This window comes from Maniola hyperantus, chromosome 12 (genome assembly GCF_902806685.2).
Source record: "Maniola hyperantus chromosome 12, iAphHyp1.2, whole genome shotgun sequence".
Classification (NCBI taxonomy): domain Eukaryota; kingdom Metazoa; phylum Arthropoda; class Insecta; order Lepidoptera; family Nymphalidae; genus Maniola; species Maniola hyperantus.
The window spans coordinates 3,851,576-3,912,523 of record NC_048547.1 but is presented as its reverse complement, the minus strand read 5'-3'; the positions used below and the strand labels follow the sequence as shown (position 1 = coordinate 3,912,523).

At 36.2% G+C, this 60,948-nt stretch overlaps 1 protein-coding gene across 1 annotated transcript; it reads left to right on the top strand.

Annotated features, from left to right (window-relative positions):
• The first annotated feature begins 23,013 nt into the window (after window positions 1-23,013).
• On the top strand, window positions 23,014-28,585 carry 2mit. The gene is given in 3 exon segments (XM_034974005.2): window positions 23,014-23,560; window positions 23,562-25,909; window positions 26,907-28,585. Coding segments are annotated over 2 exon segments (2,463 nt in total). The 5' UTR covers window positions 23,014-23,384; the 3' UTR covers window positions 25,849-25,909; window positions 26,907-28,585.
• The last annotated feature ends 32,363 nt before the right edge of the window (window positions 28,586-60,948 follow it).

Sequence of the window (60,948 nt, the reverse complement as noted above, 5' to 3'; positions counted from 1 at the left end):
CTAGTTTAGAGTGAGGGAACTCTCGGTTTGATCCTGAATCGACGATATGGCAAATATTAGGCTATGGTGACGTGAAATCATAGAAAAATATGGCTACCTGCGTCAAATTTACTAACATTTGCATTTGATGCCTGCCAGTGACGTCCACGTTTTGTTATAATTTCTCTAACTGTCGTGACCATTCGGTTTTTCAGTAGTCAAAAACGAGTTTCACAGTATCTAATCAGTTCAATTAGAATAACAACTCGCCAGTTCACAGTATCCAAAGTAACCGAACGGAATAGTCTACACCTGAAATAGTCTGACATTACCGGTAAGTACGTCCTATTATGTTTTCGTAGTAGGTAAGTACCTATCCCACTACGAAATTAACCAAGCGGCAGAAAATAGCCAAGCCCAGTGTCTGTAATAGCTCTATTATGTACCTACTCATGATAGAAAGAATAGTTTTTAGTCTTACAGTACTAATTGTGACAAAACTTATTTTTGGGTAGGTACTAAATTTTATACATACTAGAGATAAGCCTTGACCTAATTATAGCTTAATATCTTAGCCGGCAAGAAACATTGTACATCGACCTTTAGAAAGAGATAGCGGTTTCGTAGAGCGTTGTTGCTGTCGTTGAGACCGAGCACATCACATCAGTAAGGTCGCCAATAATAATTAATAGATAGAATGTACCATAGTACCTACTCGTTACCTACTCTCAGGTAGGTACGTAGTACACTGAGTATGTTGGAATAATATTCTATGCCCTAGCCCCTACTTCGTCAGTTACAATTTATCCATTATTGATAAATTCAATTAGATGTTTGCATGAATAATTCAAAGGTCTGTGCAGATCCAATTCTGATCCTTTTCGCCCTACAGATTAACTAAAGCTATATAAATTATACAGCAGGTAGATACCTTATCTAAACAACTCCACTTGGTATTGCTGCTCATTCGGTTATACACAATAATATTTTTAATTAAATTGCCAGGTCTAAAAGTACCTGATATCTCTCATGGATTGACTAGGTACCGCTTTACCTATCCCTTCATTCCTCAGCATTCAAGCGCCACGTTCTGCTCACTGCGGTTTGCGGTTTTATGTCAAAGTATATACTTACACGTATTTGTTTAGGTACAATGTTACAGTGAAGATGGTGTAAAGACTAAACCTAAATTTAAAGGAGCTTCTCGGAAACGTGACAGCTTAGTAATTCGTATCAAGTTTAAAAGCTTTTGCAGTTTTGCAGATGATGATATTTCGGTACGTTGAATGGTGAGAAAACCTGCATGACTGGCAGTTGAAAGATATGCGAAGTCTGCCAATTTGCACTTATCTAGCGTTGTGGACGATTGTCTAAATCTTTCTGACTCTGAAAGAGGACCCGTTATGATGAGATGACTTTAACAATAAAAGTATACGATTTGTCTATGTATCTTGTCCGATGAAAAATAAAGATCCATCTCCTAAAATCTCTGGGGATAAAAACCAATACTTTATCAAATATGTGTACCTAGTTGATGTAAGAAATGAGGTTCATTCGTTCTATGTCGAATACCGATCAGATAAGCCAATTTGTAGAACTACTTACGGTAAATATAAATTTTGGCAAGGGAACGATAGTCCGCCATCTTCGAGGCAATAAGTCACTGGAATGAAGAGAACGGAATACAAAATATACTGCGGGCTAGCTCTCATATTTCAAGTCATGTACACATCTAGTCGTACATACGTGCATTTTCAACGGCGTGATTGATTAAAACATGTCGGCCTTTGCTGGGGTAACCATTTATAAAGATAAATGACAGGACGATTTACTTTATTGATACCTATTATTTTGTTATGGTTGGATTCCTTACTTTATGGGTTTGGTTTTGGATTTTCCATAATGTTTAGTTTGAAGCATCAATGGGGCCGATTCTCTTGTACGCAATCTCTAAACTAAACTAAATTAACAGGTCTAAATCTAGTGGTATCCTTTTCCGCAAGCAACATTATGAAAGGGATAGCATTCGATTTAGACGTGCCATTTTAGTTTAGTTTAGAGATTGTGTACAACGGAATTAGCCACAATGCCTAACTAAAAAATTGTGAGGTACTTTTAGTACAAGTTCTAACTCACTATGCTCATTAATTTGATTAAAAAGACGATAAAAAATATTGGAACATCTGTCTTTGGGAAGCGTAACAGCGGAATTTTTCTTTTATAGAATCTGTTTTTCGAATTAATGGTAGAGTCGAGTCATAAGTTGGCTTACGTGGAATAAAACATTTTGCATTTGAATATTTTTTCGGGAATAATGATGGTACATAATAATAATGACTGTCGCAGAACCAATTACCACTGGGTTAAAAGTATTGTGGAGTGATCGCCGCTTGGTACCTATGTGCGGCGTAGTACGAACACCAGCCAGAAGGAAGAACATCGCGGGAAGTGACTGGATTAGACAAGTGGCCCACCTTGTTTGGTGGAGTACTTCCGGTATCTCCTTATATCCATCTGCGGACTATACTTACTGTTTTTAAATGATAAACGATGAATCCTAATATTATAAAGAGGTAAAGGTTGTAAGTTTGTTTAATCGTAAATAATCGTAAATAGTAATCTCTTCTTTTTCTTATTTTGCTTTATGGCTTTCAGTAGTGCCACACCGAAATAGTAATCTCTGGACCTACTGAACCGATTTTGAAAATCTTTTCACCAGTAGATAGCTACATTATTTTTGAGTAACATAGGCTATATTTTACTTTCAAAAAAATTGTAATAATCTACCTGTGCTATAATAAGCCGGGGCGGGTCGCTAGTGATGAATAAAATTACTTGTTGACTTACATAGATAGGTATTTTGCTATTTCGCGCCTGCCGCCTACATAGATCACTTGCTGCTATTATACTTTTCAACTTGAAATAATTCGCCTTGTTCTTCTGATAGTTTTGTTAACGTTACGAGCGAGTAACTGTATAAAGTAAGCGCGCTGCAATATTTTTTCGACGTGAAATATCTACGTATCGATTCTTTATTTCACTGCAAACTGCTGATTCAAGTGTAAAATTTAAAAGGTTGCAAAATATCCCGCTTTTTCGCATCGTTAAAGTATATAGGTAACTACGCAAAAAAGTAAAATGTTTCTGTTTTAAGTGTGAGCATGAAAGTAAAGCTGTAAATATAGATGCATTATTTATAAGGCGTAATGGAGCTACGTTATTTTGCGTCGGAAGTAAATTTTCAGTCCCAACGGTAGCATCCTTAGTTATCTTTCTGGTTTGTTTACTTTACTGCTAGACACATGAAGCTTTTATATGGTGCTATTTCTAATTTATATTACCTTTGTTTTAAAGTCAAACAATAAAAGCGCGTGAATAAAATTTAAACACAACAGCGCTTTGTAGACAACTAGAACCGAGTCTTTGCGATTTAAATTAAATCTAGACATAAATAGGTAAAGTTTAGTCTATTTCGTTATTTAGTTTTCTGTGTGAGCGTTAAATACATATACCTATAACTATCAATACAAACTAAGTTAGTAATGGTTCGTGGAAAAAACGCTAAAAGTCTACCTACGAACTTAATGCTACGCCGCGTTGCATATTTTTATGATAAGTTAGGTACTTAAATTTTTCGAAGTCTGGGAAAATGCTAGGCTAGTCTACATAGTTATACCTAGTAGGCGTGTACTGTATAGTATATGCTACGGCTAATGTTAATGATAGAGATAAGATAAGTGGACATTAGACATTAGGGCGGCTAAAGGTAAAAACTAGCCCACGCTAAACTTAGGTCGCGATAACATTTGTAAGTTTTACTCACGTAAGCAGCTTACATGATTAACTTACGACATATTTACTAATGCAAACACACTTATAAGTAAATTTACCTTAGTAAATTTTCTGTCAATTAATCACGTTTAGCTACTTAAAGTGAGTAAAACTTACAGATGTAATCGCGGCCTTAGGTTTAGCCGTAACAGATACATATAGTACGTGACAGGTCGAGATGAAAATCGGGGTGGGGACGCCCCGCACACCCGCCCAGCCCCGCTAACCTGGTGCGGGATAGCGCGGGTAACGTGTGGGTGTGCGGGGCACCCCCCCGCCTCATACCCTGATTGCTATCTCGACCTGTTGCGTACTATAGATACAAAGTATAAAAATCACTATACAGGTACTGAAACATAAATCTTGAAGATAAAAACGTAATGTTGACGCAAAGGCGCTGGGGCTAATAGAAATACATGAATGGGCGTCATTATATCTCGGCTCGAGGTAAAGCGGGTAATACGCTTTTGCCCCCGACCCCTTTTATCACCACCACAACCAACGATCTCGGACAAACTGATTAGTGATGCGAAAGTAAAAACCAGCGAAGTGCGAGTCGGGCCTTTATTAAGGGTTCCGTACACAATTATTTTTTTTGCACAGCTTTTCGCGCTTACACAATATTCTCTACCGAAAAGGATAGCACCTTTTTAGACCTGTCACATCAGTTTAGAGATTCTGTACAACTGAATTAGCATCATTTTGTATGAATACGATATGTTTTGTAAAATTTCACGATATATTGCAAATAAAACATCTGACTGACGCTAGAGGTCAACGAACGTTCCGTAATTAGGTCACTCGGAGTCAATGCCACGTCGTAGGCGGGGCATTGACCCGAGTTTTGCACGCTATACATTGCGGGTTTGAAAAATACTAAATCACTAAAACTACAAAATGAGGCAAATGTTTATTGGCATTGGATTGTGTTTAGGTGGTATAACAATAACGCTAAGTTTTTGCTAGCGTTCTGGTTACACCTTCTGGTTCTGGTTGGTTTGGTTCTGGTTATATTAATTCGTCATTTATATCGATGGTTGGATCACAACAGGGTATGTGCTTTCGTGTTACCTAAACATATTTTTTAACCATCGGTGTTATCGCCTTTCGGTTTGGAGGGTAGTTTTTTTGGCAGTGTTTTTATGGCACTCTCACTAATCACTTTGCTGCCAATAGGTAGGTATAATGATTGAATTATTGTGTCAAAGCTGTTTCCGCACTGACTTTTAACTAATACAGGAGGAAAATAAAATGCGTGTTCCTACGTAACGTTTATTATGCTCAAAAACCAGTATAATATGTTCTAGATTTATTTCCATTTAGTGGTGTATACGAAACATATATTTATGTCAAACGGCTGAAGTAACAATCCTTTGTACGGGAACGTGTACAAATGAGCCATGAGTCTGCAGTTCTCATCTCACGGCGAACCTCTCTGAGACTGAGATTTACAACGATGCACTCCGATTATTTCCGCTTCAGTAGAAATACAACCTTAATTTTGGGCAGATAAGTGATTTGGACCTATGCAAATAAAGCTAAATGATTGATAATTGCATGATGAAATGCATGATGCATTTCATCACAAATTGTGTTTGTGGTTTGGATCAGTCAATATTATAATATCTACATTTTCTATAGATATTTTTTAAATATTTATTGTGTATATATAGTGAATTTGGAAAAAGAGCCTTTATAGTTTATACAATAATAGCTTATACAGTAAGTTTACCGTATAATAAAATTTGCATTTTACTAATTTGTGTTATCTTTGTCTTTTATTTTGTAAATACCTGTACATCAACTAGTTCTTAGTACCCCCTTAGGGGTAAATTTTCATAAATCCATTCTTACTGGTTGTATACCTCATGATAGCTATCTGCATGTCCAGCCCGATCCATCCAGTAGTTTGAGCTATGCCTTGATAGATCAGCCAGTCAGTCAGTCACCTTTCCCTTCTATATGTATATATTTAGAAATGTACTGTACCTACCGGTGCAGTTACACAGTTATTATGAAAAATAGCAAAAATTGTAGCGCATAATTTTTCAGATATTACTCTCATTTATTATTATAACAACATATTCATGAACCATTACAATTCCATGTAGGGGCTCGCTCCCCAAAAAGTATTGAACACGCCAGTTTATGTACATCGACGCACCTGTATTTGCTGTTTTATTATACGGTGACGGTCATAAAATTATCATAACAACCCAATTTCTGGACGAACATCATCCTATCGGAAAAAATATTGAGAAAATATATGTATTTTCAGTAACCACGTTTTGCTATTATCTCTATCTAAATATATAAAACGAAAAGGTGACTGACTGACTGACTGACTGGCTAAATGACTGACTGATCTATTTAACTAGGTTTTAGCGTTTAAGGGATGATTTATGCCTATAAAATATCATCCCTAAATCAAAAATAGGTTGTAGTCCGACAAAAGACGGCGTGGCATCGATTACAGATATTTAAATAAAGACACATCTGTAGATCCGTGAGTAGATTTGGAACTCAACAGTGTGCAAAATTACTCATTATTACAGCGCAGATGTTGAGTGAATTTGTAATTTGCACCCTCTTTAATATTTCTTCGTAATCACACGCCCCTTCAAAGCCCGCATTCAGCTATAAATGCGCACGTTTACATCTAACGTATTGCCATCCTCAGACTGTCAAGTCAGCGTTGCGCAGTTTAGTGCTTATCAATACCTACCTTATTCTCCATTTCATTCACATCAAACGTAAAATCGGAAAATACAGGCTGAGGATCGGGTGTGGTCGCGCTCTTTTGGGAAGGCCTATGTCTAACAGTGGATGTCCACCGGCTGAAGAATATGATGATGATGATGCGTAAAATAATCTACTACGCTATGCGTAGTAATTGTTTGAAAGTACGATTTGAGTTCAAAGGTGAATCGTACTATTGACATGACAGTTGACCCATAAAGTTAAACTGGCGCGTGAGGAGTCATTTTGTACGGACTATAAACAAGTGATGAGTCAATACAAATTATTTTTTAATAATCAAAAAATAACCTAAGCACTTGTAGTAGCACTCCGCTTGTAGCGTGGGCCTACACGACGTAGACTCATGCTACGAGTGGTACATACCCGTCGCTACACAATATCTCCTTTGCGTGAGTGTCACTATGGCTACGCTAGAATGCACGAGTAGAAAATTCAGTATGGACTAGAATTCTATTTTCAGGCCTTTGTGTAATAGACTAAGATCCCCGAAGCGCGTTCTGAGTAACAAAATGAGAAAATAAAACAGATCTGGCGCCACGGGGATCTTGCTCAATAAGTTTCCAATTTAACAAACATAACATCTGAAATAAATAAACTATCCAAATCACAGTCATGATGATTGCGAGGGCGCAGCGCAATTGCCCATATTGCCCATATTGTAAATGCATTTTTCGCTACCACCTCCTTGACTTCCTAATTCTGTTATTGAAAGCCAATAAATGAGATTTGGGGGGCGAAACAGTCAGCCCCACTGCTTGGCATCAGCTGGCTAATATTCCAATCAACGGGGCGTCTTTGAAGGGAGCAAATCACTTTATAAAATGTCTTGGTATAGTACAAGCGTTCCCATAGGCGTATTTGGAAGTGAGTACTTACTCGTACACTCGGAAATTGAGGATTACTTGGTTCCTGTCCCATAGGTTAACTCAAAGTAAAAGAGTTTAGGAAATATCAGCATGCAACTATATCGCGAGCGAACGGATTACGATTTCTTAAAAATGTTATAAATAAAAATAAGTAATAATTTTATAAGATTCGAAAATTAACAGAAAATAACAGTTTTATTAAATATTGTAATAAAGCGTATGTGCCAAAATGTTTCATTGTTTCTATAGAAAATATTATACCGAAAAGTAAAAAATGAAATCAACAATATTTTTTCCGACATCTGATCTAAACTGGATGGATACAAAAACCAGATGTTATCTTTCAGAATATCAATGAGTAAGTATCACTGAACGATATAATTAATCTCTTTTGGGTGTAGGACTACTGCAAATAATGGCCAACTGTATACTTAATAATTAGACTATGAGAGTGAATGTCGCGGACTGGTCACATCTAGGTTAGGGCCCACGGGTGAGATAAGTCCCAACTAAGTGGTGTTAAAAATTAACTATTAAAATTTAAAATTTGTACGTAAGTACACTTTTAACCTTTAAACTTTTTATTTCGTCATAGAATTGAAGAAGTTTTGAATAAGAAAAAGAATAAAAGAAAAATAAATAGAAATACGAGGTACCTACGACTTTATATTTTATAATGAAGACTTTTTACTATTTACCTAGTCTGGGAACTTTCAGCATAAAATATTCTTTAGAACTTTGAACAGGGATTCAAACCAAATCTAACAAGACAATTTGTTGTAGAAATTTTATAACTTTAGCTTATTTATGCTAGTAGGATTTTTCTTGTTAACTTGTTAAAAATAAGTTTAAAGTTCAATTTTTTTAATTACATGGAACACTGTGCAATCCATTTTGCTTTTTTATTGCTGGACAAACTTTAAGGGTTTTGTATCTGTTAAAATCTTTTAGTTACCAAATATGCGACTAAGGTCCGGTTGCATGATGGGTGGTTAAAGCTACACTATGGTTACCATTAAACCTTCAATGAAAGCAAAATGGGTCGGACAAGTAGGTGAGGTCTCTCTTCTTTCTGACTTTGTCCTATTTTATTGTCTTTTCTGGCACAGTGCTAAGGGTTGTGATCTTATAAGCAGGAAGTTCTGGATGCTATTCCTGGTAGTTCTCCTGCCGGGAAAAGATGTATGTTTAATTTATCATTGAATAAAAAAAGAAAAATCAGGAAAGTTTGCGGTACGAAGCCGTCAAAAAAAAAAACGGAATTTGATTGCATACGATGTATAGAAATAAGCAAATGTCTTAATACTATTATTATAGTTTTATTATTATTATATTCCCTGTAAACTATGATGTGACTCTATATCATCAAACCTTCGCTTAATCGGAAATACCGTACTGTACAGTTCACTGAAGGAAATAAAAAGCGGACGCCGTTAGAGGTTAGGTATTAATTTTATTATCAGGCAGCTTAGTTCCGATGCCGTCAGACGTTGCAGGCTGCAGGCGGAAATTTGTTTTCAAATGTCATTTCGCAATGAAAAGTAAACTTTTAAGATGGAATTGCGAGTGTTGAGCGAGAAAAATCCTGAATGATAATTTCTACTGCTTCCGTAATTACTAGTCTTACCTAACGACTTTGGTGATAAAATTTAATTTCTATAATTACTTATCTAATCAAAGCAATTTTTTATTACATACCCTTGTTAGCGTGTCTCTCTTTAAACGATGTAGACACGATTAACGTGAAACAATTTAAAAATAAAAAATAAAAATAAATAAATGTATTTTGGAACATCATAGCTATCCCGGTGCAGCAATGCGCAGGTTTAACCCGGGTGGTATATGGTAAGCATGTTTAAAATTAATTTTTGAAAAATCTCAAAAGAGGCAAGCACGTCTTAACAAAAATTGAAACTTCACAGCGCCTGTTGCAGCCATGTAATAGGTATGTATACCGAATGATAAAGTGACCTGAACTACGAGCAGTTACATCTTAAACCACTGTAGACTAAATGGTAGATCTATTTAAATAGTTAGCCATATTCAACCTCGGGCTCAAACCTGTGCAAAACCCACAGGGAACGAATATCGTAGTATAATTACTAAACTTATGTATTCCGTAAATACAAAATTATATTTTTTGTCACTCATATTATTTAATAAATACCTACTTTAAAAGCTACTCCTACGTCATAATCGCAATATTTTGAATTCTTAAAAAAATCCTCATTGATATATTGTGATAAAGAACACGCATTAATTAGGTATGTATCACGCTTTAAAAGCGCTGAGCATTCACACCTGAAAGCATTCACACCATGTTTGCGACGTGAACTTACAGTCTTTGTACGGGGATCGCGCAGTCTAAGTACTTATTAGCATCGCTGAACAAACACAAGTGTTGGTTAAGTTTCTATGACACACCACAATGGGGCATAAAGATTGCCGTTCCGAGTATAAGAGCGGGTCTCCTCAAACTAGGCAGTGTTCTCTTTGGATGGAAATCTGTTTAAATAGAAAAATTTCAAGTTTTTAGTAAAAATGCCCATTCAAGCACACGGAGTCGATTTTTGTAATGCATCTGTTTAGATGAGTACGATGCACATTTTTCTTCATCTACTGCCATCTCCTACCGGATTCAATCATTAAGACTAACTGGATTTTATTCACCGCTGCCCTAAACAGTGACCTTGTACCTACTCATGTTGAACCAATGGCGAAGGTTCTTAAGCCAGGATGTTCATCTACGTCTATGATTCACATTACAATGGTATGGTACACATTAGAGCGTGCTGACTAAGAGCCGTGCCACGCCCTAAGCAAGGACAACTCACGGATGAGCTACTAGCTACACACAGTATATTAAATACGACACACAGATACGATATACACACGATATACACAGTATATTAAGTACGAAGTAACGAGTTTCCGAAAACGTTTGCCGAATTCCAATTAGTTACTCATCCAACATGACGCGGTCTAATAAAAATCATACCCAAATCGTACGGCCATTGACATTTTCGTCTAGTTTAATTTTTGTTTTAATTATTTATGTTACACTGATTGTGGGTGTGTTAGGTTAATTTAGAACTTTACAATGATTGCTTGGTAACCTTTCGTCGAGCTTCTAGAAATGGGGTTTAATTTAATGTTTTATTCATGAAGTGAAGTAATTCAAGATCAATATCGCATTACTCGAGTGTCGTCCCGGCGATGTAAGCTGACTCTAGAAAAACAACTGCCTGTCGCTTTTATAAATGGCCAAGCAAACAACGTTATTATTGACGCTTCATGCCACAAAAAGCTGCATCATTTTTTCTCTCTACATTATTGTACGACCCTGGTCAGGTATAACATTTAGGTTGACCCTTTTCTGAAGTATTTATTCTAAATTTTGAATGCCAGCCTAATCCACACTTCCATTCTAATATCATAAATGCGAAAGTGTGTCTGTCTATAAAATTCGGTACAGAGATAGCTTGCATCCCGGGTAAGGACATAGGCTACTTTTAATCTCGGAAAATCAAAGATTTCCCACGGGATTTTAGAGGAAACCTAAACCCATGCGGATGAAGTCGCGGGCATCATCTAGTAACTTATAAATCATCAGCCTGTTTGGGCTACCACAAACAATGCTAAGCCTCCTCATTGATAGTTATGAAATAAGAAAATCAATTTCACATGCCGACGAATAGAGGAGACATCGACTCTCCGTTGCTCTTAGTTGAGCAAACAAAACTAAATTCACGAGCTCCGAGACGCGAGGGAATATAATATCTTTAAACAAAGACAACATCATAACATTTTCCACTTCTGAGCTTAATACTTTGTTAGCATTACGAACACGAGCGTTTTCCTTGTTTGCTCAAAGACTCGGGTCTAATGCGTAATTTTGGGTGGATTAAGTTATTAAATATTTTAAAAATTAAAACAGTTGTGAGATCTTACTCGGTTTTGGTATGTACGAGTATGTTTGTTGTAATTTAGTAGGCTAAATTGGTCCCGTCAATTCTCGAGGGAATTGGCGACACGACGCGACGCGATGATGGTCCGAATGTGGTCTGAATCTAGTCGAGCATACAACAGCCAAAGCTGGGCGTAATTGTACATTTCATGTTATTGATATACATTGTACCTTCTTTTCTTGACCATAAACATAACTACTATTTTGGTACATGAAAAATAAAAATAAATAAATAATCATTATTATCAAACGATGGACATATTTTATGGAACATTTACTTGTAACATCCCCTTGATATTACTATTATTACCATTTTCCTATTACATAATATTATCATTATAATTATTATTTTTGTAGCTTCGGTATTTGTATGAAAGTATGCAGTGTTTACTTTAAAATGATTTAACATAGCTGTTGTGCATGATAGATCTATGTATTTATTATAGTTATTAAGTTTGTATGTTAAAGTCGCTAATAAACCTTTAAATAAAAAAAAAAAAAAGATTCCGACGAATTGAGAACCTCCTCCTTTTTTTGAAGTCGGTTAAAAATAAAATGAAATAGAATTTGAACTAGAAAGGAAGAATTTGAGCGAAAACTTGAATTCATCCAAGGTAGGAAAGCGTTCTTTAGGCGTTAGTGATATGCCGCAGGAACTCTCTGTTCCAGTGGCATATCACTTTGCTTTGTTTTTGTGAGTAGGTACCTAAACCTACCTACTTTAAAATATACCTACAATGACAAAAAGCCTGATGATTGGGATAGAAGATGGAAACTGGAACATCCTGATGTTGTAATAATTTTGTTTGGAGTTTGGACATAAAATTGCTTTATGAGTACGTTTCAATTCTCTCTAGTACCTACATTAAAAAAGCTTTAAACTTTACAAAAGTATTCTATACCTTTAACTTATTTCCAAATTAAGTATATGTTTTAGAATGTACATAATTTATTATGAATAGTACTTACGCCATTAAGAAAATTTTCCCTTACCTTTCGAGTATTCAGCGCGAGTGTGCGTGGCAGTTACACTAATTAATTCTCTTAAATCAAAACAACACTGCTCGAAACTCCAACAAACGCGGCTCTCTTTAAATTTAATTACGGAGGGACGGAGAAACAAAGTCGCCGAAGAAATTTGAATTTCCTTAACCCTAATGTTTGCATTTAACTACCTACCAATTATACGTAACATTACAAATTCTCGTCTACCGCGTCTGCTGTGATTTGAGGGTCTGATGAAAAACTGAACAGTCACAGACCGTTCCTTTTTCCAAAGATATATAAAATTGAAATAGTATACTATACGAATTTGCACGGTAACTTGTTGTTTTCAGCAAAATCCATTTGTGAAGTTTTCTGTATTCGCGTGGAGCTAAAACATTTCAACGCAGTGCAATGTAAAACTAGCTTGGACGATCTAACCTATGGACTTGTAACGCGCCTAATATTACGAATAAAAATTTCTGTCACTTTTGGTGCGGGACGAGGAAACACTACATAGACAACTTGACACACTCACTCAACAAAGTTTTGTGTCATTATTAACACACGCATATCTAAATCTTCAACACTACTACATTTTACGCACACTAATAAGTTATATACATCAACATACAAAGACATTACGAGTGTAAGACAGTCAAATTGATTTGCGATGCTACCGTATCGATATTTTAAAATGTATCGATAGTTTTTCAGAAACAAAAGTAGAAGTAAGAATTTATTACTCGTATTTAATTACTTAAAACCAGTGTTTGGTCAGCGTAGCGTATTCTTGCATACATTCACCTCACTTAATAGGTAATTATCCCAAAAACTAATAATGCAACGTAAAAATAAGAAAAATAAAATTTAAAAAATATGCACATACTTTTTTACTTATTTTATATCATTTTTAATCTTTTGTATTTTTTTATATAACGAAATTTTCATTTAAAAATTCGATAATGAAAATGTGCTTATTAATGATCGTCCAAGTTAATGACTTATATTATTATATAATACAAAATAAACCTGACCGCGCAAAAGCCTACCAAACATAATTAGTAGGTATATCAATCAATAAAATGTTTTTTTCTTTCCAATCAATCATTTATTTATTGCACATTGGGTTTACATGGTAATTCCAATATGGTGTACTCTTTGTCCAAAAAAATTAAATGTAAGTTATTAAATATTACACGTATTGCCCTTACAAATTAGCAATGCAAAAATTTTCTCAATACCTGCCGCTTTTACCCCACAGCAAAATTCCATAAGACAGATATGATACTATGAAAATAAATTAGTAAACACACACGGTGGCCTCTTCTATTTTTAACACGTCATTATTTACCATTAGGTTAATGTTATGTATATTCTTGGCGATTCTCTCTGTAAAAATATCGAAATCTGTAAAAATAAAACGATTATGATAAATTATTACCTAATCCTCATCCTTGAGAAAGGTACACCTTTTAGCTACATATTACCCAGTTCAGAGACACCCTACCCCGTTTCTCGCCTATCACTAAAATTGCGTTGCTTTAATATTTTTTTAAATGTATTAAGTACGTGAAATCACAGAAATCGACCAGTTTTATTACAAGTATAGGTAGCGAAAAAATTGTGGTAATTAATAATAACTATTCTTTACTTGACTTGAAGACGGTAATTTAGTCGTTAATAATAAAGAAAATGTTTTCATCCATATCGATAATCGAACCGCAATCACTATCACATGATTCTTAAAAATCGAACCTTATGTCCTATGCAATTAAATCTAATACTGAAAAATTTTGTAAAAATAACACTATAGTCTCGTGGGGAGTGCGGTATACTATAGACGGAGAGCCAGGGCCCAAAATACTGTTTGAATTTACTAAGGCTAATTTTTTTATAGTTCATTAGAATGGTTGCGTACACAAACATACTGCGGTCAGTCAAGTGAACCTGAGAACAGTGACTCAGGTGCGCTATCAAAGGTGTCGTACCTGCGAGGTAATAAAATGAATTTACTAAGTCTGAAAATTGTTATATAACTTGTATATTGCATATAAATAAAAGTTGTAATGGTTAGTCAGCAGAATATGGGGACAGAGCTGGTCAGTATGCGCAAAAAATTTGCCTTAGTAAATTCAAACAGTTTTTTGGGCGCTGGCTCTCCGTCTTTAGTATACCGCACTTCCCACGAGACTAGTGTTATTTTTACTACTACGTAATTTCATGCTGTTCACGCGTATTCAAATTTTAACCTAATTTGTATATAACGAGGGTTGCAATTGTTTAGAAAAAACAAAATATAGTCTCGTGAGAAGTGTGACTCGTTTCTAGCGAATTATTACGTACTCAATTACTGAATCGGTAAAGTTCTCGATTGTTATTTTATTATAATAATTTATGTAATTTAATTTATAGAAAGCGTTTATTACACCAAAAATACTTACTTATGAAATGAAATTCCATCTTTTTGTAAATTTGATGTGTTTGATTTGTTCTTGCACTCACTAACGGCACAAACAGGCATTTTTCACCCAGCGTGTAAGACGTCGTCACACATCGAAAACGATTCTGACAATGACAAAATCGATTCCGCAAACAGTGTTTATAAACGCAGTGGATTAAAAATCCATTACTATTGACAGAGGGGAATAATCATGCGAGGCGCGTCCTTAGGTTAGATCGTCCAAGAAAACTAGTCTTAGTCTGTCTCCATACTAAAGCTTTATCTGTGCCTTTCATCAAAGAAATGGTTTATCGATGTATCCGAGAAAAGTAAGCGGTTAGGCAGACGCCAGAGAGACACATTACGTATTTACAATATTGTTAAAAGTATTTAAGTAGGTACGATATAAGTATGAATACATTGACTATTTAGGTATTTTATAATCTTAAAATATTGCATATTAGATACTAATATTATAAATGCGAAAGTGTGCCTGTCTGTCTGCTAGCTTCTCACGGCCCATCCATTCAATTGATTTTGATGAATGGTACAGAGTTAGCTTACGTCCAGGGGATGGACATAGGCTAGGTACTTTAAGTTGCGGAAAATCAAAGAGTTCGCACGGGGGTTTTAAAACCTAAATCCATGCAGACAAAGTCGCGGGCGTGAGGCATAATCTAGGGATATAAAGCACAGAACTAATTAATATAAAATTAGTTCAGTAGTTTTGAAGAATTTTTGTATTTTGTTTCAGCGTGTATTTGAAGCGTTTGAAATAGCCAATAATATTTATTTAAATCCAATGACAATAAAGTTGAAAATGGTTATAAATATAAAAGTACAAATACGAAGTTTAGTTGTGAGTTTGTGGCAAGATTTACTAGGAATATTTTAACTAGATTTGGCAACAAGTCAGACTTCATTGCGGAATTCTGCGGATGTTTTAATTTCTTCCTATTCATCCGTCTCGTCTGTTACTTTGTAGCATTATTTATTAATAGTTATACTTAATAGGTAATGCCTATCAGTACCCTTATTATAAATGCGAAAGTGTGTTTGTTTGTTGGTTTGTCCTTCAATCACGTTGCCACGGTGCAACGGATTGACGTGATTTTTAGCATGGGTATAAATAAAGACCTGGAGAGTGACATAGGCTACTTTTAATCCAGGAAAATCAATCAAAGAGTTCCCACGGGATTTAAAAAAACCTAATTAGACGCGAAAGAAGTCGCGGGAATCAGCTAGTAAATCATATAAATCAAACATTTTGTCAGTAGGTAAGGTACGAAATATCTATGAATTGATAATATAAGTTAAAAGTAAAAAAAATGTTAAATTAAAACATTTTTAATCAACGTTAATTAACTTGTTTTTCAACAAGCAATGTTGGGTGAAGCATTATAATGAATACAAATCGCATTGCATAAAAATATCGTTGTTCTCTGATCACATTCTTCAATAAAAGGTTTATTAAACAATATTCTATACACACATTAATTTAGATGAAAGGCCGGCTTAATAAAGGACAATAAAAAGGCTGGGATAATTCGCATTTTCGGATTCATTCCAGATCCCAAGCTTAAGAGCACAATTCCGCTTCATACAATATTACCTAATTGTAATTATTAATAACGACTATCACTTGCCGAAGGATTGTCATGGCTATAACGATTACCATAACCATCATAACATAATATTATTTTATATTTAGGTAACATTATTACAGTTATGGACTCCATCTAAGATTGTAAACTGGCGAAAGATTCTGAACGGACAGTTTAAACTTAGAATACAAATTATTACTAGCTGATGCCCGCGACTTCGGTCCACGTGGATTCAGGTTTTAAAATCCCGTGGGAAATTTCGATTTTCCGGGATAAAAAGTAGCTTATTTAGGCTATGTCCCTCTCCAGGTTTTAAACTTTACCCATGCAAAAAAATCACGTCAATGCGTTGCTCCGTTGCGACGTAATTGTAGGACAAACGAACAAACCAACAAACAAAGGCATTTTCGCATTTATTATAATGATAACAATAATAGCAATAAATGCATTCTATAAAACATATGTACCTACGTACACATTCTTTGGATAATACTTATATGACAGGTATACCTACCTATTATGTAATTGGTTTCTTGAGAGGTATCGACGGAAGGACGAAACCTCGTGTTTACATAATCTTTTCTTTTCCGGGTTTATAGATAAGTTATAATATAATAGTTATACGTATTAATAGCTAGTTAACATGCCGTGATTTCTCCCCTAAAGCGAAGACGCCTCGTTGATTGGAATATTAGCCGGCTGATAACAAATTCGACAGCGGGGCTGACGCCGGTAATGAATGTTCTGCCCCATAAATCTCTTCTATTGGCTTTCAATAACGGCTTTAGGAAGTGTAGGAGGCGCTATCGAAGTATGCAATTGCGAAAAAGAAATTTCGCTATTTTATTACCAATTCTATACATTAGAATGGAACGGATGAGATAAGTTTTTATTCAAAAAAATTTAACCTAGTGCTTTCGAATCATCAAGTAAATCTATCTAGTTCTGAGTTCGATTAAATTGCAAATAAGTATTTATAAACCTTCGGATGTACCTACTTCCGAAAGGGCAAAGGCACATACTTCCGATGAAACTTAAGTTTGAATAATAACGTATTTTGACCTCATAATCACGAATATCATAACGAAAATTGGTGCAACAAGATATTTTTTTTTTAATTTTTCCACATTTCCTAATCTCCGCTGCATACACACGGCCCTAAAATAAATACTAAATCGTTTAGGAATGCGCGACTATGCGCACCGAACGAAAAAGAGGTTCTCCTTCGTTTTTGATGTTATCAAAATGGCGTTAGCGCTAATTTTTACGTTTCGGTATTCGTGATAAGGAGGTCAAAATACGTTATTATACCAAATTTCAGCTTCATCGCAGGTAAGTATGTGCTTTTCGGAAGTTTATATCGAAATCTTCCTCTTGAAATCTTATGAAACTTAAAACCGCATTGAAATTTACTTAGAAGCACAAGTTTTAAGTGAAAACAGGGAAACACGTATTGTGGTTTTGTTTTGTACTACTTAGCCAAAGAGTAGCTTTCACAAAACGCTTTCGAATATCAAATGAATATACCACTGTGCAGTGTGCACTGGTTCAAAATACCTTTCGTACAACTGAGAATTGCCAGCAAGAAACTTAGCGGTCGCCGGTCACTCGTCCCGTTTTAGTTCTAGGTTAATTTTCTCTACTTTCCCTGATTATAGTGAAGTAGACCTACCTACTTTATCTATCGCTAGCTTATGCTCGCGACTTCGTCCGTGTGGACTACACAAATTTCAAATCCCTATTTCACCCCCTTAGGAGTTCTCAAAAATCGTTTCTTAGCGCCTACGTCATAATAGCTATCTCTGCATGCCAAACTTTAGCCCGATCCGTCCAGTAGTTTGAGCTGTGCGTTAATAGATCAGTCAGTCAGTCAGTCAGTGACCTTTTTGTTTTATATATTTAGATACGTAAAAACAGCTTTTTTTAACCACTTTCATAAAAAAATTCACGGCTCTTGGGTTATAAATTTCTAAAGCAAAATGTAAATTTAATTTTTTATTTATTTATTCATAAACCTATATAAAGGGTATGGGTTTAATAAAACTGCTATACCCCTACCAAGTTGGCCCGCTTCCATCTTAGACTGCATCATCACTTACCATCAGGTGAGATCGTAGTTACTGTCTAGCTTGTAACGTAATAAAAATACATTGCCGAAATTGGTCAAGAGAACATTATTATTCCAACAGATACATCATACAACATGTCCGACATTCTATTTTTACTCAAAAAAATTATGTCTCTGTGTATCACCGCCTTGGCATAATTAGCACAAAAAGACTTTTATTTCAACTGATGAAAGTAGAAACCACAATCATTATGGGGCTAAAGCAATCGAACATTATTAAATACAATTTGGCAGCAAAAAAAATGGCAAAGAAAATAAATGGGGAAGAAGGAAGCTTTATAGGCCATTAGTGAAGGGTAACAGCAAACTGTAGGTTGGAACTAAAATTGCGCCTTGGGTGAAACGAAATCGCTGTCATTAGGGTAACGAGGGGCGGGGGCTGACGCGGCGCGGCCGGCAACTCTTTACCCGGCGATAGAGGTGGGTACATGGTTTAAGTAAATAGTTTTTCAACTTCGTTTTCACAGTTTCAACCGGGTCTTAACTGCTGAAGTAAAGTCCCTTGCAACTACATAACGGCGGATTACGTCAAGGTGCGGAAAAGAAACCCAAAGAAGAAAGATAACACGATCTTGTGCTGCTTCCAGCGACCAGTATTCAATCAATCAATCGAGTAATCAAACGATCAATTTAGTGGGGCGTCTTCCATCGCTGCACTTTCCGGTGCGGGCCGCCATTCAACTCCTAGACCCCCGTACCTATCGGTTCAATGTGTTATTCAATTTAATGATAATAATCCATATTAATATTATAAATGCGAAAGTGTGTCTATCTGTCTGTCTGCTAGCTTTTCGCGGCACATCCTTTTAACCGATTTTAATGAAATTTGGTACAGAAATAGCTTGAATCGCAGGAACTGACTTAGGCTACTTTTTATCCCGAAAAATCAAAGAGTTCCCACGGGATTTTTAAAATCCTAAATCCACGTGGATGAAGTCGCGGGCATCATCTAGTCTGTTATATTTGTAGCGACTAATACATACATATACATGTTTATACATGTATAATGTTATATTTTTATAATATTTTATTTGTATCAAAATTAATCTTTTTCTTTAAAACTTATTTTATTTTAAATTAAGTTTAAAAACATAAACTTGAACATTAGCTTATAAAACTAACTACTTAATTGTGGTTAAAGAATTTCATTCTCAAAATAAATCAGATATACAAATTTCACTTAATGAGAAGGTTATAGTAACAAACTTAAGCAAATTTATCTTTCGGCACAGCGCGTTTTGGAAAGTTTAAAACTAGGTTTAAAACTGGTTTTTAATTTGAAAGACACATCCCTAGTATGCAAGACCTAATGAACCGCCTATACCCTTGGCAGTTCGCCTGCCACACTGATTGCTCGACGTCTGTTGCTTCAAAGGTATTTTTGGCGTTCTATTAAAATTTAAAATGCTGTACTGGCAATTATGATTTGATATTGGGTCTGTTAAGGCTGTTTTACACCGGAGTAACAGTATGCTACAACGCGGCATGCTATGCGGCAGTCTATCTATTTCCCTACTGAGACAACATCGTGTCGTAAAAGAAATTGAAAAACTGCAATATAATAACTTGCTGTAAGTGTTTTAAGTAACGTGTAAGGAGGTAACTTGCTATAGATCTAACATCTGCAAGTTTTATTGCTAGTGGGAATTTAGCTTTAAGGTTGTGTTCCATAGGGAATAACACCCGCGTGAGTAATTAAGGTTTGGACAGCCAGTGCCAAGTGCGATTGGCAGATCGGCCTCGGACGAGACCCTGGCTGTGACAGATAAAGGCGCACTAATTAATATCGACTGCTGGTATTCGTGTCCATGCAGACGTTAAGGATCTGGTCACACACAACGCACGACGGCATTTACCGTCATCTAAATATATAAAAGGAAAAGGTGACTGACTGACTGACTGATCTATCAATGCACAGCTTAAACTATTGGACGGATCGAGTTGAAATTTAGCATGCAGATAGCTATTATGACGTAGACATCCGCTATGAAAGGATTTTTGAAAATTCAACCCCTAAGAGGGTAAAATAGGGGTTCGAAATTTGAGCAGTCCACGCAGACGAAGTTACGGGCATAAGCTAGTCAACTCATAAATAAAATTACATTTCATGGCTTGCCGTGAGGCAAGTAGTTACTTGAGAGTTGCTACAATATGAAAAGAAAACGTTCTTCGTTTGTAGCTTTGAGAATGTTTGTAGACATCGCATTTTTCCTTTTCATTCGGTTAGCCGCAAAAACCCGGCACTTCCTCACTATGATTTATATCACCGCCTGTAAGCCGTGGGTCACTTTAATAAATGTATTTGGGGAAGATTGCCCCCAAAATGGACGGTACTCCGGATGCAATACAATTTTATATAAGGCATGGTTTATACAGAAGTGACGAGTGGTGTAAACGTGGTGTGAACTCATACCTATATGCGACTACATTGACACAGTAAGCGAGTTGATCTTATTAGTGGAAGGTCTCTAGTTCAATTTCAGGTAGAGGCAAATTAGGAATTTATAATAATGGGATAAGAAATCAAATATCACTCGCTTAAACGGTGAAGGAAAGCATCGTGAGGAAACCTGCATGCCTGAGAGTTCTCCATAATGCTCCCAAAGGTGTGCGAAGTCTGCAAATCTACACTTAGCACGCGTGGTGGACTACGACCAAACCCTCTTCATACTGAGAGGAGACCCGTGCTGTGAGCCGTCTATGGGTGATGATGATGTTGATGAATAGGGTGGAATAAGCCGGCCCTGAGCCAAGGCACTGAGCCCAGAACCTCTCATTTGCATGACCATAGCATTTACCACTGCGCCAGGGAGGTCCTCAAAAGTTAATGAAACTTCAATGCTAAACAATATCGCAGGCGTGTTTAACAATCAACAGTTTTTAATTTTCTGTTCTGGTTGAGATACACTTGAATCTTGAGCACTGATGTATTTTTGGTCTGCGTCTTTGCCGACGCCACATCTCTTCACTTCTGTATAAAGCACGCCTGAAAAAAATTACACAATTTCGTTTGCAGTAGTCTGAATATATTATTCTGTCAAATGCATACTACATTATTATATTTGGGCCGAGAATTGAATGTGTTTTAGGGTTCCGTGTCCGAAGGGTGCCCACGGGACACTTTTACTAAGCCTCCGCTGCTGTCCGTCCGTCTGTCCATCCATCTGTTTGTCAGCGGGCTGTATCTCGTGAACCGTAACAAGTGGAGAGTTGAAATTTTCAGAGAATATGTATTACTATTTTGCCCCTATAACAGCAGAATAATAAAAAAAAAAAACAAAATGACCGCCATGTGGAGAAATTCAAAAGTGTTATTTTTGTATGATAGTATGGAACCCTTCATGTGCAAGTCCAACTCGCATATGAAGGGTTTTCATTTCTTTTTCTGTTTGTGGCCGTTGGAAAAAGGGTTTCTCGTAATAGATAGCGAGCTACCTAACATTAAAAGCTTTGTCATGTACCAAAGAAGCGATCTAAACATGTATAAGTAGGTATGTGCTTTCGGCATTGAAACAGGGTCAAGTAATTAGGAACTTGTATCTTTGACAGGGTCTACTTGGGTCTTGTGGTGAAAGTGTGTCTGTCTGCTAGCTTTTCAGGGCCGAACAGTTTAACCGAGTTTGGTGAAATTTGGTACAGAGTTAGCTTACATCCCGGGGATGGACCATAGACTACTTTTTATCCCGGAAAATCAGAGTTCCCAAAGGCCCATCCGTTAATCCGATTCGATTTGTATGAAAAGATCAGTAGGTCGATTTCGTAAAATTTGCATCAATCAATATTACAATCTCAATTGTTGTGATTGGCTGAATTTGTGCGATTCTTGTTGCAACAATGCATTCTAGCCAATAGTGAGCGAGCGTCAACCAATCAGAGATGATTGCGATCGTGACATTGTAGCTGTCACTCTACCGCAATCGAGCAGCAGACGTAGCTCGCGTCCTGGAAATTGACATAGGCAACTTTTTATCCCGGAAAATGAATAAGTTCCCACGGGATTTTTAAAATACCTAAATCCACGTGCACGAAATCGCGGACATAATCTAGTATTATATTTAACACTAAGATTACACCCAACTAATATAATAAACTACTCAAGAATAATTTTATTAATTCCCTAACTTACCAGAGTAATTTATAATTCACTGGTCATAAACATCGTGCTTCCCCACAGAGAGCACCAGCAGGGAGCTATCTCGACGAGCTGTGATATAGAGCGCTCGGTTCCAATACTACCTACGTTACCAAAAATATATCGTAGCAGGGAGCGCGCAGAATGATACATACTTGTAGGTGATATGTATGAATAGTGGCGTAGAAGTCAGTTGACTAAATAAAAATGTGGCCGTGAGGGGTTGTGATCGGAGTCTAGAGGTGTCTAGAGCGCCGGCGCCCGCGCGAATCGCCGTCGCTTAAGGCAGTTTCGTGACCAGACTTGCCGGCGCCAGTACGGCGACGGCCGACTCGCGACCCTGCGGATACGCTGCGATACCGCTCAGGTGAGATACGACTACATCTGCCGATGTGGCCAGTGCAGCGCGCGATTAGCACGTGCGTCACCTCGTACCCGATACCACAGTGAGTGTCTCGTCCAGCCAGCTCAGGCGCGCTGAGTGAGCATGAGGACATTGAACTCTACGTGCCTACTTGAAAGTGTCGTGGTGTGAACTTACTTACAACTATGTTTCACTTACACAACCTTCGGATTGGATTTTGTCAAGCTCACCCTCCGGAGTAACAAGTTTCACTGCGCCAGCTTCAGTGTCACCTAGTTTTCAATCCTGCTTAAGTGACACTTACGAAAACAACTCCCGTGTACGAAATGGCTACTTTGTTTAGGGAATGTTTAGTACTCATTTTCATAATGTCGTGGCAAGTGGGCAATTTAATATCGGCTTGTCCTAAGATATGTGAATGTAGAAAAAACTTGATGTCGTGTGAAATGTGTCCTTTTAACGTATCTCTAAAAGAAAATGTAAATAAGCATCACTTAAAGTTTGTTCCAGAAAGATACGGCACTGGTCGACTGGATACAGAATAAGGCAAACAAAACTCTTTCTGAAGTTGTGATAGAATTTAGCAGTACGTGTAATACGAGCAGAATCGATTTCGATTTCCCTTACCTAGATACGTACTCCATCACAATGAAAAACAATAGTATAACGAAGTTACGAATAAGTGTAAAGTATAACAACGTTCGAGAAATCAATTTAGCTTCTAACAAACTGCAATTGATCAACAAAGGATTATTTACTAATTTTACAAACCTACGGAAACTAATTTTAAAAAGAAATTATATTTCAAAGATAAACGAAAATAGTTTTTTTGGTCTTGCAAAGTTAGAGACCTTGGATTTATCCGAAAATCATTTAACTGTGCTGACCAACGTGTTTTTGCCCCTGAAGAATCTTCAACATCTTAATTTAAGCCGGAACAATATAGAATTCATTCATAACAATTACTTCAACAATTGGTTGCTTCAGCATTTGGATATTTCACACAATAATCTTAAGAAAGTATCGCCCGGCGCTTTGCAGCAACTGCCTAATCTTGCGCGGCTGCTTCTCACAGATAATCCGCATTTAGGGATTACACAGTTGGATACACAATTGCTGGTCGGTACCGGCCGCAGACTACAACAAATCGATGCATCGAGGACCGGCCTTTGCCAAGTTCCTGAAGCGTTCACCCATTCTGTTCGCTTTCTAGCCCTCGTCGGAAACAGAATAACGTCAATAAGATGTGGCGATCTAGATAGTTATCCATTGTTACAGTCTTTAGACTTTTGTGACAATAAAATTGCCACAATAGAAGATGATTCCTTGGGAAGATTAGAAATGCTTTTATTCCTAAACATGAATAAAAATCTGCTTTCTAAAGTGCCAAGATCATTGCCAGATGGATTAAAATATTTGTCTATAAATGAAAATTTAATCAGAAACATCACTATGCCAGATTTCAAAGATTTACCAAACCTTCGGATTTTACTATTAAAAAGTAATCAAATTCAATATATTCAAGATCGCGTATTTGACGATTTACTATCTCTAGAAATGCTTGATTTATCTCATAATCCTATAAAGTCTTTCTCACCCAGCACGTTCGACGGACCATTATCGCTTCGAGACCTGAGGCTTTGTCACTTGAACGTGTCTGTACCTGCACAAGAAGGTTCATTTCCTCTATCGTCACCCGAGAATGTCCAAATGTTGCATCTCCAGTCTAGTCCCGGCTTAGCCCGGCAATTGCTATCTGACTCAGCGGCTTTAGCGGCCTTTTCGCATTTACAATATTTGGATCTGAGAATGAATAATCTCACTGAAATACGAAATGATTTACTATTTTATTTAGGTCAGTTGAAAACTTTAAGACTCTACGGCAATAAAATTAATTGTAGTGCTGAATTATGGCTATCGGATTGGTTGAGCTCAAACAAAAGTGTTTCACGTGAAGAAACTTGTTATTTTTCATCGTTGGAAGCTAAATCAGAAATATCTAAATATAACTGTACATTTCCAGAGACGTTCACTATAAGTGAGAGCCTTCCACCTGTAAATTTGTATAGTACTGAAATGATTAATAGGTTACTTAGATATTACGGATATTTGAATAATAAAACTGAGAGAGTAAAACATTACAACAATACTAACATTAAAAACGACAGTGATCTGGTAATTATAAAAAATAATAAAAGTAATATACAATCATCATTGAAAGATTACGTAGAGAGCAGAGTTTTGAGAAATCAAAGTAAAATTACTTCCAATGATTACTTAAATGAAACAACATATGTAAAAATCAGAGAATCATCCAAAGTATTAGATCAAAATAAAATTGAAAACGATCAATTGAATATTGATCACAGATTTTTAGATATTGAACCGTACATTCCAATATCAACTCGTTTGCCTAGAAAAGATTATGTAGACACTAGGGAAATCCGTGTGGAAAAGATTTCGGGAAAACGACTAAATACGCCAGCTTCTACAAAGGAATCTAAACCAATTATTTGGACGACTGAATATCAAATCATTCGATATCCTGCAGCGACTGAGGCGTACACTGCAAACCCTAATGTTAGATTGGAATATTCATCCTTTAAAGCTGCAAATACGAGCTACGATCAATACATAGGAATGATTGCAGTTATTAGCCTCATACTGATTTTTTTGATACTTTGGGTGAGTTTTCGCCTGGGATATAAAGACAGACAAGTTCGAGCTTTGAATATAGACATAGAGGACCAAATAGAAGTGTCGAATATATCCGGAGGGGTATTATGGTGACATCTCCGAGCAGCCGATCCAACGCCTTTTGAATACGATTCCCTTTTAACGTAGGAATCATGTAAGTATCACTATATCTACTATTTTCATATCATCCCATATTTTTTACTGCTTACATCAATTTCTACATACCAATTTAAACTGTCAAGATAACAGATTCTTGTTGAATTCACTGATGAAACCGATGCACAGTAAAAACTGGTCAAGTGTGAGTTAGACTCGTGCAAGAAGGGTGCCGTACCATCGTACAAGAAATAACACTTAATTTTTTTGTGCACAAATTCACAGTTTTTGAAATTTTCCCTTTTACATGACGTACCTACTGTAAGACATTGCAACATGATTCTAGGTCAACGGGAAGTAGGTACCTTTCCTATAGGTTTTAATTCAGTTGACGGGTCTTGACAGATAGACAGACAACGAAGTGATCCTATAAGGGTTCCTTTTTCTGGGTTCCGTACCTCAAAAGGAAAAAAGAAACCCTTATAGGATCACTTTGATGTCTGTCTGTCTTTCCGACTGTCCGTCGTGTCTCTCAAGAAAACCTATAGGGTACTTCCTGTTGACCTAGAAACATGTAATTTGGCAGGTGTAGTCCGCGACAGGTTGAGATGGCAATCGGGGTATGAAGCGGGGGGATGCCCCGCACACCCGCACGTTACCCGCGCTCGTCCGGGTAAGCGCGAGGGTGCCGTGAGAGCTGTGCGGGTGTGCGGGGAGTTCCTTCCCCGATTGCCATTTCAACCTGTCGCGTACTATAGGTAGGACTTATAGCACAAGTAAAGGAAAAAAACCGAAAACTGTAAATTTGTGGTTAAAAATAATTAAAATGTGTTGACGTAAAAATTAATTTACTAAATCACACCAATTACAGAAGATCACCGTATATCTTTCATCTTAAAATTTACAATAAACTCACTGTCTGATAGACGCAAAATACATGATATATGTTATATTACATAAACTACCGCTGCAACAAAAAATTACATCATTTTATTATAACAGTCCAAGACCCTTGATTACTTCATTATAGCTAATTAGTTGTTTTGCATTTTCAGTGTAAGGTGGTCGGCTGCTGAAGTGATGAAGTGTTTGTGATATAACATAATATTACCACATATTACACCTGAACGTACATATTTTTTTAAGAAATAAGTACAAATAAACATAAACTACAAGAGACTTGGACGAACTTTTATCAATGTAAATAATGTAAACACGTAATTTAAACTGTCGTAGTTTGTATTATAGGCATACTAATTTTAGATCATCATTTTGTAAAATATCTTTTTTCATTGTAAAAAACAATTAATTATATATAGTTACAAATATATTATGTATATAGATTGATATACCCAACCATTTCATAATACGTCCTCTAAATATAAAAAAATATCAGAGAGGTTGTAAATATCTGGTTTTAGCGACAATTAGCGGCATGTGTTCTAAGATTTAGATTTGAGTGAGTAGCTTTTGTATCTACTAAGTATCATATAACCGTAAATTATCTAAATACTACTTAACGGTGCCCACCGACATTGCCCGTGTGCATAGAGTTATGATACCCGTGTTTTTTATATTACACTAGCTTATGCTCGCGACTTCGTTCGCGTGGACTACACAAATTTCAAACCCCTATTTCCCCCACTTAGGGGTTGAATTTTCCAAAATCCTTTCTTAGCGGATGCCTACGTCATAGTAGCTATCTGCATGCCAAATTTCAGCCCGATCAGTCCAGTAGTTTGAGCTGTGCGTTGATAGATCAGTCAGTCCGTCAGTCACCTTTTCTTTTTATATATTTAGATTTTTGAAAATCCTGCGGCAACTTTATGATTTTCCGGGACAAATGTAGCCTTTATTCTTTCTTCCCTAGGATCCAAGCTATGTCTGTACAAAATTTCGTCAACATCGGTGCAAAGCTAGCAGACAAACAGACGGAGACACTTTCGCTTACTTAATTGCACTAATGGATTGGATTTAATCAACTTGTGGTAGCTAATTTTTTAATTAAAATTTAGTGCCAGCTGCTAAGTACAGAGTACGTAATATGAAATGATTCTATTTATAAATAATGAATGTTGAGCCAAAGAATTTGCAAAGATCATGTCTTCCCTATAAATTCTTCTAGAATACGAGTAACTATTACCAAATCTACGAATTTCTCATTAAAACTCATCTTGTGCCAAATCCTTTATTACTATTGCGTATTTGTGTTCTATTGACATAGTTTTATTAAAGCATACGGGTAGTTAAAGTACCTAACCTGTTTTTTGTGGAAATGAAAGGAAATGGACCGACTTGTGGAGTGGAGTGGAGACGAACCGAGTCTTTTTGACAACAACATTGTTTATTCTAGGATTTACAGAGCGTTCTTTTGCGAATTTCATACATCTATCTCATTTTAACGTCTCCGTAAAGTCATAGTAAGTACCTACGCTGTACTATAGTGATCTGAGGCTAAAGATCGCCTCATACAAGTAGAGTAGAGTCAGGTCTTTTGATAATAAAGCTTTATTATGTACATTGACATATACCTAATATCTACGGTTGAAATTGATATATTGAAAACAAAATTACGAGCAGACTCCAAGGATGGGTTGCCTGGAAGAGATCACTTTAGTGATAAGGTCGGCCTTTGTTTTTTTAAGTGTATCCTGTATTCTTACTCTTTGTAATTCTAGTAACAATAAATTAAATTAAGGATGACCCCCCCCCCCCCCCCCCCGCGCCGCGCCCCACCGTTAAATCAAATTAAATAAAGCTTATTTTGTAACTGATATCTAGAAAGACGCTGCGCCTCGGTTCCACTCCACTCTGCGGGTGTGCTTTACGCATACCTCTCTTATAAGTTCAGCCTTAGCAGTAAGGAATCTCACTCAGTCAATCTTCCAAGTAATTTCTCGCATAATATGTTTTATCATGTTAGGGCTCGGTACCACTGTAAACGTCACAAATTCTAAGTTCAAAGTTTTACCTTCCACGCCTAATTGAGGCTAATAATAATACATACTATACCTATATGTGATGGCATAATTAAAAGCTTTTAAAATAGCTTTTAAAATAATTAAAATTTTTATCTGACTGCGATAAACAAATAAATAACAATTTGGCTTTGTACTGAAACCAGAACTCTTTAAAGGAGTCGGACTTCTCCTAATAAGAATTTTTCTTTTTCCTAAAACTTAGTACTCATGAAAAAAGTATAATAATATTTTTACGTAACTTTCACTCGCATAGTAAAGTTAATAATCATTGTTATCAATCTGTAATCAATATGTGTAATCTTTTTCAATTTTTATCGTTTAAGAAACAATAGTCAGGGGTTCTCTAATTAATTCATTGGCCACATAATATTATGTACCTAGTTATCATTTATGATCGTAATATTGTTCAAATTATTGTATTATTCACGGACATTCAGCTTCATTAACAATAGTGGAGTCAATGCAGCCTTTTCGTCGGAAGTCCTCAGAAATAGCTCTAAATTTTGATAATTTCCTTAAAAATTTTGTTTTTGAAACTTTTTGAAGCGGGGAAATAATTTTGCATATTTTTTAAATACATAAATGTATAATATTTATACATGACATCCGGTAAAACGTTACGGTCTCTTTGAGAGGTTGTAGATGAGGTCAAATGATATCAAATGACCTCTAAACACCTATGGGCAAGAAAGGCCCGTTTTAGGTTATTGATGGTTTTGTGTTTTTCAAAAATACACAAACACGTGTTTGTTTCATCAAAAATTAATTTAAAAAGTAAGCTAACAATATTGTTAACTTTTTATTAATTTTCCAAGTGGCAGACATCTTACTTAATATTTATAGTGACTACACTACTAAAATAAAAATAAACCTTATAGGTCTCCGATTAGGGCTCCATAATTGTACAAGTTTTATAATTTCTATTTTTGCCATTTTGCTTTAAAAAATCACAAATGTTTTTGGTCTGCAAACTATCTCCAAAACTTCTACATATTCTTAGCTACCTAATGACGTACAAAAATAAGTTGAAAATTAGCTGAAGAAACGCAAAAATATGAGCACAATGGAAAATTTTCTTAACCCTGAAATTTTAAAAATATCGTTTCTATAGACCGATCGTTCTATCCCGTGGCCATCTTCATGATAAGACTTGACTAGATCACATTTTGATGGTAAACTGTTACCTCCCTTTAAAAATTATTTTTAAAAAGTATTTCCCCGCTTCAAAAGGCGTCTGATTTGAAATAATATATAAAAAACAAAACAAAAAAAGTCATCAAAATTGGAGCTGTTTCTGAGGACTTCCTAAGATTGGCTTACGGCTGTTTTACGGCTTCATCGACTCCACTATAATTCAAAATACATTATTCAATACAACTAATTTAAGGTACATTTCATACATCACTGAAACTAAGGTTGTAACTTGATATATAAAATTTCGAAGACAATGGTGTGTAGATATATGTTTTTACGTAACAGTAGTTCATGGTGTACAAACAAAATAGCCAAAGATAAAATAAATAGATTGAAAGAATATTGTGGTTTTAATTGGATGTGTAACCTATGTGTATTTTATAATACTCAGCTCTACATATATGAAAAGTAAGATGTTGATTAGTATATTTTAACATTTCTTAAGCATACTTTCGGCTTGAAGGTTGATTATTCAATCACTGGCAAAAATATAAAATTTCTGTCGAAATTGATAATGATGATGATAATGCCCTCCCAAACGGATTACAGCCATGCCGGAAGAGATCAGTTGCAGGACCGACGGTTATACAACCCGTCGGAAATATCTGAGAACCTGGCTTACTGACGTCATGCAACGTGTTTTCGTTAGCAACGGTACTGGATAGGCGAAAATGGGCGAGCTGCGGGGAAGCGCGAGGGGAAGCGTATTCCAGCGAGGTGCGCAGATATTTCCGATGGGTTGTACGTAGAGACATAGGAGCAAAACACCGTTAATTTCCTAGCTCTGGGCTAGTAGATACTAAAAAAAACTTGATTGAAAAACCCATCTATTTTTGACCCGACCTAGGAATCGAACTCAGGACATCGTTGTGAAATTAATAGGTGATCGGGTTGCAGAAACGCCAATCAGTGTAATACTATACCGTTGTAAAATTCAGTGATTAACGTTCCAATCCTAATCCACTGATCACATTAATTGGATCAACTCAATTATGCGTTTCAGATGTCTTATTATTGAATAAGTACTTATTATATTTCGTAATAGACTTGTAAGACACGGCGTTTCACGAACAAGATATCTCATTAGATAGAATTGATCCTTAGCACCCAGGGAAGAATTTAAGAAGTGGATTCATCGAGATTTTTGACGTAAATTTTGGAGAGGGAAGAGCACTCAGCCTGATCTTGACACAGATCTTGACATCAGTTAAGCTATTAGGCCAAGTTTGGTAAGTATCATTTTAGAATCGAAAAACGCAACGTGCGTTGGTTGACAAATTGGCCCCGTGGCACCAAAAAGTTTGTAGCAGCGCTTAGTATAATATTTTACATCCCACCAAACGTTGCTAGCATTCGAGAGTCGAAACACAATGCCGTCAAAGTAAAACGGACCTAAAGAGCCTTGAATTGAAGTCAAAAATTCAATGCCACTGATTTTAATTTCGCAACGTTTCCGCTTGGAGTGCTGGCTGTAGATGTGTAGATAAACTTGAGCTTTAAAACAAGGCGGTCAAGATCCAGTTTACTATAATTCGGAAGTGTTTCGACACTCGAATACTACCAACGTTGGTGAGACATAAAATCTCGTACTAAGGGTACAGGCCATCCGGTCTGAAAATCAGATTGGAAACTTGTTTGCTCTGCTTTAATTAGGTACTGTTTTAATAATTTAAAACCTTTTGCGTGGGAACGCTTTATAGTTGCGATAGTAGTAACTAGTGTATCTTACTCTTGAACGAGGAGCCACAGGCGTTGTGTTACGTTTCAGAGAATTACGCCGACTGGGTTAGACAAACAACACATCGTCGAGTTTATTTACGCAGATACGCCTGAGAGAGCCGCCCTCAATCTTGTTTCAGGTCATATTCAATGGTATCTGCTATCTGGGACTGTATCTACGAGTGAATATTCCAGTTGATTTGTTTGCTTGGAAAATAGATGTATTAGCATCCTCTTTATAGAGCTTATAGAGGTTAATAACATCAGAGCAAAATACATCTAGAATCCTAGCAGTTATGTGGTGAACTACTATCAGTTATACAAAATATTTATGTGCAAATCAACGCACAGGTCAAACTACTGGACAAATCGTGCTGAAATTTGGCATGCAGATAGCTTTTATGACGTAGGCATCCGCTAAGAAAGGATTTTTAAAAATTCAACCTCTAAGGGGGTGAAATAGGGGTTTGAAATTTGTGTAGTCCACGCGGACGAAGTCGCGAGCATAAGCCAGTAATATATATACATAGATAGTATATAATATTATTTTAAATCAAATTAGACACATGGGTGTGAGTCGAGGATATTTTTAAAAGTAAGGTCGCCTTGCGAAAACCTTAAAATAAACTCAAAGAAATATTAAAATAAGAAAAAAATGTAGGTACACGAATTTGTATTCATGCTTCCTTCTTGCCTATTTTAACTGCACAAAAGGGTAGTTATTCCTTCTGCGCAATTAAAATAGGTATACCTACGTCACATAATCTTTGTATGGTGACAATAGTTTATGGAACTGGACAAAAACTACAAGTAGATATTATATCGGTATAAATTGCTGTGAACGTATGCGGACTTATTAGATAGGTATTTAATATTTTTATATTACAATAAACTTAAAGCTAGCCATATGTAATTACCATACAAATCATGGCCACGTGGAATGGGGCCAAGATTACTGGCTTCATTTGCGCGCTGGACAGCCAGGCTGATCCTTGCGCAAAAAATGAGCCAGCCCTTCTGTCACCAGATGAAACTATTCATCGCGGTGAAATGTCTCGTAAAGACTTCATGTCCCCAGTGTCTCCACGGCAAACACAACAAAAATGTAACTCTCGATAAGAGAAGCATACTTGCGCCGCTTGCCGTTTAAATTAAATTAACATTAGATAAAAGCTATCAGTAGAGAAGCTCTAACTACAAAATTAAATTTTTGCCTCAATATTGATTCAGAAAGTTGCAGTTACATGTAAGAAAGAAAATGAAAGATAAAACGGATGGCTGCCATCTATTTACAAGCGCTATATTGTTCAGGTGAGACCAACGGTGTAGCCCCAAAGTTATTAGTTTCTTTCTTGACCTCAACTTATATTAAAAGTTATATAAGTATACCTACAGAGAAATGTCTGAAGTGGCTTGCACTTATAGTAGAAGACAAATCTTGCAGCTGTATTTATTACTTTCTAGTTATTATACTTATCTAGGTATATGAGCGTGTGAGATTTATAAAAAGAGAAGAGAAGTTAAGACAGTGGGCTTTAGTAGTGATGATAAATTAAATCCAATGATTACTAATGAAAGTTATCATTTATCAATTGTTTGTCAGGTAAGGCCAAATACTAAGTAATTAAAAATCAAGCAAAGCATCTGCTGTATTATTTCAAAGTAAGAATCCTAATCATCTAAACAGAATTCTATAATAATTAGAAGCTAACAACCTAGTGTTTACTTTTATCTCAATGTATAAAATAAATAGCACAAGAGGGTAGGTGATAAATACAGAAGTAAAACCAACCAAGTCCAATAATAATTGAATTGTATTGTTCAGCATTGATCTATTTATATTAAAATGAATCTACCACCCATTTCGCTAAGGTGTTTAGTCATGGAGAAGAAAGGGCAAAGAAACTCCATAACACACATCTTTTAAAACATTAGAACGTTGAGTAAAGTAGTAAGTACATATTTGGTACACAGTTACAACAGGTAACCTATAAAAGGCAAATGATTACATTACATTATAATAAAATATAAGAATACTTAACTTCAGTAAGGTCCGCTGTGTTTGCTCTGGGCTGTCGATACAAGACTGTCCCCTCTCTGTCGAGGTAGGGTACTTTTATAACACTGCCATCGCAAACAAGGCGGATATCGACTATCATATGATCTTAATATTAATCATTATTTATTTTAGGTTTGTTGACAAAAGGTATGTTGACACACCCAATTTACAATAATAAAATCAGTGACATTGATGGTCTACGTATTAATAATTTACAATAATAATAAGCGACTTAAATTGTCAGTTTACACAACATTATTATTTCACATAATAGCTATTGCCAACTGTATGTTGACAATAGCTTAATATAATGTCACTCTTAGTATATTGACAATATTTAATTTACAATGAATAATTAGTGACATGTATTGATAATTTATATAATATTATTTTTCATATTTTCATATTCCTAGATACCAAATTAAACAAGAATAAACAATAATAGTTTTATACTATTGTATTGTATGATGACAGTAAGAAACTAGGAACATTGACATTGTATCCGGAAACGGAATAACGATTCTGTTTTAAACATCACAACAAACATTTACTTCAGACTCCCAAGTTTATGATTAGATGAATTTTAGCATAATAATTATGTATCCAATTTTATCGTAATATAACAAGCGCGACTGCGCTTCGCTTGGCTTTTTTAAGTTTGCTACTGGAATGTGATAACTTCCCATGGGCACTCAGGGATGAAACATATAAAGATAAACTTAAAACAAAACTCTATTCAAACCAATAGAATCATTTTAGATAAACCAATTACATATAATATTATATTCTGTTTTTTGTTAATTTTTTTTATATTGTTCTAATGAATTAATTATAGTGCCACCCGGCATAAGGAACGGAACGTTCCGCCTAGCCGGAATCCATGTGCCGGTGACAAAGAAAAAAAACATTAATAGTACTGTAAGGTCAGCCTGTATAGTACAAAACCCAGAATGTCTGATAGAGGTAAATGAGATACAATTACTATGTAGCCAAAACTTCCTTTAACGCTACAATTTAAGCCTAATCGTTCACACCGAGTTGCTTGCCTAATTCTATTACACAAACCCTGGGCGAATAAAATATTTGTTGTCATTTACGTAGGTCCTACTTTGTTACGTAAAGAACTTTCATCATCAAATATAACATACAGCCGTACCTACGTACAAATTACCATACAGTTCCGATCCACCTACATCTTCTAAAATGGCATTGAAACCTACGTTGAGCTTACGAAATTCACGAAAAATTCAATCTTATTTCGCATTCATGTCTTCCAGAATTCAGGGGACAAGCGGTTACGAGCGACCTCGCCACGGCAACGACCAAGGACCGCCATTTAATTTTTACTGAGCTATTTTAATAATGAAAAAGATAGATAGATCGTATGTATAGAGTAGTCGGACCAATGAAAATGAAATGAAATGAAAATCTTTGAAATGAAAATCTTTTTTATTCGTATAAACTTTTACAAGTGCTTACGAATAGTCGGATGCATCTACCACTGGTTCGGAATGCCTTTCCTGCCGAGAAGAACCAGCAAGAAACTCGGCGGTTGCTCTTTTCAAATATTTGATATAGGTACAAGATTATGCCATGTATAAAATAGTATTTGCAGTCTTGTGCGTTGCTGGAACGAGCTGCAGGTCAAATCCACGCTCTTTTATCATTTAGATAATCTTCAATTGTGTAATATGCTTTTTTCAGGAGCATATTTTTAATAGATTTTTTAAACTTGTGCAAAGGTAAGTCCAAAATAGTTTGCGGGATTTTATTATAAAAGGTAATACCAATACCCACAAATGACTTTTGGACTTTCCTGAGGCGGAAGGCAGGAGCTGCAAGTTTGTCTCTGTTTCTAGTTAGCCTATTGTGTAGATCACCAATTTTCTTGTAACTAAGAATATTTTGTCTTACAAAAATTATGTTATTATAAATATATTGAGAGGCTACAGTAAGGATATCTATTTCCTTAAATTTCTCTCGAAGGGAATCGCGTGGTCTTAACTTTTTTGTAATACAAAAATTCTCCCAATATCATATTAATAGATATATATATATCATCATCATATAATATTCAATAGATGAACGAATAAGCGGAAATCAACTTGTTATAATTTTTTCCAACTCTCATATGAACTGAATTGTTAATGTTTTAATTTACAATATCATTAAGTGGATAGGTAATTGATTAATTAGTAATTTTTATTTTTCTACGCACCGCACACCCTCTCAGCCCCCACGCTAACCCGGTGCGGTTCGGCCCGCCTCATACCCCGATTGCCATGTCGACCTGTTGCGTACTATACTTAGTGACCATAGATCATGTTATACTATTGGTGCCCCCAGAGCAAGTTTTTTATACTTCTGGTCAGGCTTTTAAACGTGATAATAAATGAGATACTTAGACACTGTGTTTTAATAGAGATTTTAATTTCGCAACGTTTCCGCTTGGATTGCTGGCTGTAGATATGTAGACAAATTTGAGCCTTAGAATAAGCCAATTAAGATCCAGTTTACTATAACGCGGAAGTGTTTCGACACTCGAATACTATCAACGTTGGTGAGACATAAAATTTAGTACTAAGCGTACTGCACTCGTCTCCCGCAAACATTGCGGCATTCGGCTACGGATAAAAATCGCTCCGTAAGCTCCAAGCTTAACAGGACAGAATCCATAAAGCCCGCACGTGACTAGTGTGCCCACCGCAGCTAATATTATGTAGGATAGCTAATTTGTTGTCCGTACAGTTTTCAGTTACGTGGCTGTACTGCTGATCACTTTTCATTATTCCTATATTGCCTAGTGATCTTAGATCAGATCAATATAGAAATGTCTTTTTTTAAATAAAAATAGCGAGCAAACGAGCAGGTGGGTCACCTGATGTTAAGTGGTTACTGCCCATGAACATTTTCAGCACCAGAGGAACCGCCAATGCGTTGTTGGCCTTTCAGGAATGTGTTGGTCCACCCCTTGAATCTTGATAATGAATATATTCTGAGGAATAATCTAAATATATTATATAAAACAAAAAGGTGACTGACTGACTGTCTGACTGATTGACTGATCTATCAACGTACAGCTCAAACTACTGGACGGATCGGGCTGAAATTTGGCATGCAGATAGCTATTATGACGTAGACATCCGCTAAGTAGTCCACGCGGACGAGGTTGCGGGCATAAGCTAATTGTGTATAAAAATCGCTTGATCAATTTTACAACAAAGAAAGTTAATTATTTCTTTTATATTTTTAATAAGTACTGAAAGCAAGTAGGTGGTTTTCCTTTCTTCTTAAGCAATAACGACCCTTTAACAGTTCGTTTCAATTCGTTAGGTATTTTTATCCCGACGCGGATCAAAGTGTCTGAATTTACAATTCTAATTTGCTGAAACACTTTTTCTTGTAAAAACGTTTTTGGGGTTAAAGTATAATATTAATTTCAAGCAAACTTTACAAAAAGACCTTTATTAACTTCAAAGTCATTCCCAAAAGAACTCGGCATTCAGCCCTTATATTATTCGGAGACTAAATATAATCATTTCGATGATATCAAAAACATACTTAACTTGAGAGATATAATACAGTGATATAGAATAGAATAGAATAAAATAGAATGTTTTTTATTCATGTAAACTTTTTACAAGTATTTATGAATAATCAGGTAGTTTTAATTTACCACTGGTTCGGAATGACGTTCCTACCGAGAAGAACCAGCAAGAAACTCGGCGGTTGTTGTTGGTATAGTCAAAATAAAGTATATTTTTTACACATCTAGCTTAGATATAATTATTATTCCACATGGATCCACAAAATCCTTTCAAACTTGCACCAATGTTATTTTATTCTATAAATCTGATAAATCCATTACATTGAATAATTGAATTGAAATCTCACCCTAGTGGGGGTAGCGATTGATAGCGAAGCGGGCTCCAAAATAAATATTGGAAGTGGCCAGCGCCCAGCATTCACGTTTGAAGTCTATTTGTTAGTGAACCGCAGAATAAGAGCGTGGAATGGAATACTTTACATAGATTTCGGAGCGTGTCATCTAGATTTTCACTGAGAGAATAAGTAATTACATAGCAAGAGATATTGGTGGGTTAAAAAGCTATCAAGCAATAACGACAGGCACCTATTTTTGATTGTCCCACTAGACCAAGTCCCACTAAATCAATCCACTTGTCAGGGCGGGAGCGAACCAGACATTTTTTAGTATTTTTTTTATCAGATTTTGGGTAGCGACGTACAGTCTTATTTAGCTTCTTCTCGATTATTTGTTTCTTCAACAGATTTTATTTAACTACTTCAAATAAACTCCACAGTTCATACTCTATGCAGTTCCTTTGGTGCTGCAAATGTTCATGGGCAGCGGTAATCAGGTGACCCGCCTGCTCGTTTGCTCGTTATTTTAATTTACAAAATGCGGGTTTCATGAAAATGTCCGCATTGCAAAATAGTATAGAAATTAATTTATGAACAGGGCCAATGACAGGCACTGATCTGATCAAATAATTTCATGGATCAGTTTAAAATAATATGACGAATATCCTATAAAATTAGAAGCAAATTACGTTGAGGTTCGTACTCCTAAGTTATTTTGGACAACATTTTTAGTACCCATGAATGATTCGTTTTAGTGTAACTTTGTAAGGACATGTTAAACATCACATCGTTTAAACTGATGACAAAACTAATTTATCCTCTACATGTTTCTATTGTTAATATCATCATCATCAACCCATCAACGACTCGCTACAGAGCACGGATCTCCTCTCAGTGTGAGAAGGGTTTTGGCCATAGTCTACCACGCTGGCCATGTGCGGATTGATAGACTTCACACACCTTTGAGAACATCATGGAGAACTCTCAGGCATGCAGTTTTCCTCACGATGTTTTCCTTCACCGTTAAAGCAAGCGATATTTAATTAATTATAACGCACATTACTCCGAAAAGTTAGAGGTGCGTGCCCGGGATCGAACGCCCGACCTCTGATTAGAAGGTGGATGTCCTAACATTTTGTTAAGTTAAATATTAGGTATGGGAATAAAACTTCTAAAAGATTTTGTCATATTTTATTCCCAATAGTTTTTACACGGGCTGTATTATATGAAGTAAGCTCGCGGAAGTTTATGAGTGAGTTACAAGAACAAATACGAGCCGACAAAAAGCTGCTTTGTTTAAAGGAAAAAGTTGCTGATACAAAAACTCTCGGCTCTCTTAAATACCCAGTAAAGCCCTCCGCTTTAAACATTCTTAAAACTTGCTTTTATAAATATTTAACTTTTTATGCCACTGGAAGTTGGACCAAGTAGTATGTACCTATATTTATTTGTGTTTAAGAATTCAATATGTGTGTGCATGTTGTATTGTTTACAATTTACACTATTACTTTTGTTTCCTGTCCTGTTATAAACTTCTTCATTCAAAGAATGTTTTGGTTGAACTTACGGATTAGTATATAAAGCTTCATTTACGCCGGAGCCACATAATGCGACAGTGCGGCAAGTCACAGGGCCACATAGTGCAATCATTTAAAATGTAGCAAGAATGGTCGGGTAACTGTCGTACCGTAATATTCCAATACTAAAACTCGATGTTTGCTAGGCATAACCGTATGATGCCTGGATTGAAATGAGAAATTAATGGAATGATTTATGTTTCCATTTATAGCATGCTGTATTTTCTGCACGTCATTGCTTCGGCGTCAGCCTTTATTGGTCAAATCGATGTTATTGAGCCAATCAATGCCTCCTGTTGCAACCCACACGTTTTTTTCTGACGTTAGGTCTACTCTGTGGTTAGGTCACGGGTGCGGGGTGTTTGAGATCGCCGCCCGGCCGGCGCGGCGTGCCGCGAGCGACACATGCCCTTTGAACGTGTTGCGAGCGGCGGCGTTCGGTGCCTCCTACGCCTACACTCCTGCGCCCGTGGCAATGTGCATCGCATACCCTGCACTATAGGAAAAGCCACCTCTGATGGACGCAGTACTCAAACAAATCGAGAAAGCTTATTGGGTAACTATTTTAAGTAAGAAATGTATAATATTATTAAAATTTAAGTAGGTATAAAAAAAATTGTGATAAGGTCGCCATTTGTTTTTTAAAGTGTATCCAGCTGTATTCTTACTCTCTAAATTTTGTTAACAATAAAGTGGTTTAAATAAATAAATAAATGAATAAATAAATGCTGATCCGAATTAAGCTGGAAAAGAGTTAAGGCGTAACAACATAAAATCTTTATGGCGTGGTTTATTTAAATTGTAAATTTTTCTCAACCACCTTAAATCCTCCAGATATCCCATAAACACGAACTTAGTTAGAGTATTCCCGGTGGTGCGGGCGGCATTAAACTTAGCCTCGTAGAAGGATAAATAAATTGAAAAAGGCAGAATTTATGGCAGTTTACGAGTTTGTAGCCCCATAAACTGTAACCTGAATCTCTTTTGAAGGAAAGAAGAGGCTTTGCGCAACTTAAGTGCACAGTGTTTCTGCAGAGTGGAGTGGCACCGATGCGCATTGTCTTTGTTGCTAACAATTCAAACTTGGCTTTACTTACATTTGGACTAAGAGTCAACACGTGCCAGACCTTCGTTAATTTATAAAAGCTGAAAGTTTATCTGCGTATTGCTACACAGGGAGGAACGATCAGCAAATATGAAGTTTGGATCATGATGGCTTTGGGAGATAACAGGTAATAAAGGTGTAAATAAACTTAATTTTTTTCGTCGTCGTCAAAATATAAATATATATATATTTTTTTGGAATCGTATTAGAAATCACGTCATGCATTGCCAGACACTTGGTATTGCGGCGAACTCCTGTCAGACTCCCTTAAACTTTTAACAATTTATAAATCTTACTTCTGTACCCGTAGTACAAGATTTTACGTCTCACCAAACCAAACCAAATTCGAGAGTCGAAATACTTCCGCGTTACAGTAAACTGGATCTTAAATACCTTGTTTTAAAGCTCAAGTTTGTCTACACTTTTACAGCCAGCGCTCCAAGCGGAAACATTGCGAAATTAAAATCAGTGGCATTGAATATTTGGCTTCAATTCAAGGCTGTTTAGGTTCATTTTACTGTAACGCGGAAGTATTTCGACTCTCGAATTTGGTTTCGTTTGGTGAGACGTAAAATCTTGTACTACGGGTACTGACTTAATATTAAGTACAAAATGTGAAAGTTTGGATGTTTGGAACTTTTTCACGCCACAACGTCCGAACTGTTTTGGCTGAGGAATGGGGATAGCTTATATCCTGCATGAACACATTAAAGAGGAGAAAAAATATAAAGTTCCCAAGGGATTCTTAAAAGCCTAAATCTACGCGGACGAAATCGGGGCAATGTGGCTAATTCCATTGTACACAATCTCTTACCTAAACTAAAATGGCACGTCTACATCTAATGCTATCCCTTTCATAATGTTGCTTGCGGAAAAGGATGGCACTAAATTTAGACCTGTTAATTTAGTTTAGTTTAGAGATTGTGTACAAGAGAATCGGCCCCAATATCTACTGACATTATAAATTAGCGTACCTAATAGTACCTTTTAGCGTGAGGCAAGATTTGATCGCTTTGATGGAAAAAAATGCTGCTGATGTCGACGACGACGATGACGTGACATCCGCTCTTAGCATTTCTGCGGCGTGCTGCATGCTGCTGAATCTACCCTTTGTGCTATTAGATATTTTTGGTTATGGATGCTTAATTTGAAAAGAAGGCAGGCATATTGTATTCACGAGGTATCTTCAAAACATTATCTTCAAGTAACCTAGAACCGCATAAATGAAGGATTTCAAAAAACAAAAAAAAACGGTGTTAGGTAGAGAGAAAACCCTAAAAGGATTAAAAAACAGTTTGAAAATCAGCGCAGGCTGTTGTAGCCAAGGAGAAATGGAAAAAATAAAAGTCATAGACGCACAGACAGCGCGTCTGTATCGCCTGACAATTAGCTCGTCCCATTGTTGCGAGATAAAACAATGGACTAAAAGCCTTTTTGTCTACATTTCTTAACCAGTGATTCTGTAATGTCAAACAAAGAATAAAAAGAGAGCTCATGACTTTATGAGCATTTTTGTAAAACCTACAATGAACGTTTAGTCAAGAATTCATTAAATTAGTAGCTTTCTATTTTGGACTAAGAGCCAACGCGTGCCAGACTTTCATTATTTTTAAAAGCTAAAAGTTTTCTGCGTATTGTCCCCGACGAACGAGGAACGTTCAGCGACTATGAAGTTTGGATCATAGTGACTTTGGAAGATAACTACCTGTTATCAAAACCCCTTAACGGGATCGTGTCCTATTTTCCTGTAACCCTGTATATCAGAAATGGGTATTATTGCTATTTGTTATATTGAAATTATTTTCGTTTGGTGAAAATGTTATCTTTCTTTAATGATTTCACACATAGGTAATTTTTACGGAAAGTGATTTTTCAATTTTCACACTTACAATTACAATCGTTTGATACATTAATTTAACCTCATTAGGTTAAGGTCAATACTACTATTACAAATTGTACCAATTCTTTTTTTTTCTGTTCTGTAGAAATCCTTGCAAGAGATCTGTACGCTTAGTATAAGATTTTACGTCTCACCAACGTTGCTAGAATTCGACGGTCGAAACGCAATAACGTCAAAGTAAAATGGACCTAAAGATCCTTAAATTGAAGTCAAAAATGCCATTCACTGATTTTAATTTCGCAACGTTTCCGCTTGGAGCGCTGGCTGTAGATGTGTAGACAAACTTGAGCTTTAAAACAAGGCATTTAAGATACAGTTTACGATAATGCGGAAGTGTTTCGACAATCGAATACTATCAACATTGGCGAGACATAAAATCTCGTACTAAGCGTACTGTTGTAGGTTCAGTATCTAACTGTTGTAACGACGATATGACACGATGATGTCCTGTAAAAAAGTTCTTACACGTAATAACAATTAATTAATCATAGTTAAAGTGACAAAGATCCGTAACCCTTGTAGGCGTTAATCATCGAAATTCGACCCTTATTTAATCCTAGCTCCGATAAAAGCTTAATTAAAATGCCCCTGTAATATCTACTCACACGTCAATTTACTTGAGGTTTGCTTCGATAGGTTTGAAAGGGTCGAAAGCAAAAGTGATTTCAAGCCGTATCGATTAAACCTAAGTAGTTTCGGTTTAAATACCTCGTACTTACATAATATCGCAGTTCGATAGGGCGTGGTGGGATGGAGATTATTTTAGTTGAATATAACTTTAGTTGAAATTAGTTTGCTTATGGTTACATTTCATACGCGCTTCTCTATACAAACGTAGGTATTACATTATTCTATTATTTGTTGGCATATATCTAAAACTTAATAAAAGAAGCGGTTGACAAACCTATCAGCTGTTATGCAATCCACGCGGCAAGAAACAGGGAAATGGAAGAACATCGTAGCAAAGATTGGATCTAAGGGGAGCCACGATCCTCAAAATTGAGGGAGCGACGCAGGAAGAAGAGATCTAACACTAAGCTAATTAATCGATTTATATTTTCATTACATTTGTCTGAAAACAATAAAATGTAGACAGTAAAATTATATTTAAGTGTTTTGAATTTTTGATAGTTATGACTCTTGGAACATCTCTTTTTTAGGCCTAATATTAAAGCAAAATGTTATTCAAACAAAGTAATAGGCATGCGTTGAAATAAAACAAGGGTTATTTATGCGAACTATATGTTTTTATACAGATATAACCAGACCAATAACATATTTTCATAACTTGCTTACTGAATAAAACAATTTCTTATTAAAAATGTTAATTAAAAATATCCTCTCGTCAGAGAAAAATTTCAGGAATTCTAAATTTACCTACTATAAACGTTTTTTAAAGGTTCATTCTAAAAAAAGGATTTTTTACCCTTTGTTAGAAATAAAAAATAAATTAAAGGCTGGATAAGTATTTAGGAATGTAGACAAAAAGGCTTTTAGTCCATTGTTTCATTGTAACAATGAGTCAAGCCAATTGCGATGCGATAGGTACAAAAATGCTCTGGGATTGCCTTTAATTTTCCTTGAAATAGAAGTCCAGAGGTAAAGTCTTTAATATCAGGTGAGCACCAGCCACCAAGGCAATTACTTACCCTAAATAATAGAATTTTTCAAGTTAAAAAGTTGAGACCGAATGTACTAAAAATCTGTGAAAGTATGGTATGAGTATTGATTTCAAATTTGTTATGTAACTAATAGCTTATACTCGCGACTTTGTTCACGTGGACTACAAAAGTTTCAAACCCCTACATTACCTTCTTAAGGTTCTTATGTTCGTTATGAAATCCCTCATCATACGAATAGTAGTAGGTATATATGTACAGGTGACTTGCTGCATAGAAAAGTTAAAGCGTTTCAATTTCGAATTTAAACTCCCGCATTTGAAATCGATTAAAATAAGCCCCATGTAATGGAAGTGGCAAAAGACGCCTAACAGAAAGGTAACTTGCATTCAATGAAACTGAATAATTCATTTCGAGTCCTGTTGCAACGTACGTCACCCCTTACTGAATTACCTGGCTTAAAATTACCGAAATTTACATCAACTCATTCGAATATAGCACTTAATACTATCCTTTGTAGTTTTAGAATAGATGGTTAGGGAATTACCTATTATGACCTTTCATCAGGGAAGATATATGAAAATGCGAATTAATTAGTTCCTTTCATAGAGTTCAGTCGTAACCCTATGAAATCTGCTTTGTTAGATTTTCAACTTTAGTGTTTGCCTACAGTCTGTGTAATGAATGACGCTTATGAATTTATATTAAAAACTCTCTTCATGTAGTCCTAAAGGTTGTTTTGCACCAGAGGAACAACATGCGACAATGCGGTCTGCTATACAAATGCAAACTATCTATTTTATGCCAACAGTCTTCTGACGATTTTAAATAATGTACCTTGCGGCTTGTCGCATGCCGCTAGGCTACTTTTTATTCCGGAAAATCAAAGAGTTCCACGGGATTTTTAAAAAACCTAATTCCACGCAGACGAAGTCGCGGGCAACAGTTAGTTCAGAATAAATAATTTGACTTTGACTGTGACAGATATGCGCTGTCGCAAATAGGTAAAACCGCCAAAGAATTTGAGCAAGTATAATATTCTTAAATATCTACATATCGCTGTGCATCACTGTCAATAATCGCTTTCACATAAGTGTAGGTAAGTACTTGATTTTATCTTCGGAAGCAACAATTTATAAGGCAAAGTTTTGTACAAGGCAAGAGGCTTTACTTGATATTTAATGGAGTCGAGAGTTTTGTGTCGGCTATTTTTACTTGTATTTCAACAAGAGTGACTAGAGTAGCTTTTGTCGGCTTTTGTCTGGACTATAAAGTTTCGTGTTATTAAATACGAAACATAAGAACTCAATACACTTAGCCCGTGCAAAAAGTATCCGCCACCTCATTATTAAGTATTATGTCCGCGACTTCGTCCGCGTGGATTTAGGATTTTCAAAGATCCCGTAGGAACTCTTTAATTTTCCGGGATACAAAGTAGCCTATGTTCTTCCCCGGGGCATAAGCTAACTAAGTACCAAATTTCATCAAAATCGGTTGAACTGTTGGGCCGTGAAAAGCTAGCAGACAGACAGACACACTTTCGCATTTATAATATTAGTATGGATTTCCCCTTTTGAAATATATGATTTTTGAATTTTTTGAAGTTTGTCTCATTAAATGTTAACGAAGGCAATTTGAGAGTATTTCGGAGTAGGTCACAAAAAGAAACGTATTTTCACGGAGTCGGATCGGGTGAGTGCGTAACCGCCGTAAGAACTAAATACACTATAGCTGGTGCAAAAAGTATCCGTCACCTCATTGCAGTGGATTATTAAGTACTAGCTGACCCAGCGAACTTCGTTCTGCCAAACAGTCGATTCAAATTTTTTAATTTTTAAAAAAAATATCAATTCACTATCACAAATTCTAAAATCCCTACGATTTAGGACTTCAGTACTTTGCAGCATCGGGATTGAGGAGTTAGGATCCGAAGTTCAATGATGTAGCCTATGTTTGGTACCTAAAATAATTTTGCATCATCCGCAGTTCCTGAAACATTATAGTTTAGGAGTGCTGTACCCTACATCATCAGGGTTGAGGAGTTGAGACTTGAAGTCTGAGAATAAAGTCGTTGCTTGGTACCTACAATATGAATTCACTATGAACACTTCCTGAATCTTGATAACTCAGGCGGACAGTAACCCTGCAGCATCAGGATTAAGGAGTTGAATCCAGAATTTTTTATGTGACCACCATGAAAATTTATTTTTGTTGATTTAAAAAAAAATTGCATATCGGTCCAGAAATCTCGAAAAAATCGATGTAGAAAAAGAACCACCTCCTTTTTGACAGTCGGTTAAAAGCCGATGACCTTGAAATATTTACGGAACAATTTTTAAAATATCCCCTTTCTAACAAAAAAAGAATGAATGAAATCGGACTACGCGTTAATGAATTACAACTCAGTATACATTTTAACTTTCATCCCCTCTCCTACGAGAACCATGCTGAATTTCGGGATAAAAAGTATCCTATATTCTTCCTCATAGTATGACCTCAAATCGTACCAAGTTTCATTGGAATCCATTCAGTAGTTTCAGCGTGATGCGCGGCCGTGATACAGACAGACAGACAGACAGACAGACAGACAGACAGACAGACAGACAGACAGACAGACAGACAGATAGACAGACAGACAGACAAAAATGAAAAAAATTACAGTTTTGGGTTCAGTATCGATTATAGAGTGCCCTCGAAAAAAATTTTTTAAAATAATATCTTCAATGTACAGAATTTGACCTGTTACAGTTTTATTATAAGTATTGATTTCCCCTTTTGAAATGGATGATTTTAGAATTTGAAAATATATTATCCAGTTGAATTGAATTTGAATTATCAAAGGTTGAAAATTGTTTTGTAAACAACACAAGGAAATTAGATACTTATTACTCGTAAATCCGAGCATATCAAAATTGTTACATTGAAAATGTTTGTCTCATTAAATGTTAACGAAGGCAATTTGAGAGTATGTATTTGCGAGTAGGTCACAAGCGCCCCGAATTGATTCCGATTGGAGTTCGCATCTAATTTTATTGGGCATTGTTCATAATATTTATGAGTTGCCGAATTATGTGATCGAACAGTTCTGTTATCCGCCCTCCGTTCTTGATGTTTGTGTTTCTGTTCATAAATTAGTAAGTAGGTACTTCTGTGTAAGGCTCTTTTGTATTATTTCAAGTAGAACAATGGTTATAATAATAGTTACAATCTATTCTTTGTACATTATTACAAGCTTTTATATAACTTGCCGTAATATGTGGTCAAATCTACCAACTGAATTTTAGAGCAGTTCCCGCTAACACCTAAACTTCTGAAAATAGATTGGTCGTGTTTGAGCCCATATAATTGCTTGTTTAATATTATTTCTTTCATAAGCTTTGAAAAAAATTATCTTATTTACCCTTGCTGATCTGACAAAATCCATCTTCTCGTGACTTTCTACTATGTATTACAACTAAGATGAACAAAACACGCTTTTATCTAACTAGTAACTACTATTAAAAAACTAGCTTAATTTGCTATAATCTGGTAGAACCGGCCAGTCCGTGCTTGAAAACCTGCATCAATCATTATTACAACACAAATGCTGTGATTGGCTAAATTTATGGTACTCTTGTTGCAACAATGCATAGTAGCCAATAGTGAGCGAGCCACCACCACACACACGAACCAATCAGAGGTGATTGCGTTCGTAGCATTGTAGCTGTCATTCTACATAAATTGGTTCACTGTGACCACGTACAGCATGCACATTGCACACGTGGGAAAAGCAAACAGCAGCCACCGAAATTAAACACATCCTCCAAAACATAATCTTGACTCTACGACCACAATAATTTCCTGAGGATCATGTTGAGGATGAGTTTGTTGACTGTATCTATAATGCACAATTGCAAAGATATTATTATTAATCTTCGCATTTGCTTTATCAAATTAAGTTTGCTATTTTCCATATTTTATGTTTACGGTTGTTCCTTGTGTATCATGAACTTTTGTAAAGGAATGCTTTATTCGTATGCAAACGTTTGAACAATTTGTACCTATTGTATTATGCCGGATTCCCACGGTGCCTGATTGTGCGGATTATCACGCACGGTGGGAAGCCGGTATTAAAAGGACAAAAATTGGTTCAGAAGATAAAAACACATTAAACTTAATCTTATTATCAACGATTCTGATTAGAGTTTGCATGTAATTTTAGGCGGTATTGTTCATATTATTTATGAGTCGCTGAATTATATGATCAAACAATCCTGTTATCCGAACTCATCGTTTGTATTTGTGGCAATAAATTAGATTCCATTGTAATGCGCTATACCTGATTGCCCTTTCTTTGTGAAAGGCTTTGGTAAGAAACAATATTTTCTTACCAATTTCTTGTTTTATCAGGCCGAGTGGTTTTTTTTGTGAGTGAAACATACCTAATATATACTTAATACAAAGATCACTGGGTAGGTATCTATCTACCTACATGAAAACAATCTCTTCGTTGAATTCGTCTGTCTGCCACCACTAATTTCAGAAACCCGGTTTTCATTCGATTAATTATTGTGCGAAAATGCTAAAAGGAAATCATCATCATCATCATGATCAACCTAGCGCCAGCACACTACAGAGCACGGTAGGGCGATTGTCTAAAACCTGCATCAATCATGATTACAATCTCAATTGTTCTGATTGGCTGAATTTGTGCGATTCTTGTTGCAACAACGCATTGTAGCCAATAGTGAGCGAGCGTTAACCAATCAGAGATGATTGCGATCGTGACATTGTAGCTGTAATTCTCCCGCAATCGCGCAGCGGGTCTCCTCTTTGAGTGATAAGAAGGGTTTTGGCCATAGTCTACCACGCTGGTCATATGCGGATTGGTAGACTTCACACACCCTTGAGAACATCATGGAGAACTCTCAGGCATGCAGGTTTCCTCACGATGTTTTCCTTCACCATTAAAGCAAGTGATATTTAATTAATTAAAACGCACAAACTCCGAAAAGTTAGAGGTGCGTGCCCGGGATCGAACCCCGGACCTCCGATTAGAAGGCGGACGTCCTAATCACCAGGCTATCACAGCAAAGGCAAATACGCCACTGGAATTACGTTTAGCCGTCGTCGTCAACCGATAGATGTCCACTGCAGAACATAAGTAGGTAGGTCTCTTGCAGGTTTTATTTACTTAGTTCAAAGATACCCCTTTCCATACCCCTGGCCTTCCAGGTTAGCCTGCTATCTTCACTTACCACCACAGGTGAGATAGCAGTCAAGGGCTAACATGTATAGGATTTAAAAAAAGATCAAAAAAGGTTCACGGGCATGTCCTTTCCTTTCTACGATAATCCCCCTGTTAAAGATTTTATCACAAAATATAATCGTATAAAATTTATAATAGGTAGGTGTAGAAGATAAATCATGAAATTTATTAGAGCGCGATATCTAAGCGAAGTTGTTGGAGTTAGACAAAAGACATCGCAAGTTCTGTCAATTGAGATAAAGGGATGTAAAATTACGGGGACGGTTATGTCGGCAGTAAAGCAACTTGTTCAGCTCAGACTTTGACGAATAATAAACTTCATAGTTAGGGTGAACGCAATAGTTAGTTAGATAAAATAGGACAACATGAAGATGAACAAGGAAGAGATAGAAATTATGTTCAACGGAAATTTAGAACCATACCTACTTATAATCATACTAGATGATGCCCGCGACTTCGTCCGCGTGGAATTAAGTTTTTAAAAATCCCATGGGAACTCTTTTATTTTCCGGGATAAAAAGTAGCCTATGTCCTGCCCCGGGATGCAAGCTATCGCTGTACCAAATTTCGTCAAAATCGGTTGAACGGATGGGCTGTGAAAGGCTAGCAGACAGACAGACACACTTTCGCATTTATAATATTAGTATGGATACTATTACATATCCTTTTAAAGCAAATGTGTGTCTAAATGTTACTTTTTGACAGCTCAGCCGATGAAACCGGATCTTGATTTGTATAAAAGCCCTTTAAAAATAATAAAATATATTAGAAAAATATATATATTTTTCCATATAAATAAGGCATCATAATAAAAGTAAATCTTTCAATACACGTATCTTAATATTATTGTGATTAAGCCCAAGGCGATTTTGTGTCTACCAAATATCAGTATTAGAAAACGAACTTAGCGTGTTTTAGGGCTTATTCGGAATTTCGCTAGACTCGAACTTTCCCTGGTAGATTATGAGATCTCAATACCAAGAATTCTTTTGCTAAGAATATAATATAACACATACACTTTGGTTTCAGTATACATTACAAATGCCTCTACCTAATATGAATTTGCAAAGTTTTTATTATTATACAATCGTCACTGTCATATCAACCTGTGGACAATGAACATCCACTGTTGGACATAGGTGCTTTCTAAGGAGCGCCTACACACCCGATCCGGCAGGCAGGCAGTAGATATGGCACTTGCGTGGGAAAAATAGAAAGAAAAGATAAAAAGATAAAAATAGATAGAAAAGGTAAAGATTTTCGCAGACACTATTAAAGCTCTATCGAACGAGATGTTCCTTGAATTTCGACATAACATAAGATACTTCAGTCTTATAAAATTAAAATGCCATTACAACTAGACAGGATATAAACGTAAACGAGAATGTTCTAAATAATTTATCGGTCAGTAGTCAGTAGTTTGCAACGTTGCTCGAGAACGGTAGGCACTTCCCCTGGGACGGTCACGGAATATTAACTCTAAATGAGATAAAAATGGGGCTTCTGACTCAGGTGATGCTGCAATGTCTCTGGAAATGTGAAATTTTATGTATTTTAAAGGCTTCCTTGCGCAGATAGCAGTTATCTAGGAGAACACGCCATTAAGTCGTCTCGATCACGGTTACAAAATTATAAAAATATTTGCCAAACTTGCGCATCGTTGTATTATTGAGTCGTATGCGACATGATCTGGGAATCTATCGCATTATTATCCCAAGCAAATTCCTGTAATTTTTTATATTTTGATTAATGGAAGGACCGCCTGAGCTGTAAGGAACTTTACATTAGAACCAGATTTTGTACAACGTTTTTTTCATTTAGCGGTTCAAAAAGTATCTTTGGCCTCTGAGGACCTGTACATATAACATGAAACATCTTACTTGAAATGAGTTACCGAAATAGCTTAAAGGGTTGCGAAGCTGACGCGGCAACCAGAGGCTCTCACGGATCTCTTCATTTCTGATTTGATCACGTAGAGAAACTCCAAGCATAGCTCTGTCCATTGCCCGCTGTGTAACTCTGAGCTCTAGAAGAACTTTTATTTTTACCTTCAGATTTTACTGTTTGTCAAATAAAGTATTATTTGTTGTTTGTTATTCAAGAGGATTTTGCATCACAATGCGAATGTGGGTGAATTTCTCATTAGGTCTATCGCGAAATCTCGCGGAAAGTTAATCAACTCAGAGCTTTCACAGTGTGGTTTACTCGATCATTCATTACAACAACAGAGTCGGTTTTTCTTTGTTGATATCGATGCGATGGTTGCTTACAATCATACTAATGGGAAATTTTAGCTTAGTGTGAATTTTGAAGAAATGTAGTAATACTTTTTATTTACGTTATATCAAATTTTACGTTATTGTAACTATCATCTAAGCCTTTCGTACTTGTAAAAAACCGGCCAAGTACGAGTCAGACTCGCGCACTGAGGGATCCGTACTACAATCGTATTTTATCGACATTTTGCACGATAAATCAAAAACTATTAAACCAAAAAATAAATAAAATCAGTTTTCGAATGTACAAGTAAAGTCATTTCATTGATACCCCACTTGGTATAGTAATCTTACTTTAAAAGTAATGTTTGCTCATGAACATATTATATTGATTTTTTTCTTGTGATGTAACCACAAATTAAAGGTTTTTTGGTTTTTTCCCTCATGTCTGCTATACGACCTATCTTCCCACCAAATTTGATGATTTTAGGTCAACGGGAAGTACCCTATAGGTTTCTTGACAGACAGACAGACATCAAAGTGATCCTATAAGGATTCTATTTTTCCTTTTGACGTACAAGGAGGAGAGCAATATAAAATTGTAACGAAAAATGAACGAAAATAATTTCAAAGTTTGCCATTGGAGTCTGCTGTCATGAGCAATATCTAACCACCATAGAATTACCTTCTAACTACTATACAACCATGTCAGAACCATCCCATTATGCCAAATCGTTAGGGCTAATCATTGGTCTGAGGCAATGATCTACATTAATACACGCTGGACCTACAATAATTGCGGACCTGTTTTGAAGCAACTTCATTTGACTATATAACATACATTTAAAAAAATACATGAAAAAAATAATAAACTTTTTATTCTGTAAGTATTCGAAAAAAACAAGTATATTTTAATATTACCAGACATTCAAAACATTTTCCTAAAGCGCACATTTTAATTTAGACTACTGAATTACATGTTCACAGAGAGTAGGTATATTATAGTAACATTTATAAACTTTAGACTTTAGAGGGTTATCCGTTTGAAGTTTTGAATAAAAATAGCTCGCACGACTCTCAAAGCAAGTGGCTTCGCGTCAACGTTGGTATATCTCCATATTTATATTATCACTAGACGATGCCCGCGACTTCGTCCGGGGTTTTAAAATAACCTTAACCTATCTCTGCGAGATGCAAGCTATCTCTATACCCTGCAATAGTTAGTGCCCACGACTTTTCTGTGTGGATTTAGGTTATTGCTATTGCTTAGGCTCTCTCTCTATAGGTAGAAGCCTTATGTGTAAAGTTACAGGTACACATTAGGTACTGTGGTTACACATGTTTGTTTAACAGTGGAATAGAATCACAAAACCTACATCTCAAAATTATCACTATCAGATATCTCAACCCATCGGCTTTGGACGGAGTTTGTCTCCTCTCAGATTGAGAAGGGTTTAGGCCGTAGTCTACCACACTGGTGAAGTGCAGATTGGCAGACTTCACAGATGTTTGAGATCATTATGGATGCAGCATGGCATTGCAGGATTCGACACGTTTTTCACCTTGTTATTTCACGTATATTATACGTCATAAACGTGAGGAATACTGCATGCCAGAAATTGAAACTAAAGAACTATGCCATTCTGATTAAAGTATTTTATTAGAACGTCTTAAGCTCCCTTTCCCTTTCCCTGAAAAGTTTTTAGCGATTTGTGTACCTTTACTCAGGTAAGGAAAGATACACTAGACATCATAAACTTCTGAGGAATTTGTTCATCGGCCTTTTTGACTGACTTGTGGGAGCAAGGCATGAGGAAGTCCTTCCGCAGGTACGGTCAAACAAAACAGAAAGTGGTGGAATGCCGAACATTCAGGTGAGATCAAAGTATGTTTTTGTCACGGGCTTTATTATTATTTTGTAAAGGTAAAAACTTTTCGTACCTAACTTCGTACTTCTCCATCAATCACAGTTTCAATTTTAATGATAAACTAGTTGATGCCGCGTGGATTATGGTTTCTAAAAATCCATTGGGATCTCGTTGACTTCCCGAGATAAAAAGTAGCCTATGTCACTCGTCAGCTCTTCAACTATATTAACGCAAAAAAAATCATGCCAATCCGTTGCTCCATTGCGGCGTGATTGAAGGATAGATTAATAAGGGTTAGTATCAGATTTTCGTCTAACCAATAGTGGTAAAAATCAAGAGTCAAAACACTTTAACGACAAAGTAAAATGGACCTTAATATCTTTATTTCAAAGATTTACATTATAGATATAGATCATACATTTACGCCTTATGAAATAAAAATTGGTGGTAGGTACAGGGTACTGAATGCATGGCTCTAAATCTGATAGACCTTATTTTGGTCTTTAGGTCACGACATTGTGTTTCGAGACTCAAATTTTATCAACATTGGAGAGATGTAAAATCAGGTAATCCTACCTACTTACTACTTGAAAACTAAAGTTAGATAAATAAACTTGAGTGGAATTGAAAATTTTCACCGAGTCTGAAAATTTTTCGATGTCGCCGCAACCGCAGCAAACTTCCAAACTAGTTGAGCCTGTTGTTAGAACATCGAGCCCAGTGACGTTTGACACTTCTTCCAACTAGGCTGCCCAACTATCTCCTGTTAATTGAGAAACTTCGCGAACAAGTCTTAAGTCATACGTTCAAAATCGTATTGGAGTTTTTCGATGGCTTGCTAAGGAAATTGGACCCTAAGAATAATGTAGTTACATAGATCAGACTATCAATAAATATAGGGAAATCGGTCTCAATATTTATCGATACATCATCGTGTATAAACTAGTATCATAACTCTATGGTATAAACATAGCAAGAATAACTGCAAAGATGTATTGACTGTTTCAAGTTTCTACCATGTCTACGTAAATTTGACTACGCTAACTAACGGTAGTATTAGTCCTAATGGTCTAAGGCGCTCCGGCCGCCCACACACTACCATAAAAACACTACCTACCATAAAAACTATATTCTATACTAATGATAGTGTTTATATAAAAATTATATATAAACACAATCATAAAGATTTCTGCCTGTACAGTTCACGACAGTCAGGGAACAAAACGTCGAGGCTTCGACGTCACTGCCAGGCGTCAAATATTAGTACATTTGATACAGGTAGTCCGGGTAGCCCTAAGTTAGCCCTATTTTTCTATGATTTCACGTCACCATAGCCTATTATAGGCTTTGACGTATCGTCGATTCAGAAACCGAGAGTTCCCTCAGTCTAGTTCACTCTCACAGAAGTTCTATATACCTAAAAGAAGCCTACAGTAGGTAAACCTTTACCCAAACTGAACAGACTTCTTTTTCTGCTATTCATGGTAATATTATGTTTGAAGTAGGTCAGTACTATACCGTGTTTAAATGTCATAATATAATATTTTAAGTAGACTAGGAGAGAATGAATTGGTTAGTGCAAAGTTGCATTGAGTTGTCGGGATGTCTCTGCTAGCTCAGTACCGCTTTCTAAGTTGCAGGAACTAATCTAATTATCGCGCGCACCGGGCACAGCGACGGACGCTGGGAATAGACTCAGCTGTTGACAGTCTACTTGCTACAGGTATAATGCTCTTGTCAAAACTGTTTATTATTTCACAATTGTTATTACTACATCCATGGCTATTTCAGAACTAGCGGATACCCGTCGTGTGCTACTACGCTAAAAATAAAATAAAATCTTTTAAATCTTTGACGACAATTCGGCTTTATACTATCACCGATTATGTTGATATTAATATTTGACTGAATTATCGATCAATGAAGACAAGCTGTTACAGTTCATCTCACGTAATAAACCATGTACTTTAAGGGCTATTTAAATGCGCTTCTATATTCTTATTTTCCCTTGAACTGAGGCAAAAAAATATGAGCAACACTTGACAGAAAGTGCGCGGAATATTAAATCTGTAAACACTGAATGTTTCATTTAGGGAAGAACGAGTGGAATCATAAAAATATGCTTCATATTTTACGTCACAGAGTAAATGGTTTTACATTTTCCACTCTCATCAAAACCTTTTGACTTGCATTATTAACGAACGAAAATTACATAACGATATAAAATATAAATACAACGTGTTTTATCTCTCACGTCCCGAACACTAAAGCACTAGTTTTTTGTAATTTTGTTCATAGCGCAAAAGTGAATAAATTGTTGGGTTCTTAAAAGTTAAAACACTTTATACATCAAAGCCGCCTACCCGTTGCTTAGTCATCTATATACAGTATATCAGTCACCTTTTCTTTTTATATATGTATATAAAAGGAAAAGGTGACTGACTGACTGACTGACTGACTGATCTATCAACGCACAGCTCATACTACTAGACGGATCGCGCTGAAATTCGGCATGCAGATAGACGTAGGCATCCGATAAGAAAGGATTTTTGAAAATTCAACTCCTAAAGGAGTGAAATAGGTGTTTGAAATTTGTGTAGTCCACGCGGACGAAGTCGCGAGCATAAGCTAGTAGGAAAAGCTAACTGACTGACTGATCTAACAACGCACAGCTCAAACTTCTGACTACATAACCCGAATGAAACAATGTTCTTTCAAGCGATATTATAAGCGGCTTTATTATTGACGTGTATGAGAATTTCCCATTTTCTTTACCAAGAAATATTTTAATATGAAAAGATTGAATAGAAAATCCTTAACAGAGCCGCCTCAAACCAAAATAGCTCCGCAAACAAAGATATTAAAATTGAATATGAGCTAGAATCGCGGGAGATAATAATGAGAAATATTTTTATTTAAGATCTAACTATGCATTAACGAATTTTCAATTTACGAGAGTAATTATTGACTGTAAAATAATACCTGCTTTAGCAAATCTCTTAATTATTGAAGAAACGATAAGAAAGCTTATAAGGAATATATTAATAAGGAAATGAGTTGCTTAAGAGCTTTGTGTTAGTTCTAATAAGTTTAAGTGATTTTGTAAAGTGGTGAATTGGTGATAATAAAAAGAATACCCGGCTAAGTTTGTTGTGGGCTCTTAACAGATCTGAGCGCGTTTGGAACCCTCGTAGCTTTAGTTTTCGCGTAGGAATTATCACCACTATATCTTACAAATCCAACAACCGACTATCAAAAAGAGTAATTTATTACCTATTTAGAATAAATTATTTGATTTTGAATTTAGACCGATCGAAAATAACATTAATACAAACGTCAATGCAAAAGGTAATTAATTCAAGAGTTCTTACTTTACCTAGTTGTTTAATGTTCATAATTTTATCAAAACAGTGAAAGTTTATTGCGAATAATTTAAGGGAGCCTACAAAGTTTCGACATGAAAACTTAGCTTTAACATCTTAGAATGATCAAATAAACTCTTCAATGGAAACTGGTTAAAATTCCCAGGTGTCGCCTCCGGAGCCAAACTTCTTAACTTTACCAGCAGCGTCTAGCCACTTCAAGATGCCAATTGAAGTTTAACTCGAATTAATAATAATATAATACAAATTACAAAACACAATTTCTTCTATGGCGGGTGCAGCGGCCATCAGTGCCGAACAGGCCAAGAGGCGCAAATATGAAAACCTCGACGGGAGCTCCATATTCGTGCCTTTTGGTGTGGAGACCTTGGGGCCGTGGGGCCCGGGGGCTCGTGCTCTTTTCGAGGAAATTTCAAAAAGGGTTATCGAGTCAACCGGGAACCCAAGAGCTGGCAGCTACCTTGGTCAAAGAATTAGTTTGGCCATACTAAGGGGTAATGCTGTCAGCATCTTGGGTACAATGCCTCGCAGCGGTGATCTCGATGACATTTCAGATTTAATTTAATTTATTTTAGTTTTAATTTAATGTTGTTTTTTTAAAACTTTTAATTTAGATATTAAAAAATATTTCTAATTATAAGTCAAAACAAATAACAAGTAAACAAATTATTAAACAATTTTCGAGTTTTCAAAAAATTGTGATTAAGATCACCGGAATTGAGTAGAAACTAGAAGAGAAAACCGAATAACCGTGAAAGTCCTGTTAAAAAAATAATCCAAAAAATGTTTACCCAACGCAACCTTAATATGAATAAGCGCAAAACATAATTTCGCGAACAATCATCCATCAACTTTAGAAATGCTATAATACTGTTGTTATGATGAATGATTGGATCTTACAATATTAACAAAATTGGAGCATAATTTACACAATGGAATGATTACAAGAGAGGAAAGTACGAGTTTGTAATATGGAAATCTTTGCGTATTTTTTCTGACAGCTCTATTTAATATAGCGACTATGTTGTTATAAGTAGTCTCCTGTTCTGCTTACATAAAATAATGTAATGTAATAATATTGTTTATAACAATTTTAATCTCCTATTTTACGACTTTCAAAAAATTTCCTGTGCAAAAGTCAGTAACAACATCGAATTACTCGTAATTTTACCTGAATTTTGCCGACGACCGACGAGGCGAGCGACGTGCGACTTGCCATCAAATAAAATGTATTTGGGCTAGGTACCAAATAGGGTCCAATTCAGCACTTATTTACATTTTTATGAGCTTGGTATCTTGGAGAGATAGGTACGCATTACCGTAAATTTTAAATCAATGCCGCAAAATTCTATTCAATTTATAATTCTATTCAAAAGTTAGAAAGTACACCTGATGGAAAATGATAATACAGCTTATGGTAAAGTATGATTAAAGTTGTCTTCTCATTATATTCTTCTTAAAAATATAAAATACTTCTCCTGACTTCTGACTGACTGACTGATCTATCAACCAAATCCAAAACTGCTAGCGTTAGAACTTGAAATTTTGAAAATAGATTCCTTTTATGAAGTAAGCACTCACTAAGATTTTTTTTTTGAAAATTCTTTCCCTAAAGCGGTAACTTCAGGAAATAACAACTTGTTTTGTAAAGTTGCTAACGTGGGTTTAGAACTTAAGAGCCGCTATTGAAATAGTTATTGAACAAAATTATTTATTACAATATTTATCATTCAATATATTTTGTCATTATATATATACAATTTACTAATTTTTCAAATATTGTCTGTCGTTCCTTCGAAATTAGTAGGTACCTAACTGATTTATTGGCTACTTCCAATTATTGTTCGATTGCGTTGAAATTTTGCAGATAAGCAAAGCATAATATTTTTTTATTAAAAAGCTTTTACTTTAAAAAGTTCTTCTACTTTTAATTTGTTTTTAATTAATATCGAATTCGGGTTATTTGATTTGTTTCCCAGTATTACATACTTGTATTTGGGTATATTTCATCAAATCCCATAAGTAAGTAGTTTGCACCTCTCATCCATTAATAGCTTTCAACCCCAGCCAGTCGGTGGGTAACAACGCTTGCAAAAAAGCAAATGAACAAAATAAAATCAGTCCCGGTCAGGTTCCGTACCATTGTATACAAATAACGCTTTTTTTATTTATCACATAAAAAAATCATTTTGGAATTTTTATTATTTGTTACTATTTAGAAATACACATTCTGTGAAAATTCTACTCTCTACCTATTACGGTTCACGAAATACAGCCCGCTGATACACAGACGGACGGACAGCAGAGTAATAAGGTCCCGTTGGCACTTTTGGCGATTATGATCACTTAAAGGATACGAAAAGCCAAGCAACACCAAAATTTTCTTCCATAAATGCATTACGCAATGGAGTTGTGATGTATTTTACAAGTTTACGTCCGCGACACGTCCAACAGTTCAGTATTACCCAAATACCTATATATTTATATTTTTTATTTTTTATTTAATGAAAGAAGCCAACTGACATGAGCCAACAAGAAATGATTTTACAAAAAAATTTAATAAAGCGCTATTCTGTCTATAGGTACATATTATTTTGTGCCTAACAAGCGCAATGGTAACATTCACAATTTTCAATTGCAAGAGGACCTAAAGCATTAAACTCGTTAGCCGTTAAGCGTCGGAAACAGTCTGATGAGATCAAAACGCTGCCTATTATTACAGGTAACTAAAGAGCTCTTATTTTAGCGACGGGACGCGAGCCACCTAATTGGATTAGTTAGCAAAACTTCGCATCAAGACTGCAGAATTTCCCTGTTGAATTATGTTTTATCTACCTTTTTGACGACTACTCAGAAACAGGGATTATTCGCCGAGGTTTCGAAATAGATGTAGTCTGCAAATTATGAATTGCCTGAGTTGTAGTTGGTAAAATAGTGTGCGGGATTCCACGACAACTCTTTAGTTGACTGAGCCTTTCATCTTAGAAGGGTAGTATGTGTGATTATAATATTCTCTTTGGTAGTGAGTGTTCATATAAGTAGGTTTACAAAAAAAAATATCTTTGACTTAAAACAAATTAGACTGCCCAAATGGATAGAAACTCGCAGGTACGTCTGTTGTCCATATCCGCTACCCGCTCGGACTCACAGCCTGTTTCACTAATTTGTCACTACCAAGATTCATATTATATTTGCTCCTGTTCATTTCTATCAATACTAAGTATAGGTATAATGCTTAAAAGAACGGCCAAGTGCGAGTCAGATTCGAGGGTATTTTTTTCGATATTTTGCACGATAAATCAAAAACTATGATGCATAAAAATAAATAAAAATCTGTTTTTGAATGTACAGGTAAAGCCCTTTGATATGGATACCCCATTTGATATAGTTACGAGTATCTTACTTTGAAAATACTAATTATTTGTTCATGAACAAATTTTTTTTGTGATGTAACCACTATCCACGGTTTTCGGATTTATTCTTTTACTTGTGCTATAAGACCTTTTTTTTTTTTTTTTTTTTTTTTTTTTTTCCGCTGGTAAAAATGCTATTAGGCATGCCGCACAAGGGCGGGTATGTGGGACTCACTCGCGGTTTGTTTAACCGCCATCAGCATACCCACTAAAAAACCCAGCGGTGCCGTCCGCGTCAAGTATAAGACGTCTCAGGATCCCGGATATCGGATGCGACTGAGACGTCCTGGCGTTGGGCCGGCACAAGTTTACTCCCAATGCCTAGGGCAGGAGAAGGTGAGCATACTGTCTCCTTCTCCTCCCCTGTCTTCTTCTGCGGAGCGGGTGGGCGTCGGCGTCCAGCTCTCGTTCCCGCTCCGCGGCCTCCTTCAGTGATATGACAGTTTCACAGAAGGAGGCCATTACGCCCCAGCTGGTCTCACTACTGATCATCTCGTCTATTGCATTTGAAAGTGAGAGGCTTCCTCTGAGGGTCGACGACAGGATGTGCCGCTGGGGTCCCCATGCCGCACACTCTACCAAAGTGTGATGTGCCGTATCTTCTGGTGCACCACACTCGTGGCAGGCCGGCGTCTCCTCCCGTCTCGCAATCTGATGCAGGTACTTACCAAAACAGCCATGCCCTGTAAGCACCTGCACCAGCCGGTACGTCAGCACTCCATGTTGCCTTTTAAGCCATCGCTCAAGGTATGGCCGAATCGCTTCAACCGACCAGGTACCGGCGGCAGGCGTCTCTAAGTCCTGCTCCCATCTATGGATCAGAGCTGCACTAGCCAGGGCTCTTATTGAGCGGTTCTCCTCCGCCTCTGGTCGCTCTCCCCGGGCCCTCGTGACCGCACGGTAGCGGTATATCTCGGTGAGCACCTCAGCCTG